The sequence below is a fragment of the Sesamum indicum genome, linkage group LG10, assembly GCF_026168435.1.
Source record: "Sesamum indicum cultivar Baizhima isolate 11 linkage group LG10, ASM2616843v1, whole genome shotgun sequence".
NCBI lineage: Eukaryota > Viridiplantae > Streptophyta > Magnoliopsida > Lamiales > Pedaliaceae > Sesamum > Sesamum indicum.
Window position 1 is genome coordinate 3,997,516 of NC_142666.1, and position 52,040 is coordinate 4,049,555.

A 52,040-nucleotide genomic window follows, 5' to 3' on the forward strand; every position below is an offset into this window, starting at 1 on the left:
AATAACTCATATAATTTCGTATTAATAAATTACCATCATCGCATACTAAAGAATCGCGGAGGTGTTACCCTGCCCGCATGCGCCTGATCGAGGTGGTGTCTCCCTGGTATCTAGAATTGATGGGGCAAATAGATGACATGACAAATTATACAATTATATATTAGATTATATTTTCTTTAATTGGTTTGATTTTCATTATCCATGGCGGAATTAGAATTTAATTGCATCCCTTATGTATATTTTTTCTATCCTTAGACCACCTTAAATTTGGTGATATGATTAGGGTGGAATTTATGAAAATACCAACAAAGCTATGGTAACACTTGGCGGATTGCTTACTGTTATATACTGCATAATATTACTTTATAGATTATGTATTGAGTACAGTGGATGTCATGTTTAAATCAAACACTGTATAAATGATAATAGTGTGAAAATGCATTGAACCTACCACGATCAATACATAGTACTTAAGTGCATATTTTTTGCCCATAAATCGTTATCTTCCTCCCTCATTAGGTGAGCTTCCTTCCTAGTGAAACTAAGTGGAAGTCCGAACCGACTGATGTTGAAAAATCAGGGTATGAGTTATGGTTAGGGGTGAAATGCCACTCGAGCCCAGAGCTAGCGGGTTCTCCCCAAAATGCATTGAGGTGCAACAGTTGACTCGACATTTAAGAGTACAGCACTGTTTCGGTGCGGGCCGCGAGAGCGGTACCAAATCGAGATTTCACCTAGCATTTGGGGGGAGTGTAACTCAAGAAAATATTTCGTATCCATATAACCATGAATCTCTCAAAGCAAGATCAGTTATTCGACTACCACCTGATTTTTCGCGCTCTTTTCGACTCAGACTTTCATTATTAGCTATAATATGGGTTATCGGCCTATCGGTCTTTAAGATGCTTACTGACCCCATTCATTTCAAATATTTCTCATATTGAACTGGTTAATGTCGTTGTTTTTTGGACATTTTTTGAAGCCTATAAAGCAAATGTTTCACTGAGTTTTACTATTCTCAGCCACCTTCGTTATATATCGCATTTAATGTTCAGATTTAGAGTCACTTTGCTATACGTTGAAATTAAATTTTGGCTTCGATTTTTCCTCTGATTGCATTCATGAGGGTTTGTAGTTCTTATAATTTCTAAGTTGGTGATCAGATGCATTATTTTGGCGTACACGAATTCCCTGTTTGCATGATTGGTCTTGCCTCATTTGTTGACACTATTGTGACAAACTTCTGTCGATTAAAAGCTAATATAGATTGAAATCGCAAGACATGCTTACTTTTCAACAAATAGAGCGTCAACAAGTGTTGTATTATAGCAATAGACATCATATGCTTGATTGCCCTATAATTTTAATAATTGTTAAAGATAAATGTTATAATTATGTCTTTCAGACGAGTCGTTTCGGAATGAACAAATCACAATTCCGTTCTAGCAATGCCTCTCGGACCAATTCGATGGAATATACATCTGCATACGATTTTTGTTGTGCGCACGTGCTTGTACAAACTAGAGGTTGTAGTTCGCACCTTATGGACAAATGCTAACCCTAACTGTCGTTTTCAAGGTTCATCTGGTGATGATGTATATATACTTATATTTGTTATTTTATCATTCATATTTACAGTATTAGTAGCATATTCATACACTGGATAAAGTGGTCAGTTTATTTGTTTCAGAAGTAGGCCAAATATACCGGGTTGACCCAAGAGAAAGTAAACAAAAAATAAAATATGATTAATTGGAATTTTCTGGCTAATCACTCAAAGTAAAGGTGACCTTAAACAACTATACCTCTTTTTTTTCATTAAAATTGTTTTTCACTTTTCTTCACTAAAATGCTTTTAATCTACATTGGATTTGAATTTGAAAATTAATCTTAAAAAATCATTTGAAATATATATAAAAATAAAATAAAATCGATCGATATTTCAATCGTAATTGAACAAAAAGCAAGCACATGTATTCCAGTAGCTGCAATCCGAACACACTTTTTAAAGACAAAGAAGATGGATCCGGATCTGAAACTTGAACATTGATTCAAGAACTGCTGTTTGTACAAGCACCAAAGATTTGATGCACAAGACCCAAATCGAATGAAAGAAAAGAATTAGACAAAGCAAAAACTAGCCAACACTAGGAAGCTCAACTCAGGCAGCTGCCCTCAGTTTCGGGCTTTCAGCCACCCCAAATCTTCACTTAAGTGCTGGATCTCGACATAAATGAATAAGAAGATTTTACGCCACACTTTCTGCCAGCTCTCTCACGCATTATGCTGTGGGAGGGAGACGCTTGACAACCGTCGGACCTAATACTGCACAGAATTATTTCAAGTTACTCTAACTCTACCAGAACTATGCCTATACAAACTTGTGGGTGATGAGCAGATCAAGACTTTGATGATGAGAAACCATCTTAGAAGTCGATAAATACTTTTCATCTGAGGAGAAGCTTGCCTGTAATGATTGCTTTTGAGATCATTGTTTCAATTTACATATAGTTGTAGAAGCGTTTCCATTTTCTTGCGGCCACATTACGCCTAACTAGTATCCGCCACTTAACCACCGCCAGAACCTTGCACCACCTTGCTTTGGGCCTTGGGTTCCTGGGGATAAGGATCCCAGAGTCGGAAGAAAATACACCAATCTCAGGATTGTTAGGTTCAAGAAAATGTCCATTCCCTTGCAATGCTGATGGGTCAACCTGAAAATCATCGATGGGTAGATCATCAGTTGACAGCTGATGCCCGATGTAGTTCCCTCCAATGTGGAATCCAGGTGGAGAATCACTCGTCCCGAAACTGTTTCTAAATGTCAGATTGAAGCCTTGCATTGGATATGAGCTCTCCCCCAACTCGAAGGAACAATTATGTTGTTGTTCCACTTCAGTTTTGTAAGGTGGTGAGAATGTTGGATGATAAGTGTTCATCTCTGTTTCTTGGTGATCTGTGAACAAAATGTTTTTTCAGATGCTACAATGGAACATATGTGGCAACGAATATTAGCAAACAGACTTTTCATAGAGCTAAAAATGTGAGCTATGACTTGAACACTCAAATGGCTTACTGTCGAGATTGAATATTAAATCTGCCGCCACATTAATCTTTTATGCAGTTATTTCTTAGTGGAGTGACATGTACCCGATTAAAGTTTCACGGAATTGAAAAAGGCCAAGATCAGCAGATGAACAACAAATATTTGAAAATTATTGTAAGGAAGGTAGAAAGATGAGTTGATAGTTCATTACCTTGTTCCTGGAAATTGACACCATGGAGACCCATGCTAGGATTCATAAGAATGTCAGCAGCTGGACTTGCCGAAAGCATAGGGTATCCAACAATTGATGGGTCACAAACTGAAACCCAGTCCTTTATGTTTCGATAAGCATGCTGCTTCAGATTTTCCACCATCCTCTGTAAAAGGAATAGGTAATATCAGTTTCATAATAGAGAATGACACGTCTTGTCGAAGATGCTGGCAACATAATTATTTATATGAGAAACTTGAGATCACTGACATTCCCTGTATTATCATGTTTCACATTCTGAAGCTAGAAGGTATGTTACCGTCTTATGTACCAAACTTCAGTAATCTAACTCCATCCTTAAATTGATTGTTTTAAAGCTAACCAAATTTTGGTGCAACATCAACTGGAGAACATGAGGTTAGTTTGGATGATAAACCAATTTTTTAATTTCGATGATTTGTCCTCTCACAGTGAAAATTATGAGCTGAGCTCATTCAATATTACTATTTCAGAAATTATTGAGAGGATAAAGTTGGAATAAGAAAAAGTATCCGGGTAAAGATACCAACCATCTGGTGTATGTTGAGACTATTCACAGGCTGCGAACTTTGTCCATCAAGAGTCACCCCGATAACCTTGTATATGGAGTTAAATACCAGCCCTGTCCCTTGTCCAGTCCTGTACATGTAGTTCTTGTCATCTAAAGTACACGTTGTAGCATGTCCGATAATTGTCTCCCATGTCCTTTTTGAGACTTTATCAAGTATCTACAAATTGAACATATAGTGTGAGATGTGTTAATAAAAAAGAGGTTTGTTTTTCATCCAAGTAATTTATATCTCAGATAAAGAGTGAGTTTCTTACAGCACGTAGTGTGAACTGGTCCGAAAAATAGAGCCTCAAGAAATCTCTAACAGAGGTGATCCCATACCGAGTCAGTTTTTCATGGGATGTGCCATCTTTAGCTATCTTTTCCAGCCGCCATACTTCATCATCCAAGGAGGGTGGATAATGCTTCTGATAAGCTGAATAACAGATGACACATCAGTGCATAATTCCATTTCCATCTGCTAGAAATACATTGAAGATTCATGTTTTTCACATTTCAATAAACTTCCTACAAAACCAGCTTAAGCTTATAAATATGAGTGTTGTGTTTCTTTACATATCCAAGTTTTCTCCAATTGAATTCCCCATTTCTCTGAGACGGAGGAGCTAGACATTTTCTTACTTGAACCACAAAGACATGTCGTGTTAATTAACGGAAACCAGACAAAGATGAACAAAGTACTAAGATATTTTATAAGTTTTATGCGTTAGTAAAACAGACAACTAGAGAAACATGCTGGTCTATGTTTGTTAATTGGCAAGCTCCAACTGAAAGAATAAGTTCAAAATGCCCTTCTGCACGTGCAGAAACTATATAATACTGAAAGGTGAAAAGTAGTTCAGAAGAAACACTTACACTCCCCTCGGTGATCTTTAACTTTGAAAGAATTGCTTATTGCTTCTCTAATTCTTAATTCATCAGAACTAGCATGCACTTGTGCTCCCAACCGAAACTTCCCACTCCTAATCCAGCTTGAATTATCTGTGAAGCTTATCTCACCAATATAACCGACCCCATCCTTCAAGGGAACCACTAACTCTCCAGCCACCAATGGCCTTTTCCCTTCTCTGTTCTTCACTATTCTGTGGTTAAATTCCTTCTTTGTCCACCCTTCCTGATCATCAGGCCCAAAATCACCATCAAGCACGACGATGTTCACTTTGGCTGAAGATAGTGGGCCCGATGTTATTATTTGTTGGGAACTAGAATCGTACAAGGCAATCTTTATAGGATTTCTGTCCTCAGACACAATCCTACTGCCCGTAAACAAGGTGTGGGGCAAATTGTTATGAAACTGCAGCTGCAAACTCCTTGATCGAGAGCAATCCTCTTGATTATACGAGGATCTACAAGAAACATTAAATGAGAGCAAGATTAGATTAAACTACTTATCATCATCGATAAAGGAGTTAACATAATTACTCAAGGGAGTGAATAAAAATCTGTGCATTATGAAGACAGACTAAAACCAAAGTAATTTGTTGCAGTATGATGCTTGAAGTGGTGGACAACATAACAAGGCATAAGAAAATATAAATGCATATACAATAACAAATGACATAACTAACCTCAGAGATCTGTCAATTGCACGCTCCACCGCCTCTTGCACCTATACAGAAGGATAATATCATAATAAGGACATGAAATCAAAAGAAGATCTCTTACATATCAAAGTTATTTATCTATAATGAAACAGGTCTTAACCAAGTATCCAATAGGCCATTAGCTCTCCAAAATTATATCATGAGAGGTAGGCATAAATACAAAAGTTGATGGAACATGAGACCATTATTGTCTTATACATCCAGGTGCACCTGTAATTAGGTTTGTGTGGAAAGTGTGGTGACCTACATGAACTGAAAGAAATGCTATAAATTGGAAAAAATGTGCAAATCTTCATCAGAAACAACTTAGTTAATACACTTATTCTAAGTATGCTTAGGGACAACTTTAACAAGCTATGTTTTTCCATGAGACCATTAAGGTGTGATTCTTTTTCTCCAAGAAGCTACATAAACAAGAGGGTCCTTACTGAATCATTGAAATTTAACAGTTCCTAAGCATCAAGCATGAGTGCAAATGTAAACCCCACATATATAAAAGTGACCACTAAATTAATGGCAAAAAGATGCCTTTCTAGTGACTTATATTAAACAATTAAAAAAGAACAAAGGAAAAAGAAACAAACAACCAAAGAAGAAGATACCATACCCATTTTCTAATGATGGGTTCCAAGCAGGGTACATATTCTTGCACTGTCCGGCCATAATTCAGCCCTTTGAATATGCTGCACAAATCCAGGTAGAAAAAAGAAAAAATCAATAAATAGCACAAACTACGAAAAAAGAGAAGAGCACAGCAAATACATCAGGGAGTACTCCACCCACGTCGAAACTAAATGCCGGCGTTTAGTCGGAAGTTCAGAACCTTCCTCACCCCCCTCCCTAAGCTGTCTTTTAAGTACCATCAAAGAGCCAAGATTCACAAGCTTACAGTCTATACTAATTGAAAGGGAAAAAGAAGTGCTGCAAACAATCAAAGGCAGGTAGGCCACAAACTGCCAGCCGCCAATGCTTAAATAAGAAACAGAGCAACTGATCAATTTACTCGAAACTACCTAGAAGCTTCATTTAAACAATTCAACGAACACATTGCTCACAGAAGTCAAGCATATATGTGTAACGTTTACACAAACTAACAAGAACCCCCCCCCCCCCCGCTCTTATTTTAATGATGAACCCACAAACACTGTGTGTCTTTGTGTTGGAGAGGTTTTATCGCAGTACTCAATTTCCTAAGACCATGTAAAAAAAAAAAAAAGGATCTTGCTCATCCGACATTATGAATCATTCTAGTTTATATAGACTGGAGGGTAATTCCAAGAATGCAGCTAATATTAACTGAAACAACCGCGTGGACGAGTAAAGATACGAAAAAGACTAAAAATCAAGAACAGACATTAACAATACTAATTATTACAAGAATACTACGTGGCATGCAAAATAACACTCCAAACAATTCCCAAAAAAACAATGTTGAAAGAGGGAAAAATGAACGGTGAAAACCACGCGGATTCGCTGACTGGTTCGGAAATCTTGATGTTGAGAGATGCAAAAAGATACCTTGAGAAGAAGCTTGGCGGAAGGTGCGGGTGCTACGCGGTAGATATCCATCTCCACAGCGTCGCGAAGACTTGCAAAAGTCTTCTCCCAGGGGTTTTAATTTTCAGTTAGTTTTAGTTTGAATTTCAGTTTCCGGGTCTCTCCACTTTGCCTTTATTAGTCTTTTCTTTTGTTTTTCATATTTTACGTTTTGTAAGTAAATAATTTTAAAATTATTATATTGCATTTTTATATTTTTTTTAAAAAAAATTATTTTTAATTTCAAATTTTAATTTTTATAAAATTAGTGTGAATTCATCTCAAAATTTAATGAAGCTCGTCTCATGTTGTTTTCATCATAAATTTAATAAAATTAAAATTATAAAATATCGTACAGTTATGAGATGCAATATGGTAACTTTAAAAATATAATGACCTAAATCATAAAAGAAGTAATTTGTGGGGACGTAAAATGTAATTTTTTCTTGATTTTTTTTTTCTGTTGTCCGAAAATAGTGGAAAGTATTTGGATATTTATTTATCTTTTTATACTATACAGTATATTTTAATTTATTTTTATTTATTATACATTAATCAAATATATTAAGTGTTTATTTTTTTCGAGTGCAAACACAATTTTGTATGTCGTTTGATCCCTTTTTCAATAATCATCGTTTGAGTTAGATTTCATCAAAATTATTTTTTTCATAAAATTATATTTTTTTTATTTTTAATCCCACCATAATTACGTTTCCTCTAAGTGCTCATTATGATCATTAAATAATTTTTAAATTATCTCATTAATCTTAAGAATAAGGTTAATAATAAAACGTAACCACAATTTTCATTTGTATAATTAATTATAAAATTGTGAATTAAAATATTATAGTTATTTTTTTAATATCAATTATCTGAAAATTAATTATCTCATAATCAAATATCTTGCAACTATCGGATCGAATCGGACCTGAAAACACTAAAAAAATGCGCCATATATTTTTTCTTTTTTCTAGTTACCAAATAAAGAAAAATTCTTAAAAGTACAACCAAACAAAGCCATATATATATATATAGAAAAAAATATTATTTTAGTCTGCTAAGTATCCTAAATTTAATTTTAGTCCGATAACTATGTCCATTTTTGTTTAGGTCCAATAACTTACGAAATTGCTTACTTTTAGTCATCTGGCTGATTTTTGAACAATTTTACCCCTACGAGTGCATATGGACTAAAACTGCCTTTTAAAAATTGCACAGGGGTAAAATTGTCCGAAAATCAGCCAGAGGACTAAAAGTAAGCAATTTCGTAAGTTACTGGACCTAAAAAAAATGGACATAGTTATCGAATTAAAATTAAAATTAAGCATATTTAACGGACTAAAATAATACTTTTCCCTATATATATATATATTAATTGTGCATTGATTATTATAATTATTAATAATTAAATTTATAATATCATTATAACCAATTTATTGCATAAGAAACAGTTATATGAATTTATAAATATAATACAAATAATAAAATAATTATAATTATTTGGCATTTTTGTTCCGTATCTTACTAAGGTAGTAATTTAGTCATATATTCACTATTTTAAGACAAAATTGGCCGAAAAATGATGGAAATCGGTTGGAAAGTGACGTCACTTACAGCCAACTTTAAAAATTCCGACAAATTTATCCTGAAATTATTATCTTAGTAAATTACAAGAATAAAGTATCAGAAGATCGTAATTACGGAATCGTAAATACATTTAAGTGTGTAGGGTATAAATAGGTATAAAATAAAATGAATTGAATAAATTATTGAGTTGACCAAGACATTCCCCAACATAAAATTCTGATTAAGGCAAGACCATGATTAAAGAAATCGTTAGTAGGAGTAGTTAATAGAAGTTAGAACTGAAGTTGCTAAAAACCCTTGAGTTTCAACTCAAAGTCGTCGCTAATATACATTTAAATATAAAAATATTGATCTACCGGTCCTATAAGATTATGTATTTTAATGTCCAATTGATATAAGAATATTTGTCTCATTTATGTGAATTTCTGTTCTCATTATTGATTGATATAAAGGGTGATTGTAAAAATTTCTATTTTTACGGTAGGAAAAGAGTTGTCGAGAAATTTATAAGTTTAGGTGGTGAGAGCGTTTGAATAAAAAGGTGGGAAAAAGTCGAAGAAAAATTTATAATTTTTAGGGAGTATTTGTAATTTTTTGAGAAATATAAATAGTTTGTACAAATATAATTTGTGAAAAGACAAAGGTAGTTTGCGTAAGCAGACCATAAGTCGGGGGTATAAATATAATTATTCCAAAAGTTTAATGTTTATTATTGATAAACGGCAAAAGCGGGTGGAGAGACGTTTATAACTTTCAACTTAAACTAGTTTAATTGTAAATGGTTGTCGATGTGCACATCTTTAACACCGAATTATATTTATTGTAAATAAAATATTGATAAATAGCACTTTTGATAGCATTTGAAGTAGTGCAAAATAGAACAAAGTTGAAGTTTGGAATGTTTGCAAAAAAAGAGTCTAATGTTTACAACTTTATGTGAGAGTTGTGAAAGGCGGAGAGGAAGTGAAAGGCGGAGAGGAGGAAGGAAAGAATAATAATTTTTTTTAAGCTTTTGTATGATTGGAAGGAAAGTAAATTTTAAATACTTCCACTTGTTTGATACGAGAAAAATAGATTGAGAAGAAAAAAATTATTTTTTTGTAATTTTACTTTATAGCCCTTATCTTCATTTTGTGTTAGAACACAAATAAGTTAATATTATACTAATATAATTTTAAATATAAAAAATTTAAGAATCTTAATAATAAATTATAAAAAATTACAATAATATTTTTCATTAATAAGAATATTCATCGTCAACTTCGATGTAGTGGTTTTTCAATAATTTTATTATATTTTTGACGATTATGTATGGTATTATCAGGGGAAGAAGAAAAGAAGTGAACGAAATATATATATATATATATATATATATGTTATGGGCAAATAGAGTAAATAAAAATAAAATATATACTTTTTTGTCTTTTGGGCTTTACATTTTCACTTACAGAAACTAAATTGGGCTCTAGAGGGATTTCATATATATCAAGTTATACTTCCCTTCCATCTCATTCCCCTAACCAAACACCAAACGATCTCTTAACATTTTTTTACTTTCACTTATCTTATACTCCCACTTTTCACCCCAACTGAACATACTTTAAATTGCAGAAGGTGATGGAGAGATGCTTACAGATTTCAACTTAAAACTTACTTTAAGTAGTCAAATAATATAAGTTACACATCTCGGACAGTATTGTGGACTTATTTTCAATAAAGTTATTATAAATGCTTGGCTTAAATTACTGCAAACACATATATAATAGGGTAAATTACAACAGACTCTTCTGGGATTTGTGATAATTATAAATACCTCTTCATTATTTAAAAACTTATAAATACCCCCCTAAAATTACAAATAACCTAACAAATACCCCCTTGTGTCATCTCATTGTAGGAAAATATTTGTTAGAGTATTAAAGTTACAAATAGCCTAACAAATACCCCCTTGTAATATTTCATTGCAGGAAGGTATTTGTTAGAGTCTTTGTAATTTCAGGAGGGTATTTGTAGTTATTTAAACAATAAGAGGGTATTTGTAAATAAGACAAACTTCAAGAGAGCCCATTATAATTTATCCTATATCATAATATGTAATATTACTTTTATTTTTATTTTATTTTTTATTAAAAAAAATATATGCATTTTAATATAGGATTTTTGGTAGGTCAAAACGACTAAAGAAAGAATCCAACAAGAAAGCTCTTAGATTATATTGATCCCGACAAGGCAAGGATTTGCCAATTTTTGCTTTGTTATTTATTTATTTCCATTGTTACCCTCACCGAGATTCTAAAAAATTCCCACTTGACATCACTTGGTCGCTTTCAGTGATCAATGCCAAGAAAAGAGGTTTTGGCTTTTGGGCGAAAGGTCATTCACCACTTTATGCAATACACTAAAAAAAAAGTGGGTTTTGGTACGAATTTTTGGATCGTTCCAAAGCCCGTGTTATATTAGAATGGGTATTGAAATTCATTAGGAATGAAAAATAGTCAATGACATCATGATCCACGTATTTTATGTATTATTTTTTTGGAACAGAAAAATTCGATGTTCCAAAATAGTACAGTTATAATTTCTAGTCCTAAGACCGTTCCAAATTTGTAATGGTTAATAATTGGAACTCTTTTTGTAACACATTAATAACATTAGGAACGATATTGAGTTGACGTTTTCTATATATGAGACAATTGATGTAAAAAAAATGTTAGCTAGTAAATGTATTCCAAGATGAGGTACAATTTGAAACGGTGTGAGTACGCAGCTGGTCTAATAATACAAGAATCGTTCCTAAGTCAAAGTTCTACATAAAACCTGTTGTGTTCCTAAGACCGTGACTAAATATGTGTTATTTGGAATGGTTTATGTGTATTATTAATACTGTATTACTAAGATCGTTCCAAAGAGAGTACAACAGCTATAATTCAACGGATAAAAAATCATTCTCATTTGTGATCCTAAGACCATGATAATTAGTCGTTGATCTTTTTGTGCAAATCAACAAGGAGCAGGTACATCTCGAATGGGGAATGGTGAATCTAATGATGAATTTAACAAGGATTACGAGATTGAATAAGACAATAATTATGATCTAAAGTTCACTGTTTTTGTAATCAAACATCTATAAACATTTATGTAAAAATTACTGATTAAATATTTCTATAATTATTCTATACGAATAACTAAATTTTTTTTCTAAAAAAAAAATTGTTCAAATTAGGAACGGTTGATATTAGTCCAGACCGTTCCTAATTCCACTCCAAATGTAAATTAAACCGTTCCTATTATTTAACTATTCCTCAATAAATAGGAATAATATTATTTTTTTACTAGGAATGGGAATATAAATAAAAACCGTTCCTAAAGATATTACAATATTCTACAGAAAAAGAAAAAAAAGAGAGAGAGAAATTCAAAAGCTAGGACCGTTCCTACATCCATTCCAAACAAATTAATTTTCGTGCCAAGTGAAAAGTAGAGGAAAAATCACATCTAGTAGCAGTTGGTAAATATTTGACCTTTCAGCCAATCACAATGTAAGTCCCAATTTAAAGCATGTGACTTTTTTCAGCGAGTGACTCAACTTTCCGACCAAATTTGTACCAAAATTGAAATTTTTTCAGTTTTACGGGACCAAAATGGAACTCTAGCAACTTAGGGGTCTAAAATGAGAATAGCCTGAAGTTAGGGGACGAAAATTGCCTTTAATCTTATTTTTTATGGTCTTAATTAATTTATGGTGTACTTTTCTCTGATCATTAACATATGAGGAACAATTTTTCCTTTATTTTTTATTTTTCCATTTAAAAGTCAAAATATTTTTGGCACAATATTAGGAAGGATCTTTTTAAATATAGGAATGATAATCTAAATATCCTCTAAATGCGACGTCGTTTTTGAATTAAATGACATCGTCTTTTGTAGTTAGGAATTTAGGAACACTATGACCAACCATGCTTAAATAAATTAAGAATCTGACTAATCCACATCAAATGAAACGACATCGTTTTGATTACTTAGGAATTATCATTGGAACGGTTTTTCAAAATATGACATTTCAAAACCCGTTCCAAAATTTCAACATATAAAAAACAGTTATCAGATTTTTTTCTTTCCCTTCCTCCTCTCCTCTCCCTCCCTCCCTCCCCCTCTCTCTCTCTCTCTCTCTAAAAAGGTTAGTTCTCTATTTCTTTTATCCCCCCCCCCCAATTTTTCTGATTATTTTTTCCCCCATTTCTGAATATATTTTCAAAAATATTTCTGAAACTATTTTCATAAACGAGTGTCTGAAAATATTTTCATAAAGAGTTTCTGAAAAAAAAAATTGAAAATTTTTCCAAAATTTTTTTTCTGAAATTTTCTATTTTTTCCAAAAATGTGTAATATTTTATGTTTTTTTCCAAAAAAAAAAGTTTCTGAAAATTTTCTTGAAATTAATTTTTTTTTCAGAAATTAAATTTAATTTTTTCTAACATTAAAATATTTTTTATAATTAAAATATAAAATTAATAAATATTTTCTTAAATTTAAAAAGTTTCTGAAATTAAAACATTTTTATAATTAAATATATTTTTCATAAAACTAAATTTTTTTCTAAAATTAAACTATATTTTTTCTGAAATTAAAATATATTTCTGAAAGTTATAACCTCTTTTTGTAACTTTTGTGTAATTTGTATAATTTTTGTGAAATGGAATTTTAGAGTTGTGTAATTTATGCAATTCTTGTGTACTTTATCATATTGTGTAATTTTTGTGAAATGGAATTGTATAGTTGTGTGATTTATCATATTATGTAATTTTTGTGAAATTTATTGTATAGTTGTGTAATTTATGCAAGTCTTTTGTAATTTAGATCATATTGTGTAAGTTTTGTCCAAATTGTTGTATAATTGTGTAATTCATGAATTCTTTTGTTTTTTCATTGATATTATTATTTACATAACAATGTCAATAATCACAATATTAGGCAATTTTTTTCCGATAATAATATAATTTACATAATAATATCAATAATCACAACCTTTAGTCTAATATTTCAAATGATAATATTATTTACATAACAATGTTAATAATCACAATATTAAGCAAATCCTTCCCTATAATAATAATATAATTTACATAATAATATCAATAATCACAATCTTTAGTCTAATATTTCAAATGATAAAATTATTTACATAACAATATCAATATTAGGCTAATCTTTCTCAATAATATTATTATTTACATAATTATATTAACAATTACACTATTAGGCTAATATTTCCAACAAGAGTCATTAAAAATGTATAGCTCCTTTGTCCATGTACAAACAGATCACGCATTGCTTTAAGCTTCTTTAACCAGTCAAATGAATTTTTGCCAATTGAACTAGTGAGGTTTATCTATTTTCATTTGTCAACAGAAAAAAATGTTGATACTTTTTACGAATATTTTTTAGTATTATTCTATCTGAAAAATCACTAATTAACATGTCTTTTCAGATCTGACTACCGCTTCCACGAGCATATTTATGTTGTGATGCAATGACACTATCCCACCCGTGGGCATGTTTGAGGTAGGTGCCGGCAGAGCACCAACATTTCTGGTCCGAGAGCATGAAGTTAATGTACTTTAAATTAATTTGGTATTATTATGTAATCTAAATTGTTTAATGAATTCTACGAATATTTTCTTTAATTTTCTTATCGTAGATGACCTAGTGGTGGGACTGTGACGATGAGTCCACGGTCCAGATTTTCCACATGTGGACCAGAAAATATATCCGGAAGAAGTTCTTTGTTGCTCGGTCAAGCTTGATCAAGCTACTTTGGCTGGCCAATGAGGTATAGCTCCAGCTCCAGGCGTATTGGGCCAGCTCAGTACAGCCTTCGAAAGATCCCCCGTGCCGAACGACGACGAAATGGACGATGCTAATGAGAAGGGTTTAGATTAGGTCCTAATTTTTTTTTAATTTTATAATCAAATAATGGTTTTTATTAAAAGAATTTTTTTTCCTAATTATTCATGTTTATTTATAAGGTTTATTACATTTCATTGTTTTTCATATTTATTAAATTAATTAAGTTCATAAATATAATTAAAATTTTTATTAATTAATTTAATTATTTATCATAGTTTATTAAAATAAATTAATTAAATTATTTTTAAAATTTATTAAATATATAAATTAAATAATTTATAAAAAAATATTATAAAATAAAAAATTATGAACGATTATAGTTATTGTAAAGAAAATGTTACAAATATAAACAAAAGCGCATTCCGAATATCAACACTCAAACAGTTCTAAATACATGTTTCTAAATAAGACAAACCGTTCCTAAAACTGTTACAAGAGGTTGTTCTAAAAAAAATGACCGTTCCTAATACTCTTTCAAAAATTGACCACCAAATAATTTCAATGATTGTTCCTAAATATATCACCAATATAAAAAAATACATTTTCAAAATTCAGGCATCATTATTACACAAATCATTTCAAAAACAACCCAAAATAAATTGTACAACTATTTCAAATGTTATCCAGTGTGTTCCAATTGAAAAAATATTTTTTTATAATTGCATACAATTTTAGGAAACAATCATATTAATATGTTACTGTGACAGTGCGAAATTGGAACAGTTCTTCACAAACCGCTCCTAAATATTAGTAACGTTGTCTACAATGACAGTTTGTAAAATCATTTTTTTCAATTTCTAACTATTCTAAATAACAAAAAAATCATTCCAAAATTTGCCCAAAATCCTGCATTTTTTCGTTGTCATAAATCAGTAATGAGTCAATTAGGGGTAAATATAGATTTTTTTTTTAATATTTTTATTAATATCAGCAAATTCAAAATTTTTCGACTAACAGATGGGCATTATTTGTTAGACAAAAGCAAACATCAGAGGTGCTAAAGTAATTTTCCAAATCACAAGAAGCTTATGTGTAATCAAACCTCAGAAAAAGTGTAATTGTCCTTATATTTTAACTTTAAATATGCAATGAGAAAATCATTCGACTTTTTTCTTTTTTTTTTAATTATTTATTCGCATTCATATAAGTTTTTTCTTAAGGATATTAAATATGAAAATATATTTTTCTTTAACAGTTTAAAATTTCAGATGATGTTGGTATTTAACATTGCATTCGAATCTCACCACTATCCATTTATATAAATATAAAAAAATTATATACAAGACTTTATAAAAAAAATATTGCATCTATACATATATATATATATATAAATATGTTAAAAATATTAAATATTAAATAATTTATTCTCCCTAACCGTATAAACTTTACATTATATAGTTATTCAATCTCTCTTTTTTCTTACTCTTTTTTTCTTTCTAATTGAAATAATCAAATAAGTAATTACATTATATGTAGAGATGATAATTGATTGGCTGCAAAGCGAGTTTGTCAAAATTCGATATTTATCCTCTAGAATTTTATATTGATTCTGACCTGAACCCAGATCCAATAAATTGAACCAATTTTAATTTTTTTTTATAATTTTAAAAACACTAAAGAATAATATTTCTGAAAAGTAATATCATCGCAACGTTTTAAATATGATAAATATATATATATATAATACCTCGAGACAATGGAGAAATATAAGAACTGGAAATAAAGATGGGGTGAATAGCAATTTACCCTCCCGTGATATTGAAAATGAACACATTACCCCCCCATAAAAAAAAATATAGTAATTTACCCTCCTGTAATTTTTAAAATGAAGCAATTTACCTCCTTATATAGGGAGATAAACTGCTTCATTTTGAAAAACAGAGGGAAGTAAATTATTGTATTTTAAAAAATACAGGAAGGTAAATTGCTATTTGGTTTTTAATAAGGGTGTAATTTGCTTATTTGCGATATTACAAGAGGGTTGCTTGTATTTCTCCCAAAAAAAAAATGTATGAAGTAAAGTTGTAACTTTTGAAAAAAGTGCTCAATGTTGTGCAAGGTGAGAAAATGCTATTATTATTAGTTGAAATTACAAATAGAGAACACAAAGAGTGAAGTTCTAAGCAAGTTCTTGGATTGAACAAAGCATCAAACTTTTCCTTCCTTTGGGCATTTTCCAGGAAGCTTTGCTCATTTGAATTTATGCCTCCAAAAAGACTACTTTGTGTTTGCATTGTACAAGTATTAAAAAAAGTATATTTTGAATTTCATAATTATAAAAAAAATTGGTATTTTAAATAATACGTCGATAGCACGTTCTCTAATTTTTTTATTATTATGGAAGGTAATATTCAATATATATGTATATATATATATAATGGAGTCATTTTAGTATTTATTATTTAAATATAAAAAATATGTAGTATAAACACGGCACATAGGGTGTTGTCCGTGCTTACGACACGAATACCCAACATTGCTCACTTGTGCGCATCATGCACATACGTTGCTTCTCACTGTGCATTATACACTTTGCCTTAAGCATCCAGCAGACAGAGCCCACACGATGCTAAAATCGACTAGCAATGCCTCGTCCGACACAAATGCCCAGCCTGACAACCTTTTCCATGCTATTGTCCTTGGACGTTTCTAAATCAGTGTATCACACGTTATCAAGCCTTCCATACCATAACACTGAACACCACCCCCCAACATTGTGCCATAATTCATATCATGCCAACACCAACTGTCCGCACATGCAAACCTATGGGCCGTAATCATAATTTATGGCCCGGCGCAAATGAGGCCCAAAAAGGTAGGTTAAAACCATCCATACCAATTCATGCATAGTTAATTAAAAATTTTAAAATAATAAGAGTTAATTATATTTAGATTTCTTTTAAAAATTGAAATTTTATGTTTTTTCTCAAAAAATTTAAAATTATATTTACATCTACTTTTTGAAAATTAACTAGTTACTCCTGACTATTGACTTTAGCAAAAAAATTACACAATTTTTTATTTTATCCCCAATTTGATATTCCCGTATAATAAGTTTGTACTTAGATGAATAAAAATGTAATAATGTTAACACTCCTCTGTATCAAGATGCACAGTGGATCTAACTGAGCTAACCCAACCCAAGATCGAATTGAACCAATAATTCGGGCCAAGCCTGTTTGGAACGGACCAGTACTGGACCAATCCCAATAATCAATAACTAAGGCCAGCCCAACCCTATCCAATTTACTTTTTATCTACTTTTCACTTTCTTGATAAATATTACCCATTTTTTATTCTGTTATAATTTTTAATTTTTTCTACAAAAATTTAGAGCTTATTTGGTTGTGATTTGAATAAGATTTTTTCCACTTTTCACTGTTTGGATAGGTGGAAGTTTGTTTGGTCAAGTCATTTTTAGTGAGAATGCATTCTTATTTTAATTTTCAATTTATCTACTTTTCACTTTCTTGATAAATATTACCCATTTTTTATTCTGTTATAATTTTTAATTTTTTCTACAAAAATTTAGAGCTTATTTGGTTGTGATTTGAATAAGATTTTTTCCACTTTTCACTGTTTGGATAGGTGGAAGTTTGTTTGGTCAAGTCATTTTTAGTGAGAATGCATTCTTATTTTAATTTTCAATTTCAAATTTATATAGGTCACATGGGCTTGTCATAGTTGTCTTTCTATCACATCAAAAATACATATACCTATATTTAACATTCTCACACCTATATATCTATATTTGAAAATAATTAATCCAAACTATTCTCAATTTTCGCATAAAAACCAATAAAGCATTTTTACACATTTTCAATTATTGGAAACTGAAAATGAAAATACAACCAAACGGACTCTTATTTTTTTTAAAGCAAAATTTTTTGCAAACTCTCTCTATTATTTAGTATGAGGATTATAGTAATTACCATTGGTAACATATGTGTGGACTAAAATAATTTTAAATTTATTAATTTTCCACCTTCGCTTTAAGATTAATTTTTTATTCACACATATTTAAATAAGTTAATAATTTAATCGGTTTTATATTTATTTTAATTACTCACACAGAATATTCTTTAATCACTAATATTTGTTTTTAATTATTAATTTATTTTTTTGGATTAATTATAGTTAGTTTTCTCTGTTTCCAAAATACGAAATTATGTACTTTCCATTATTTTTTTAAAACATTAACTTACACTCTCTTTGAAAATTATTCGTTTACAAGAATACTCATTTTGAAATATTGATATTATTTAAAAAATAAATAAATAAATTACTTAACCCCTCATTTAGTATTTTGTATAATTACTAACAAAAATATCTAATAATCTTTTTATATTTGTAGTGGAGTAAATAAAAATATATGTAAAGTTAAAAAGACGAACATGTAATAAAATATTAATCTTAAATTATTATCATTAGATAAAAAATAGCAGTTAATAAATGAAAAAATCAGCCATCGTGAAAAATTTACAAGGAATGTTGAATGGGTCGTAAAAATTAAAAATTTATATAATATTTTTTTGACTAACATTGATATTTTTTATCCATAAACTAACGGAAGTGGCAATTCAAACCAATAATTGTTAGACAGGGTGTAAATATAATTTTAAATTTATTTTTAAAAAATTAGTTGCTGTCGCATGCAGTTCCCGCAAGTATATAAAAAATTATAATGTGAGATGAAAAAAATTATAAAATAATTAAAAAATATTAAAAAAATACTATTATGCGAAAGAATAAAAAATTAATACGATCAATAATTTTTTTTTTATAATTGCATAAATAATAAAATGTCGGAGTTTCAGAGGGGTTGGAATAGTAAATAAGTCAATTTTTGTTTTCAATAGTAGAGAAAAGACCCCACACCAAACCTTATCCAGATTCCACGGACAATGTCGGAAATGACCCTGCTCGAACCCATCGCCATAAATACAAATTCCAGTACAATCAAACGTATCCGGAGCAGAGTGAGAGTAGCGGCACACGAACTCAGAGAGAAAAATTCCAAACAAACATGAAAATAAAGCACAAATGGAAGCAACAATTCTTGTCATTTTGGGCTACCGACAAACGCTGCCTTAATTTACAACATCTCCTCTTCCCTTTGCCTTCTGTCAACGTCTACTTCTTTTTTCTTTTTCTGGAAAAAAGGAATCCGTTTTTCTTTTCTTGATTTTTTTTTTCTGCGAGGAGTCCGAGTTTTTGACATTTGTGCTGCGTCCGCATTGTCGGTTTCTATATAATATAGTTTTCAGTTTGCAGGGAAGAAAAGAGCCCATGTGTTTGAACTTTGATGAGAGCAGGATTTTCCAAGAGTAGGCGGTTTTATGTGTTCTTGTTGAGAATTGCAGAGTGCCCTTTTGGGTATTTTTTACCATTCGAATGATTGTGTGATTTGTATGTACTCAGTATATTTGAGTTGGGTTTGTGAAGGAGCGGAAGAAAACTGAGAAATATTGCAGTGAGGAGTTTCTTTTTCTCACTCGTCTTTGGTGGTGCCTTTGCTTCTGTTGGTTAGTCCGAAGCTTTTTACGTTTTTCTTGATTATTTTTGGCTTTCTGATTTGTATTTTTAGTACACTGATTTGGTTCTCGGGCTTTTCATTTGGTTTATTGCTGCTCCTTCATGCACTTGGATTTTATGAACTGTTCCGTTGGATTGGTTAGAACGATAGTTTTGTGGGGGATTGTGGTGTTCTTTCATTATGATTGATCTGATAGATTAGACCTCAGACTTGTTCTGGAAATTTTGTTCCTTTATTGCTTGATGAAATGCTCTCGACCCATTAAAAGAGCTGCCTGGAGACTTAGAGACACATGATCACGAGGCATTGCTTTGTAGTTTCATTTGACGTCAATATGTCATAGTTTTAGCTGTTATTATTATCTTGAGATGATGTTGTTTTGGTGATTGCTTATCAAGTTTGATAGTATGCTGCTTTCAAGTATTTCATTGCAAAGTTCACGTGGAATGTCATAAGATTAGGTCCTAGCGTATGACGTCTCATGGGCACAGCAAATTTAGAAGCTAATACTAATGCAGTGAAGAAGTTGGTTAATTGTGACTGTTGCTACAGTTACGTTGTGAGAAATTCTATGGAACACCTACTTAATTCCTGAATTGTGTCCCTTAAAGAAATTGCATTGTGAACTCATTTGCGCCATCGCGCTGGGACCTGGGGTAGCTCCTTAATAATTTTCTTATACGTGCATATCTTTAGCCATCTTTCCTTGATTTACTTGGAATAGGCCTGTCAATTGGTAGTGAAAATGTATTTCTTAAGTTGTTCGTTAGGCATGAGGTATAGATGAGGTAAATATTACTGTTCTGGCTCTAAGAATCAAATTTTTCATGACGTTTATTTGCAAATGGCGCTTGAACTAGTGTCTCCTTAGCAATTTTCAGGTTCACCTGCATATCTTCTGGCCTTTTTTCTTTATTTATGTATTTACTTGGAATAGGCCTGTCGATTGGTAGTGAAAATGTATTCATGTACTTCGTTCCTTTGGCATGAGCTGCAGATGAGATAAGTATTACTGAGATTGGGATCTTAGAATCAATTTTTGTTATTGTTTATTGCTTATTAGAAAGTATGGCCTTAAGCCTTCATATCCCTTTGATTTGGAATATGTGATTATGTTGGTCATGTCCATCATCAACTGAGGTACATCTATGCAAATGCTCCACATTGGTTTCATATCATTAAAAGCATTCAGTTAACTAGGTGAAGTTTGCATGTCCAGAGTGCATGAGAATCCACAGTCACGATGAATTTAAGGCAGTTGAGCTATCTCAGCCAAGTAGGAGCACAGTTAAGAAGTTGGTCTTTGAAGTGAAAGAGAAAACTAGGTTTTTCTCCGTGGATAATAATAAATCATCTGAGCTTTATGGCTGATTAAATTTGGCTTTTATGGGGTGGATGTTATTTGTGGAAACTATTAGATCAGATAGATGTGAGATTCATTGTTGAAAATGTCCCTATTTAGGCATGCAAATAACTTCTTGCTATTCTTTAAGTTGTGGGTTTTATCTTAGTCTAGACCTGGTTAAAGTGGGGACTATCTTAGTTCGGACCTGGTTAAAGTTCCACCTCAATCTATTTATGCCTTATCTTGGACTCGTTGATTGGCTATGTGGACTTATAATTTGTTGGTCGCCTATTTTGGTCATATATTTTCTTTGTCAAGGCCAGCTTTGGGCCACTTTACTTTCTTGAGAGCATTAATCTCCTAATGCTTAGAGTAACCGAATTAAAATGGAAACCTTGGAAGTATGATTTTATCGATATGCATTAGATCTGATTTCATGATCCTCGAAAATCGTAGGTTTTTAGCTGTCACGTCAGACAAGAGAGTCACTCACATAGCAAGTATATTTAAGACAGTGGATAGATTAGATGGTTGTTTTTACCATTTATTTTTTTTACCTGGATGACAGTTGAAACTTATAGATAACTCTACAACAATATAAGTGACACAAATTGTTAAACTCTCTACGGATGAGTTTTACGGAGCATATTTGACATGAAGGTACCTGCAATCGCATCAATCATTTTTTTTAATGGATGACATATTAAAGCATGGTCATTGATGTTGCAAAATGTACACTTTGCACTAGCGGTGATAGCATCAATTGAATATATTCCTTTTCTATTCTTTTTATTTCACAATCACTAAATCTGTAGTTTGGAATTCTTCATTTCGTGTATGAATAGAAACTGCCTTGCTTAACCATAGGAAAACACTGATGGTCTTTTTTCCCTTTCTTGGTTTAATGTTATGGATATGTTGCTTATCCTAATAAGTTGCTCGTGTTACTAGTCATTTATACTTGTTGAATTTGTAATATTTACTGGAAATTTATGTTCTATAAAAAGTAACTTTAGATGATATGTGCTGCTGTGATACCAACATTGTTAATGTTAGCAGTTTCCTGGAAATTGGGAATTTAATCCTCTTACGGGATGAGATTGCGTGAATCTGAAATCAGGTTGTTCAGATTTTAGAATAACGAATCACAACACTCAAATCCGTGGTGCTTAAGAGTTTTAAAGAGTATAAAACGGAAGAAACCCGGAAATAAAAATGCCAGCAGCTTTCATTGTATGTGTGTATCGTTTTACCTTTTCCCTCTTCTTTGCTCTACTCGAAACTTCTGAAGTACATTACTCGATGAAAATTGATCTATCTGGATTGTTGCTGATCTCCCAGGTGCTGAGGGCTTTGCTTATCTGCTAAACCTACATTTGGGGACTAGACCAAGCCACTTCACTATCAGACGCAATTTTAGAATTCTGAGCATCACCTTGTAATCGTTGGCGTGAGTTCAGACTGGTGCCGAATTAAAGGTCTTAATATTTCGTTTCTGTCTTTTACTGAACACCTGTTCATGTATTTGAAAGGCTATTTAAGTACTAATAATTTAGTGGATGGCGGATATGATGGTTTTTGTTCTTATTAGTTTCTCTACAGTTCTAAAAAATGCAGCATTCATGATTTGATGCATGTGCTTCAACTTTTTTCATCCCGTCATTGAGTTGAATTGACAAATCATGAATGAGGATGAATCTTAAGGACTTGCTTTGAATGCAAGGCATTTGTTTATGATTTAGTTAGGACTGTCAAGTGTGCTGCGCAAAAGCCTGATTATTAGAAATACCACTTTTGGGGAAAAGCTTAATACCACTACCATCCAGACCGTGATTGAGAAGAAAATTCAGGCCTGTTTTTAGTTTAGCTGAGCATGGTTCCTTCTCAGGCTTGTCTTTTTGCACCTTATAAAACATTGATTTTAAATACAGGTGCAAAGAGACACCAAAAAAATTTGAATATAATTCTAATCACCATGTAATTATTCTATATTTCCTAATAAACCTAATATATTCAATTTTCTTTCTAAGCCCCTTCCAGCGTTTCCTTTGACTGGAAAGCACAGCAAGCTTTTGCATGACAAAAGTAACCATAATATATAGTTTAAACCACAGTCCCGCTCTTGTGGACTTCTATACCATTTTTCAACAATTGTTATTAAGTGAATACTTCAGGGGGACAGATGTCATTACCATAGATCAAAATATCTTTTGATACCTGTACACATGGACCGGCAAAACACAATCTCTGCTTGTCTTTCTATAATCTAATGAGCACCTTTTCTATTAGAGTTGCTTGATAGGCATTACAAGAAACTTTTGAAGAGTCCTAAATACTAGTGAAGCTTTTGATCATTGTTGCAAGGATTATTAGGACTAGATAGTAATAGCTGTCTCATCTTTTCAGATATTTTTGCGGCACGCTCCTCATGTTGGTTGCTGGTTTGGTTACTCAAGACTTTGGTTATTAAAATTGAGCCAAAGTCCTCCTTTTTGCAATATTTAAACATAAGCAGTAGTTAGGTTTTACTAATTTAGATAGATTTGCAATCAGATAGGATATGCTGTACGCTACTCCTCTTAATGCTAGTTTACATTACAGAGAAACAAATTACAATGAGTAAAATGTGAAACGATTTTTTTTCTTTTCTATTTCGTTTAAAACATATATTAATCTACAAATTGGACCCCAACTTCTAATATATAGTGAGACATAGCAAGCATATTTTATATATACCTCTGTTAGTAAAAAACTTATTTCACTTGTATGCTACAAACATATACAAATGATTGAAATAATTCTCCTTTTTCATACATATTCTGAACTTGACCAATGATACTCATACTTTCAAGATGAAATGTTTAGTACACGTATTATACATATTATAAGAAAATCTAATGTGATAAAACAACAAAATAAATTCCTAATAGTTTATAAAAATATTTATTATTCTTAAATAAGTATTTCTAAGTTGTGTCTTATAAACTAAATAACATAGTGACGCATATATAGTAAATTTACATAATTTAGGAATAAACAGAAGTATGATACATATAAAAGTAATGCCAAAATGGGCTGTATTTTGTTGCCAAACAATTCTTTTATAGTCGTAGTGTACCTGTATTTTTATGATTGTGGATGAGACATATATTCTTTTCCATTTGACCAACTTTTCTGCAGTAAATTAGGATAAAAGTTCATTATACGGTTATACATATTAAATGTCAAATATTTTCCATCTGTACTTAACTAACTAGCATATGCACAAATAAAATAAATAGATCACTTGTACATAGAGTTTCATGTTAGAAAAGTTTCGCTCTGCTTGTTTTGGTGAAGGCCCATTGTATCAGATAGATTATTTCAGAATAAATTACTTGATATGAAAGTTTATGATGCGATAAACTTGTAAATCTAGATTGGGATGATTGAAGGGAAGCAGCCTTTTCTCTTTTCCTTCTACTGTCGATTTCACCAGTACCCACGTATCTTTATTTTTATTGTTTAATCTTGTAACACATGTATTTTAATTTTTGTAGGTTTCTTATTGTTTAATATGGGAATGGATGAAACTCCAATAAATATGCAAACAGCTATTTCCAAGCATGCATATTTCAATCTCTCCCATGTTTCTCCATTGGTCTTCTTGTATCTTCTAAGAGAATGTTATGCTTATGGTAAGTCTGGCATTCTATTCTTAATTATTGTCAAATTCCATGCGTATGCTTCTTGGCCATACGGGATGTTTCCTATATGGTTCATATAACTACATTCTATGCTGGTTTCTTTACTATGTAATAAAGCCAAGAATTTAATGTCTTAGTTTTGTAGGTGAGAAAAACGAAGTTGGGATTGCCTCCTAATATGGAGTATAGCATTGCTACTGTGGAAAAACAGTTGGCGAACGTCAAATAATTTGTTGAGTTAATTTAGATTGACCTCATATTGGTTATTTCTTGCTTTAGTCATCATATTGCTCTTCTTCCTATTTTTGTGATGCTGTCCTTTAGTTTATATTGAGTTTGTGAATTATTTCCATTAATCTTAAAAATTTCATGGTTATATGAACTATTCATCTTGTTAGAGGTATTTGGCTATTCGTGGTAATATAAGCAGAATAAGTAAGAAAGTAGATTTATTTCGTTCAGATTGAATCTCTTTTTAGTACACTGAACACACCGACACAATCTTGAGAGATTCTCCTGTTTCATTTTCAATGTGATATGCCTATTTGCATAATTACCAGTGACAGTGGAATGCTTCCTTGGTTTTTGTTTGTACCCAAATTTTTCTGCTGGTGTCTTTTTGGTTTTGCATCTAGAGCAACATACTTTCTATACGATTTTGCTCTCTTTGATAGAATTATAAAGAACTGAATACAGTTATGGTTTATGTAATCTGTAGGCTACAATTTTCAGTGTGATGTAAAGCAGCTTGCACATTCTTATGGAGAATTGAAATGTTTTAAGCACTTTGACATGCTGCTTGATATCCAGAATGTGTTCAAAGAACCACGGGGTGGCCTTTCTGGTTTGGCCGAGGTAAATTTTAACCATTGGATGTGCTTGTTTTTTCTTCAATCCAAAAGTCCGGTTATTTAATGAATGAGCATGTTCGTCAAAATTTCAGCTGACATCATGGTCAAGTGACCAAAAAAAGGAAGATTCTTATGCTATTATGATATTGTTGGAAACAGAAAATATTGGGAACTGGTCTGAATAAAACGAGACGAAATAGCAATTGGGAGCAACGACCTTTAAGTCATTATCAGGTAGGTGTCGTGTTTATTATTTCCTGAATGTGACCTCTCATATTTTAACTCTTGGGAGCATTTAGTCATGTTCTACTGACTGACCGATTTACAGGCTAGGTTCTGAAATTGCATTTTGGATCATCTTGCCTAGAAATATTATCCTGCCTGATATCTGAATGTAATGAACTTTCCTTTCTTATACTTGGCCCACTAACCCAAGAAACAAGAAAAAATCACGTGCTTAAGCCTTTCTAAGATATCAAACTCAACAAAAGGATGAAGATGTACATGCTGGATTGGCTGAGCTTGGTGGAGAACGTTGTAGCAAAAGAAGCATGGGGCTGTTGCAGGTGGTGATGGTGGCCTATTGTGGCTGGATGAATAGCAGAAGCTGAAGGTTTACAACTTAGGGAGTAGCCAGATGTCTGTAGAATATTATACTGATATTATCATATCAGGGGAGGAAGAAGTAATTCAAAAAACTTCAGGGGGTCCATATATATTTAGACTAGGCCTAAGGGAAGGTTAATGTAATTGGCCAACCCTTGAGTTATTAACTCAACTGTAGAATTGGATTTATTTTCATACGTCAGCAAATCCTGTTAATGAAACCAATTGTTGGATTTATTTGTTAGTTGCCAACAAACTTTAAGGATATCTGATGCAAGTTGCAAACTTGAGCCAATTTATCCCTAAAGTAGTTTACGAGCTATATATCAATCATACTATAGTGCATAACTATTCTTCTTATTGAATGGCTTGAATTTTGAAGTCCATTTACACCTTGTAATTGGCCGAATCATTTCAGCTAGAATATGCTGCTCTTGATGCTGCTGTCCTCCTCCACATATTTCGGCATGTTGGTAACCACTCCCAGCCTGCAGGTTCCCCAGATGGACATGCCAAGATAGAATGGAAATCACACATTGTACGTACTCTCTCTCTCTCTCTCTCTCTCTCTCTCTCTCTTGTGTATGTGCATGCTCGGAAGATGTGCACGTGCAAATTTAGAGCATGTGAGTAATTATGTATGTGCATGCTCGGCAGAGGTGCATGTGCAAATTTAAAGTATGTGAGTAATTGTAAATAAGCGTGCACCCATGACCCATGTATACTGATGATCAATGTATGTTAGTGGGAGGAGGTGAATCTCTGTCTCTCTCTTTCTGATGTGCTGATGTCTGTGTGCTTAGGAACGGTGCATGTGTAAACTTAGACCATGTGAGTATATGTAAATCAGTGTGTGCATCTGTCCGCTCAGAAGAGGTCCACCTGCAAATTTAGACCACACGAGTATATGTAAATAGGTGTAGGTGTGCGTGTGCACATGTACACTGATGACTAACATGTGCTGTTCTAGTGAGATCATGCTGTACTAACTACTTGAGTCGATTAGTGGTGCTCTCTCTCTCTCTCTCATGTGAGCACGTCTCTGTGCTCAGAAGAGGTACACTTGCAAATTTAGATCACACGATTTTATAAAAACAGGCGTGTGCATGTACACTGATGATCAATATATGCTACAATCAGGAGGATATGCCGCACTAATGAGGGGAGTCGACTAGTGGGGCTAGATTTTGCTGTGCTGTAGTTTCTGACTGTTCCAAAATCCATGCAGGTTTCTCATATGGACAGCTCGAAAATGCCCAAAAAGGACATAAAAACTGGAGAAGAGCCTGATGTGGGAACAGATCGACCTGGAGGATCAACCAAAGCAACTCTTGATGCTCCTCAGGCATGATTAGCTAGCCGGTCTATTACCTGTTTCCATTACTTTTGATCGTTTTTCTATACATAGAAAGATTGCGATGCTGAGACTTGAGTTGTTACCAAGAGACACTTTCTTATGCCAATAAATCCTCCCCATGAGGAAATGTACAGTAAGATTTCACAGTGAAAAGTAGACTACTTAGTGACCTCCACTCCTAGAGTTGACACTTATGCCGAGAGCGAGAGGCTGTTTCTTATAAGATGTTTTAGAAGTTTATAAGATATTGGATCTTTTTTCAAAAATAAGCTTTCAAATCGTTTGGATAAACTAAGATTTTAAATATCATAAGTTGTTTTTACGGCATTAGAAGGTCTTATATTGGTAAAATGTTAAAAAAAGACATGATAACATTAGAATCAAATAAGGTTATTTTTGACATATTTTGTACTTAAATGTTTTTAGAATACTTTACAAATAGTTCACGGTAGTTTAACTTTAAATAAGAGTTTAGTAGATAATTTTTTTTTAAAAAAAAAATGATGGATTATTATCTAAACTTTTGCTAGTGTATATGAATATTGACATATAATTAATATTTTCTTTATCAATGTTTTTTTTATTTATATAATTTATAATATTTCAGTAAATATAATATCAATAGTAATTTTGTTATGTTTAATTATAATATTTTATTATTAAATAATAAAGTATTTTCTCTTTACAAATGCCAAAAATAAAAAAATAGCAACTTGTGTAAGATATTTTTTGTCTAATGACATTAATTTTATAGATCTTATGTGTAAAAAATTAGAGAAGTTAAGTTTTTCGTAAAGTGCTTATAAGATCCAAAATATCTTATTTTGAAATCTTATAAATTAAAAATGACTAAAAATTACAATTAAATTTAAAATAATTCATTGTAATATTTTTAGATGTAATTAAAAAGTTTTAAATTTCAGTTTCAATACTTATAGAAGTAATTTAAATTTAAATATTTTTAACTAAATAATAATTTAAATATTAATAACATATAACTTTTATAATTATTAACATTATATTTGTTAAGATATTTTAAATTTGAAAAATGAACTTATTGTATTAATTTTTATATTGTCATTTTAATTTAAATTATAAAATTTCAAAAAATTATATATATATTTTATACTTCTTAGTAAATATATTTATAAAGTATTTTATTTTTTAGATAGATGAAAATGCAAAAAGAATCACTCAGAACAAGTAAGAACTACATACAAAATATATAGACAGCATGAGAGTATTTTAGTTAAAAATGTCAAAAAATAAGGTAAAATCAGCTAAAAAACATCCTCAAACGTACAAGGAGTTGTGTGATGCATCTTCCCTTAATTGCTAATGGAATCGACAGGACTGGCTTAGGATCGTCTTGATGTCCTCAATGTCCTTATTGAGATTAGAGCTCTAAGACAGATTGATAAACATCAACAGTGAACCCGTGGGTGGGAGGCTTGCGTTGTGTGTGCCTTAGAGCACAGGTCGAAGACTTGGCCCCTCTTCCGTCTTCATGCAGCCTCAACACACAACTCCTTCTCATGTTGCTCAGGCTACTGCACGAGGCAGTGGTTGAAGGCGGCTGGGGGCACTCGTCCATCAACTTCTGGAACGTTTTCCGAAACAAGTCAAAACTAAAATAATAGTTAGTATGCTAGTACTATTTATTAAGGGGGACATCTTAATAATAACTACAATTGTCCGCAAAACATCATGGATTGTTTAAAATGCCCTTAATTATAATCGTTTCTTTCACAGAAAATCAATTTGATTTATCAATTGATTTAATCAATAAGTTCTCATTCATATATATACTTAATTTATTTTATTAATTTTGATCAGGTATTTATCTTTCTTCTTTTTCATTCAAATATATATATAATATAAATTTAGATTATGCACGGATATTGAGTATGTTTCAATCGCTAGTTATGATTATGTCTATACACAACACAGATATTTAAATTCGCAATCGTCCTTTTCTTCTCTATATGAAAGGTCAATAATGTATTGATAGAATATAAAATAAAAAATTAAATCTCCTATTTTGTTCAGACAATTCTGTACAACATAGGCGAAACATCATCGATTTATGTATTTATCATTTCAATCTAGTCATAGTCTTCGGAGAAATTCCCGCCCCACCTCTCATTACCTTCAACCATCGATCGATGATCATATCAACAAAGAAAACAACTCCAAAGAAAATAAGAAGTACGTACAAACAAGAGTTGGAAAAAGCATCCATCATACACATATAAAGCCAAGAATCCTTCAAACATCCTTCCATCCCTTCTCTCTCTATAACTATACATATATATATATATAGAGAGAGAGAGAGAGAGAGGGAGGGAGGAGGGCGGAGAGAAGGGGGGAACATGGAAATGTACGAGCGGAGCAACCACAGTGGGCCGACAGAGGCAGGGAGCGGTGGTGGTGCTCGTAAAACGTACGCGCATGGACCCGATTCTCATCCTTCTACAAGGAATCCAAGAACGTCACGGCCGTGGCACGGCGGCCGAGAGGAGCTGAAGAGGAAGAAAAGGATAGCCAAGTATAAATTGTATGCGGCTGAAGGGAAAGTGAAGGATTCTTTTAGAAAAGGGTTGAGTTGGATGAAGAGGACGTGCTCCAAGATCGTGCATGGATTCTAGGTGGTGGAAATTATTATTTTTTTTTAAAAAAAAAGATAGTAAATTCCAAAATATTTCTGGGTCTTTTTTTCATAAATATTTTGCATGGGAAATTAATGTTATTTATTACTATCATTATTCTATTTGTTTGTTTATTTTCCATTGCTTTTCTTTTTCTTTACTTGGTTTTATTTTAATTGGGTTAAGTAAGGGTTTGTGGCTAGGTTTAGTAGAAAATAATGAACTCAACCTTGGATAATACAGTTGTGTTCGCTAATTAGTGACTTCTCTCTCTCTCTCTCTCTCTCTCTCTATGTATATATATTTATATAATAATATGATTTTATATTATGTGCAAAGTTATGATGGAGACATACTTAATACAGGAATATATATGTGATAAATATTGTATGAAATTTTATTTTGCAGTAATTTATTCATGCCCCCCAAAGGAAAGACCAGTCTTGGACAATTCCCTTACGCTCATAGTGCCAAACGATCTCATTCCTACCGGGCTGTTCAGGCAATGGGATAGACAGAATACCAGAGGCGTCAACTTCTCCTAAATCCTCATTGATCAGAGCCTAATTCCAGCCCCCACCTGCAATAAGATCTGCGACCTTAGTATTACCTGAGAGCAATTGTGGTGGGAAGACAAGTTGGAACGTATGAGGCCGTGGCAATCAAGGAACTCCGATAATCGACACAGATGTCCCATCCTGGGCACTCCAGCGGGTCCCCACAATCAGTAGATCCCTTGTTCGGAGTAGGGATCGCCATGTGAAAGAAGGGGAGCCCCCTAGTCTCGCCTCAAAGAAAGTTGCGTTTGGAAAATACCTCTGCCTGAGCACTTGATGCAGGATATTGTTCGTTACATCACAACACGCCAAGCAAGCTTAGCTCGCATTGTGATGCTATACTCCCTCATTCTCTGGAAGCGCAGGCCGTGCTCCTTCGTCCTATTAAACAAACGATCCCACGCGATCCAGTGGACCTTACCTTCACCTCCATCGTGCCAAAAGAGATTGACCAATATCCCTTCCATCTCTTTAATGAGGGAACTAGGTAGTTCAAAACAACTCCTCAAATAGGTCGGCAGCGCTTGCAGGACCGTCTTGATGAGGACCATCCCCTCGGCTTAGGACAACTGCTTCGTTGCCCAACCCTGCAGACATTTCTACATTCGCTCCTTCATCTCCTCAAACACCTCGCCATTGGATCTCCCCTTTGCGTGTTTCGCCACCACCTAGACATCAAGAATAGTAGCAAGGGACATAAGGTGGCCCACGGCATATTTTTGTTGAGCACCTGCCGACTTGTCCAAGTTGATCTTTAGCCAGAAAGCTTGCTCCAATTGCTCGAGAATCCTCTTGATGCACCCCAGCACTTCCTCACTAGCTTGACATAAGATTAATGTATCATCTGAAAACAGCAAGTGAGAAATATGGGGGGCATGTTGAGCGACTGCCACACCTTGGAGTTCCCCCCCGCCTCTCAACTCGATGCACCAGGTTACTAAATGCCTCTGCACAAAATAAGAACAAATATGGAGTTAGAGGGTCCCCTTGTCGGATACCCCGATTAGGACGCACAAATCTAAACTGTTCACCGTTAAGCATAAAAGAGTAAATCACCGTGATAACACAAAGCATAATTAATTCAACAAATTTCGAGTCAAGACCTAGTCTAAGTAATACACTCTAAAGAAAATCCAATTCCACTCGGTCATATGCTTTATTAATATCAAGCTTTAAAAACACATGACCAACTTGCCCCAGTGTTTATGAAAGAGAAAGTGGTTAAGCTCATAAGCGAAAAACACATTATCAGTGATCAAGCGACTGGGGACAAAAGGAGCCACTAGAGGGTGTTCAATCAAACACGAAAACTATCTTAATGTATCAGTCCAATTCAAATTGCGTTGCATTAGAAAAAAAACACATAGAATATAATTTCAATTACCAACAAATATTAAGAATAGTAAATCTATCTTTTCTCAAAATAAAAATATTATGTTACAAGTTTGGCCTCAAGCCTTCGTAAGATCATTTAAAATGTTAAAGTTGCTATTCTTTTACCTTTTTTTTTTTTTTTCTCTCTTGTAAGTTATTATCTGACACCAAATTTTGGGTCATCTCATGAATTTGGGCGAAAAAATTACATTTTACGTTCTATAAATTAGTTTTTTTACAATTTAGGTCTTATTTTTGAACTCATCACATTATTGCATCCCATAATTTCAAAAAAATTATAATTTTAGTTTCAGTACTTAATTTCATCAAAAACAACCTTAATTCTCTTCAAAACTTAACAGAGATCTGACTAAAATTACATTTCTCACATTTTTTTTGGAGTTATAAAATGTAATGTAATGAGTTACAAAAAATAATGGGACGTCATTGCAAAATTAAATAGCTAACTTGGGGTATATCAGCATAAGTATTAATTACAGCAACAATTTTCCGAAGTTTGGACTTTCCATATCTTTAAAAAATAGTAATTTATCTTTCCGTACTTTTTAAAATAAAGCAATTTACCTTTCTATCTAAAGAGGTAAGTTGCTTCATTTAATACACAGTGAGGGTAAATTATTGTATTTTAAAAAGTATAGGGATGTAAATTACTATATTTTTCATAAGATAATAATTTACTTATTTATAATATCACAGAAGAATTGCTTGCATATTTTTTTTTTTTTTATAAAGATAAGATCCATTGGTCTTCATGGGAGAAATTATGCCACAGCAAAGGGTTTAGGTTTTCGGGACCTTAGAGCATTTAATCTAGCATTACTTGCCAAACAAGGTTGGAGAATCATGCAACAGCCTAATCTAAATTTTAATAGAATATTTTAAGGCAAGGTATTTGACTGATTGTCGAAGCCGTCAAAATTAAATATTGATTCTATAATTGTAGCAGAAGTGGAACCAGGTCGAATGCCTAGAGAACTACGAATTAATTTCTCAGTTCAGGTGCGGTAACCAAATTAGGGGGATTTGAATAATAATTAACTACTAATTAACATAAATATAGTAAAAGGTAAAAAATAAATTATTAGGAAGAAATCAATAGAGAAGGGTTCCGACCCGCAAGGGAATGTATCACCCAATCGTTATGTTAATCATTGATCCCATAAGATTAATTTCACAATCAAACATTCAATCTTGAAATTTATTAGGATAGCCATAGTGAATTCCTGTTTTCCTATTGCAATTGACTTGACCCAAGCATCTAAGTCAAAACTTATTATCTCATGACTGGGCACGATAATGTTCCATATCAATTCAATAATATATAGCATTTGCATCAGTGAAAACAGTTGAACCTAAATTAAACAATTGAGATAGTTGTCCCTATAAATAAATCCTGCGAAGTACACAATTGATTTGCTTGCTACTTGTACCACTTATTCATGACAATTACAGATCACTGAACTCATGGATAGCAGTAGAACAATTAATATCAAATCGAATTGTCAAATCTATCAATGTTAATCATTCCATAAGATGTAAATCAAGACAAGAAATACTCAATAAAATTGGATTAAAACCAAGATCTCAAAACATAACAATTGGGTTCAACATTTTCCTTGAATCAAAAAAAAGATTTAGTTACACAATATGTTCGTAGCAAAATCAAAAATCCTGAAAAAAACATAAGCCGGAGAGATAGAAAAATTGATTGACGAGGCCGGCGTCCTTTGATTCCTTTCAGATTGCTCTTAGAATAGCTAATTAGCTGGAAGGGCTCATAAGTCGTCTACCTACACTCTCTCATATTTTGTCAACGACAACTCAAGTAAGTAATTAAATCTATTTTATTAATATATGTATATACACATATATATGTATAATTCCGACACTTCTCACGATCAATACATAGGTTCCAGGTGCATCAAGCTCGCTCCTAAAGATGATCAAATTATTATTGAATCATTTTAATTGCAGACTAGGGCACGGGTTTATTTATTTTGTCATCAAATACCCAAAAAAAATAATTGCCGAAGGTGTTGTTGTTGGTATAAGTGACCAAGAGGGAGTTCCACATGGATTTGTGAAGGTGTATATTGAGAAAGTATTCATTCATAACGAGAAGTTAATGCGAGCGAGTGAAAATGTCAATACCATTGGAGAAGCTATAAGAAATGTGTCTTCTGGGAGTTTGTGAATGTATGAAACTGTTTCTTTCATTTCAATATTAAATATCGTGTATTTTTTCGTTTTACTTCTATTTATTTGGTTTTTATGGCTATATTTCAGGTCATGGAGATGTGAAAGAAGGTGCTCGAGAAGCTACTTTTTGTCTCCCGCATGTATATATTGGGCTTTTGCATGCAACTTTGACCTTTTGGATTGACTATGACATGGTTAAGAATTGGGTAATGTTTACAGCTTGACTGATACTTACACAATTATTTAGTTGTTGGTATGTTTGTTCATGTTGGAATTTGAATATTGTACTTTTTGTCACGTTAACTTATTAGTTTATAATATATGTTAGTAATATGTTGATTAACTAATTGTGTCATTCAATGTTGGTACAAATTCTAATTGTATATAAGAATAGTTTCAATTAAATAAAACTGTAAATATCAGAAATAATAATATTGAAAAAATTGTCGGGATAATTATCGTAAAAAATATAAAATTATATTTTACTTTTATTGCTGCAGCAAACGGTCGTAGTAAAAGTTAATTTATTGGAATAAGCAGAGCTCCGTAGTAAAAGATGATACTTTTGTCCGTTGCTTTTGCTATGAATTTGCCATCGTCTGTTAGGTATCGTCGATTGTTGTGGTTGAAATGTTATAATTTTGATCTGAAAAAACGTCTTTACTACAACCAACATTACAGCCACTCCCGACAGCAATGAAACATTACTACATGGGCACAATTAACCCTAGTTGATATCATATGGAGACAGTTATTATGTAAGAAAGGAAGTTTAAGAGCCTATAAGCCGTGTACATTAAGCTCCTCCAATCCAATTTGCGATGATATACGCAAGTGCCCATATTACTTGCGCACAATGAATTTGAGTGGCTTATAAGTTCTAAAATTTCTTGTGTGAGATTCATACAAAATCAGAATGAACAATACCACACACAATGGGCACCTATCGAATCGCAAGCACATTATTTGGCATTGTTTGTGGGAATCAGGATATACCCGTCTCAAGCCCCTCGTTTAAGGGCCTATGATATAGGCAAACATCCTATAGTGATTTCGAACAACGAGACACCTTTTCAAAATAAAATTATAATATTTAATAATGCTCATATAAAATCAAAGTAAACAAGGCCGCTCGCAATAGGGCACTGCAAAATACTCGCAACAAGACCTAATTTGCAATACATAGTCATTACAGACTTACAGTACATCTCTTTTGTCTGTTTTGATTTGATTGTGGAGATCATCGATATGATATGCCGAGAACTTTATTTGGGTAAATTACGTCTATCTCTTCTAGATTTTAATATAATTATAAATACTTTTTTATTAATTAAAAAATTATATTTTTTTAAATGAAAAATAATTATGTAGTCCTTAGATGGTGGAGTGAACATTAATTACTATTTTACTCTTATTAAAATATTTAAAAAATAAAAAATTATCTAACAAAATGTGATAAAATAAATAATCTATAAGAAATATTAGTCCATAAAAATATTTTAAAAAGTTATAAAAATACATAAGTATAAATTTATAATTCAAAATAACATTTTGGTTAGTTTATCATAAAAATTGAACGAAAATTTAATGAAAGCATCATTCGATGAACGTTGAAATCAAGTGAGGTATTTATAATTTCTCAATCAATAAAAAAATATTTATAATTTTTTACAATTATGTCAAGTCTCGTAATAATTAACTATAATTTGGCCTAAAAATAGCTTGAAGTGGTTGAGTTCAAAGTCATACAAACTTTATACTAATATTCCAAATGTTTACATTTCTCGTGTAATTAATGTAAAATTTAAAAAAAAAAATGATCAATTACATGATAAGTATATCATATTTGTGCGACAAGAAGAACCAGAGTTGGAATAAAGACGCAAAATTTGACTAGAAAAACATGCATAACATGTGTTTCTTTACAAGCCTTAATCAAAGGCACAAAAGAATTTTCTTTGATTGATCGGACGACGTCGTCCCCTAACTTTTTTGTCAATGTTTTGTGGGTAGATTGTGATGTACATGTGTTTTTTCACGCGTTTCTTATAAGAAATATATAGATAATGTTTGGTTTTAATGTTGCTTCGTTTTTAAGATGGGTCAAAATATGGACAATGTTTACCTTGATTTGTTTTGAAAATTTTGATGGAGTTTTAAAATATTTTGAAACAGTGCCTCATTATTTTTCATCAAAATAAGATTACACTAACTATAGGCCTTATAACTAAAAAAATTATATAATACTCATACATATATATAAATATATATAAAATAGACATGATTTGACAATGAACAGTAGTTTTTGTCTCCTACTAAACAACATCAAACATACCATTCTTATTTTATATTATCTCCAAAAACAAATCTAAACATACACACTATCTCTAACACATACTTATTTATCTTTATTTTCCTCCTCTCTATCCTCATAAAACACATCAAAATAAGTTAAAAATAAAATCAAATATAATGATAAATTCTCGCACCAACGAGACCTAATTTAGTGCAAAATTCCATATGCCAAGAACACAAGATCATATCTTTAAGCCCTACCAATGTCCGAATATTGGTTGATTTTAATAGTAATTATTGGTTGGTTATATATATTTGACTCTAAGGTTATGGATTCGGATCCCATCAACGTGTGGAATATTATTCTACTTTGATAGTAGGTATTAATTAGATATAATTACCTATTGACAAGTCAATTACAATTAAAATTGTCCATTTTGTACATATAATCAATGTATTAAAAATTAATTAAGTAAAATTGATAACTCTTCGTAAACCAGAGTAATTAAAATACTTCTATACTATATATTAAGACTCAAGGATTAAGAAAAATTATTTTTGGTAGGCAAGATGAGAAATGACTAAAATACCCTTATTATGCTTTTCTCTTTCGTAATTCATTTCTTTAATTAATTAGTTATATCGATTAATTTTTATTCATGTATATTCAAATTTAATATATTTTATCATTCTTGATCAATTATTTATTTAATTTTTCTTTTATTTGATTTCAATTAAAGAAATATATTAAAAACACACATATCGAGTAGTTATTGATCAGTTACACATATTAATATTAAATTGTCTTATAACTCATTACTCATTTTGTATCATTTTTTTTTACATTTGTATCTAGCTCTTAATTATCCGACATCAAAATAGATCATATTTCTAATTACAAAGGGTAAATTACGACAATCTCCTTCGAGGTTCGATAAAAGAACAAATAATTTCTCGTATTTTGAAAAATTATTAGTATCCCGTGATTTTAATGTCCCATCCAACAATTAGCCTATTATGTTAGGTTTTTTATTCATTTTCTGTGGTGAACTGACCAAAGTGTCCTTATGAAATGTGAAATAAACTCTACTTAATTTTTTTTATTTTTTTCCTAGACTAGAAAAACAAGAAGGAAATTTTGCATTGTCGATTTTTTCCTTAATAATTTTTCATTTTTTTTAGAAAGTACAGCAAGACCAAAGTAGACATTTTCAGACACCTGTTTAAGAATTACATAATTTTATTCAATATTAAAAGACTATTAATAATTTTTAAATACAAAAAACTATTTATAATTATATCAAATTTTAAAAAAAGTGATCGTAATTTATTTAAATATAAAAACAATAATAAATGAAAATTTAAATTGGAGGCCCACAAGAGGTAACCGACTCAAAAATTCCAAATTATTTATTATACTTTGAATTCTCATCCATAAATATGGTGGGATTTTCACATACTTTCTCCATCAATAATAAAGAAACAGAATTGAATGTTTCCGCAATTAAAATTTTGGTAAATTTCTTTTTCTATTATTATTATTATTATTATTAAGATTCGAGTTCGATTGATATATTCAAATTCAAATACTAATTCGATAAATTAATTTTTTAAATTAAAAAATATATAATAAATAAAAAATAAAAATACTAGAAGAAATAGATCATCTATTCGTATTCGTGCAACTCGAACACTCATGATTATAAATTTACCAATTACGAAAATTTCCATTTCCATAAATTTGTGATATGATTTTTCTATGGGCTTTCACGGTGCAGTTTTGATTTTTTTAAACCTATTTTTAAATCGAATTGTCATTGGCAATTTTATAAAATAATTTTTAAAATTGTGCAATTTTGTGAGGTTTTAATACTTATAATAAAATAAGACGTTGAGATTAACAAAAATTAATAAATTCAATAAATGGAACAAGTGTTTGTATGTAGCAAAAAAAAAAAAAAAATCAACATTACGCATCAGGCCACCAATACTATCTACAACTTTAAGTAGATCAAAATATAAGATCATATATATATATATATTAATTCAACAAAGGCCGACGATCGATTTCAGAGATAACAAAGATAAAAGACGAAAAGACAGAAAAAAGAGAACGGTAAGAGAGAAAAGAGAGAAGAGGAAAAGGGGGAAAAAAAAATGAATGAAAAATTAAGACGATCATTATATCGGCTTAAAACTTGAATGGACTTAAAAAATTAAATATTAAGTCCAAATATAAATTCTCCGAAAATGAGCTCTGTAATGTGCGTATTTGATAATATATGAATTTTGAGATTATATAATTCGAATATGATATTCTTCCAAAAAAATAGTTATTTTATCAAATTATTATATATATATATAATTTAAAAAAATAATTATATATTTAATAGTGTGATTCGATTTTTTGTGGTAATTTAAATTTTAAATTAAAATCAAATCAATAGTATTGTGCGATTTTACTTTAAATTTAAAATTACGATTTAAAAAATAAATAACGAAAAACGTTTGATTCGGCGATTTGGAGAGGTTTGATCTCTCCATTGTCGTGAGCCTCGTGACATGTATGCTTCCACTGTTCCAAGCATCTCACTCCAATCAATTCTCTTTTATAGTTTTTATTCAAACTTCTCTCTCTCTCACACACAGACACTCTCAGAGCTTTTTCTTTTTGTCCTCACACACCGGACTGCTACTAATTACCGATCAAAATTCAAAAAACCCATCCTGCACTCGCATTTTAGTACCCTATCACTGTCTAAGTTGAAGAAAGAATGGCGCTTCGGAGGAGTCTTCTTGGCATGCACAGATTTTGAATATGAGCGTTTTCAGGTGTGTGTGTGTGTGTGTTTATGTATTTCTTCTTTTTAAAATTTTGAGGCCTGCCCATTTCGCTGTAGCTATATTATGTGCAATATTTGGACGTAGACGTGCCTAAATGCCTGGAAAAATGATGTATAATGGTGTGTACAGTGATGGGTTTGGATGATTACTAGTGAGTACTGGCGCCTTGACCATTTGGTTTTGCGTGTTTATTGAATTCGTTTTTGTGTTTGTGTGTTCCTGAATTTAAAGATTTATGGGAAATGGTTTTCAGTTTGAGCAATATGGTTTGATGGGCTATGCTATATTTCTGTGATCACAGATATTATCTAGCAATTAGGAATTTTTGTTACATTTATATATTCATTTTGTTGTATGAGACGATTAGTGTTGGAGTTTTTGAATTGTAAGTCGAGATTTTGTTTCTTTTCTTTTTGTTTGCTAAATTATCAATGGTTTTCATTTTATATTTTCAAATTTGAATTTGTGAAGTTCTTGAGTGGAAAAAGCTCGGAGATCTTTTATATTGCTGCTGATGGATGTCACTTGATTCTCTTTATGTTAAGTGTTTTGAGCACAAGGGAGTAAAATGGAGGTTGAAAAACTAGAGGTAAAGGGAGGTTTTTTTCGGTTGTTCAATTGGAATGCCAAATCTCGTAAGAAGCTCTTCTCAAGCAAATCTGATTTACATGGTACGTCCTTTTTTTCCTTCTGTTTTCATCCTTTGGTGGTGTTTCATTTGCTTCTCGTACTCTCCGAGTGTTTAAGATAACTTGCGGCTTCTTGCTACAGAGAATTTGAACCAAGGGAAGGAAAAATTTCAGGATTCAGAAGTTGTGCGGCTTCAGCAGGTGCTTATCTTGAATTTCCTCCTCTGAGTTTCGAAGCCAAGTGCTTCATTAACTTGTTATACTTAGTACTCACCATTGTGCTGTTTGTTGTACGCTCGAACGAAGGGGCTGGAAGACGGAGTTGCTCCAAATGCCAGAGGTCACAATGTTTATCATTATGCTTCATCTGTCTGTGGTGAGTCTGAATATGGGACAAAAGCGCCTGGGGTTGTGGCACGGCTTATGGGACTGGATTCCTTGCCGACTACAGATGTTGTTGAACCTTGTTTCACCCCTTTCATTGAGTCTCACTCATTCAGAATCAGAGATGCTAACTACTTCAGACCTGCTCCTGAATTTCAAAGCGAGCATGATGTTGTGATCTTTGAGAGTGTGAGAAGTAAATTGGATGGATTTACTAGGAACTCTTTGGACCTGAGGCTGCAGAAGGTGCACAACCGTCCAATTGAGAGGTTTCAAACAGAGGTATTGCCCCCCAAATCTGCTAAGCCGATTTCCATTACTCAACACCCGCTCTTATCTCCAATCAAGAGTCCTGGATTCATCCCACCTAAAAATGCAGCTTACATAGTTGAGGCGGCTGCTAAAATAATTGAGCAAAGTCCACGGTCGACTGTTACAGGCAAGTTGCCTTCACTTGGGTCTTCCTCTGTTCCAATTAGAGTTCGGGATTTGAAGGAGAGGATGGAGTCTGCACAAAGATCATTCCGGCCAACTGATGCATCCCAGAAGGGCAAAGAGCATAATTCCATTAGGAATGTGAAGAACCAACCAAGTACCATGGGTCAAGGCCTATCAGGAGACAGTTGTCTATATAAGGATTTTGAAGAATCCAAAAGGATTGGTTCTCAAAAATTAATGAATAAGGAAAAGTCGGCGTCGCTTGGAGTTCAAGCTAAGGCCAACATTCAGAAAAGAGACGGATTGAATTCAGTTGGTAAAAAAAGCTCTCTGAAGCAAAAAGAACATCTTAGTGCCAAATCTAGCAATGTCAGCAGCAATCTTCTAGATACACAAAGGATGGTGGAGAAGCAAGGTTTGTCAAGAAAGCCTTCGAAGGTGCCTAGGCCGAATCATCAGAAGCAGAATTGTCCATCAATCAAAGATGGAGAAAATCATGAACCTTCATATTCACATACAAAAGATGTAAAACAGCCCTGTTTGTCCAACAATTACATCTATGGACGAGCACAGAGGACTGTAGATAAGATTGTTGTCAATAATGGGATAACGTCAAGAAAGACAAATACAGTGGCAGCTTATCCTGGAAAAGAGCCTACATCATCTAGATCAAAGAGACCTTCAAAGAAAAAACTAAATACCAATGGGAATATTCAGTCGGATGTAAGTGTTGCCCAAAAACCGCTGGGGATGAAAGATGAAAATTCTGTTAGATATAATCCTGCATCGGTGGGTGATTGTGAATGTGATACGATTGACAAGAAGAATAGTTTGGATGTCGTGTCATTCACATTTACATCTCCAATAAAAAAATCAGGAGCAGGACCCAATGCATGTGGTACAGTCTTGGAGATTCCCAGTTACGATCCTTCTGCCCATGAATCCGCTTCAGGGTCTAATGTCATTGGTGGGGATTTAAGTGCTCTTTTGGAGCAAAAACTAAGGCAACTGACTTCGAAGGTTGAGTTGTCCCAGCAAGACCTGTCAGAAGCAGGTTCTTTTTCTACTTCCGCAGACAGCTATGTTAATGTGTGCCCTATTGTCAGCCTACCAAATTTGCCGCCCACATTTGATATATGCAAAGGCAAACAGGAAATCCAGAATTGCTGTGATTCCCTGTCTATTGATAATCATAGACTCGAACCTGAAAAAGAAACCAAGGTACATCTTTTCTTTTGTTAAAAGCCAAGGTACTTCACCTTCTATGGTACTTTCTCATTTCTGGTGTCATTTGTCACATTCACATCATTTTAGTTGTGTTTTCTATCTTTATGGTAATAATGTGAATAAATTATTTGGTCAATAGGCTTATTAAATGACTTAGATTTTAGAGTTGAGTGCTGGATTAATCAGTGTTGCAAATTTCAAGGAAGCACATGCTCAAGTAACTCATGAGTCTTTGTTCTCTAGCTTTTGGTTGTTTGTTCAATTTTTGAAATTTACAAGACAAAATTATTTTAGCTTGGTAGGCCAGTAGAATCAGGCCATTTACTTCTTGGCTAGTCAGGATATTGCTATGTAAAAATGATTCCTAAATATTTAGCAATCTCTGAATTTACTTCTTGGGTAACTACTTGAGATTTTTCCACAGTAAAATATAGTGACATGAGGGGAAGATGAACACATCTTCTGTTGTGGATGCCTGGTCTGTGAACCTAGTTACTGGACTCAATAGCTTACTACTAGCATACCCTACATATCAAACAATCAATTTCAATATTTTCGATGTTGAATCAATTGGTCTAGAACCCTGTTTCATACTGTTAGCCAGAAACACTAGAATGCAGTGTATTTAATTTGAGAAGAGCCATCGCAAGTGATTTTTTTGTCAGGTGCATGCTCTTGCATTCTAAAATGGCCTACTTAAACTAATACTCTGTTAACCATGGTTAAGATGGGAAATGGAAATTGAAACAATATTGTGCTCTAAACATGATTAACTTTGTGTTCAAAGCGATAAGTTATAGGGCCCTGGACAGAAACACTGTCAGGTACCTGAAAGTGTTTGGACTGAAACCGTGAGCCTTTCGGCAATATTTGTATATAGAAATCATAGAATAGAAAGACTGTATCTTCTTGACTCTAAACTGTCTTCAAAATTTCATCTCCGCATTATAAACCATTTGTTCTTATAACAAGTGAGCATGGTCAGGGACTGTATTAAGCTTATGTACTCCTTGTTTATGGTTGAACCTACTGCTATGGATGTTGGTCTATGACGTGGCAATCTGAGCTCATATTCATATATAACATCAAAGTGTAACACAATAAGGAAGATCCTGCAAATTGTGGGGAAAAAATAAAAAACTACTTGTTTATAGGTTAGAGTCGTTGGAAAAGTGGGCTGAAATTGAAGCTTGCATTGATGAGATTGGGGATAATGAAGCTTAAAAAAATTTTGTTCCTACACGTTTAGGAGAGGTTTCAAAAAAGCGAAGAACTGTGACCAGCCCGCTAACATAATCTCAGAGAGATGACTCTTCAAACTTCTGTTCCTTTATACCGATCACCTGAATGGTGATTCTGAGCATAGAATCATTTGTTCAATGGCTATACCTCTTCTCTTGTTATACTCCCACCCAGGGATCTTTGACAACTTTATTTGAATTGGTAAGTCTTGGTTCATGCAAACACTATTCATACTGATAGCGTGCACGTCCCTTGATTTTCAGGAACTAAAACACATGGAGGAGGATGGTACTGGCAACATTGATTATCAGAAATATAATACTTTGCTGCTGTCCAGTTCTGTCTCTAGTCTGCCTTCTTTTGCAGAGGCTAGTTGTGACTCATTTGATGTTGACAGAAGTAATGAAGGTAAATTACCAATGTTTAATTTTTCTCTCGGTGCATTTGCTTGTGGTAATAAACTGATTTACATGAAGAATGTTAGCATATTTAAGTTGGGATCATAACCCATAATACTTAGCAAAAGACTTCATATATTGAAAAAAAAAGAAAGAAAAAAAAAAACAAAACAAAACTGCTCTCAGCATATCATTGGTGTAAGCATCAGTTTCATCAATGTTTCCTCTTAGATAATAGCATGCATCTCGTAGCATTCGTCTTGTGCTGCATTCCATTCTAATTCTAGTATACGAAATTTCAGGTAGCATGCAATGTTTATCACTTGAATCCTATGAAGGGATGAAAAGCTCTACTAGGAAATCCCACTCAACTGATGGTGATGCGGAGATATCAGATACAGCCTCATCATTCTCAGTTAGGAATATATCTGAAACTGTTGAATCCAGCTTATATATGCCAGACACGACCGATACATTTTGCTGGGAACTACAGTATATTGAACATATACTGTGCAATGCAGATCTAATGCTGGAGGAGTTTGCTGTAGGACGAGTGCACACCGTCATATCTCCTGACTTCTTTCATCAGTTAGAGAATAAAAAATTGGGACCAAAAAAATCTATAGGTGAGCACTTCAAGATTCAGAGGAAGTTACTGTATGATTGTGTTGGCGAATGTCTGGAAGTCAGGTGTGAATGTCTCCTAAACGGAAGTCAAAAAGTCTGGGCGAAACAGATGACACTGTTCCATAAGAAGCAACAGTTAGCCGACGAACTGTATAGAGAAATATCAAGTTGGAAAAACATCGAGGAGCTAATGGTGGACGAGCTTGTGGACAAGGACATGAGCTGTAGGAATGGAAAATGGACTGACTTTGAAAGCGAAGCATTTGAGGAAGGTGTGGAGATTGGGAAAAGAATACTGACATCTCTAATAGATGAACTGATACAAGATTTCTTATTCTGAAGCCTTCTGAACCACATTGTTCTTGAAACGTTCTTATACAATGCTCCTTTCAGTTAAAAACCCATTGCACTGTCAATCTCGCCAATAGTTCCGAACCCGGTTGTGGTACTAGTCCTTGGACCAGACAGTTGTGTGATGGGGAAGGACTCCGGCATGATTGTCATCTTCGCAGCATTGTGATTCATTCGACACTCGTTAGAAAAACTGAATACTATACAGCGGTACAGTACTCTCATGTTCACACACAGCAAAACGTGTTCGCTACAACGAATGCACATATCTCCTGGTATGTTTACTTGTAATGAAGTGATTCTTTCTAGCTTTGAGGTTTCATATCATGAAAATGAAGCATCCTTCATCCTTATAAGCCTGAGTAGTCTGGGTTTCTTGATTTATATGTGTGACCTTTTCTTTTCACTGAATTCCCTTGGAGTCCCCATATTCAATAAGATTGTTCATATATAATCAATAAGATTCAGAGAAGACATTCTAAGATATGATACTTTGGTTTAGTGATGATCTTGAGAGTTACATTTTGGAATGATTTGAGTCGGAGTGAAGGATTTATTTTTTTTTTTTTAAGTAAAAGCGATCGACTATAATATCTTGAGTAAATCGATTATAATAACGATTAATATCAAATATTTATATCCAACAAAAATTGACAATTATAACAATTATATACTAATTATCAATATTACATAATTATATTTAATCACTAACTACTATTTAAGTAGAAAGACGTCTATTATTAAAGTACAATAACATTCCACACGTTGATAGAGTTCAAACTCATAAGTTAAAATTATGGTGTCTCAATATTGCCAGTTGAGCTGGGTCTCATTGGCGCAAACGAGTCTATGTAAAAAGAATTTAAATCTATTGGTTTTCTAATAATATATTTTAAAATGACAGTCAAAGGATTTGAATTTTTTTTTTTTTCATGTAGAATTAGCCAAATTAATTCATTCTTGAAATCTATTAGTTTATCACAAAATATATATTTAAAAGTGAGAATCGAAAATTTTGATTTTTTTTTTTAAGTAAGAGTGATGAACTATTATCAATTGAAATAAATTAATTATAATCATTTATGTCAAATATCAATATCTAACAAAGAATGTTACGACAATTATATTCTGATTAATAATATCAAATAAATTAAACTTAACGAACACCTACAATTACAGTAGACAACACTTAATATCCAGTAGAAATATCATCCCATGCATATGGGATTCAAATACATGACCTTTAAGATTACGAGACCTCAATTTCACCAATTAAATTGCCTCATTGCCGAAAATTTTGAAATCTTTTGTACTGTAAAATTAGCCAAATAAATCATTGGGGACTTGGAATTTCTACTTTCAAATTCATTATTCCAACACAATGTGAAATTCTTGCAACAGAGGTCCGGATGGGAAATACGTCCAATATCTTGAAATTTGGTACAATTATAAATACTCGATTAGATATTTTTGATATGTGATATAATATGTAATGCAAAAATGTCACTTTTATCCTTACTAAAATTTTAATTTAAAAAAAATTAATGTTGGACCGACGTTATTATAAAAATTTTAAAGTTCTTATATTGGACGGATGTTATAATAAAAGAAAAGTGTAAAAAAAATTAGAAAATATGTAAACTTTCATAAACTAATTCTAGATCATGAATTTGAGTCTCATCGATTGTTGGGGTATTTAATTTCATTTATATGAATGTTTGTCTTGTTCTATGTTAGTTATTGTAATTTATTTATTTTTAGTTATTTGTTGAATTAATGTAATTTATTTGTTAAATTTAACCATATTAATGTATTAGTTAAATCGATTATTATTTAAAAAAAACTAGAAGGTTCCAGGTCATGGTATTTCATCCGAACAGCCGCGTGGCGGAGAGTTATTGGCTACCAAGAGCGGGGGACATGTCACGTGATCCCACCCCCCATTTCATTGTTCCTTGTGTTTTTTCCCTTGGCCTTGCATGCCCTCCAGTTCTTCTTTAGGGCCGTTTCTTCAGTTCTCGAGACAGAATGTTGATGGTAGTATCCAACTACTTTTTTATAAGGAAATTACATGCAAACCCCTACAGTTTGATTTAATTATGATTACAACCTGATTGTTTGGGTTAATTATTTATTTATATATTAATAAATAAATTATATAAATATAATTTAAATAAATTATATAATATTAATATGAGGAGACGTGGTTTGACTCGAATAAAAAATATTTTTTCGAAAAAATCGCCAAGTCGTGGTTGCAATCCACGACTTGAGTTTTATTTTCTTTTTAGTTTCATTTAATTAAATTTTATATAAATTAATATATAAAATTAATTTTTAACAACATATTAAAGTTCAAAAAATATAATATTAAAATTGTATTAATTTAAAAAATTCAATTAAGTATATAAATGCAACAGTGCATATTTTTTTATACAATTATAAAAAATACAATGAACTATACAGTTGCAAATGTAAAAAATGTCCACCCGTTCCACAATTGCGTCTTTGGTTTTGACGCGGAGGTCTTTTTATTTTCTCTCCCACATTTTGCATTGGCTCATTTTGCGCCTCATTATTATCACCACCGAACCGACTTGATGTTGTTGCAGAACTAGACTCCAACCGACTTGATGTTGTTGCAGAACTAGACTCCACATTATCATGATATGCACTAAGATAAAAATAGAAATAGTGAAATATTGTATCCTGGTGCATATGGTTGATTAATACTAAGACCAAGGTCAAGATGTACTTGTGAAGAATAATCTTGTGTTTGGGTTGGTATATATAGAGTCGATTGAAACCAATCATATTAAGGCGCTTGAGGCATGTAGTAATTTTAAAGCGGTTAGAGCACGTAATAATCTTGAGGTATATATACTGTAGTAGGACCAACTATATCCACCCCGACATCATGACGTTCAACTGAACCAATAGACATTCGGCTAGAACTTCTTTTTTGCTTGTGGGATGTTGTGGGAGCATCATCAGATGGCGAAGCAATTTGTTGTGGCTGATGGGTTATGGCCTCCTCGGTAATATGTAACCCGTGTTCGAATCTATCCGCCAATTGACAATATCCTTCAATATTTAGTGATAGATGGGAATTTTACACTCCACGAGGCTGAGCCAAAAGACCCTTTTGTGGACACTTTTGCTTATAATTCAGGGGGTGTTTTTGAACCGGATGAAGTGGAATGTCCAATTCCACCCGAGGATGGACCACACAATGTTGACATAAATGTTGTGGCTGAAACATTTGCACAAGGTACGTCATCATCTTTTGAACCAACTATGTCAGACCGAACTACTCAGCAAATATTTTACCGCTCTATACCATTTTTTGAACAAATATTTTCGGAGATACCCGTGAATTCCACTGATGTATCGACAATGAAATATGAAAAATTTTATGACAAAAATGAACGCAGACTTGATGTGGGAATGCTTTTCAAAAATAAATAAGCTTTAATCGAGGTGGTGAAAGATCACTCGAACAACATGCACGTCGCGAGTATTTTGTAACTGAGAGTTCGAAGGTCAATTGGGAAGTGGTCTGTAAGCAGCGCAATCCAGGTGATATATATACATATATATAAGCATATGGACTGATTCATATTTATTTTTTTCAGATATGTGGTGTAGATGGAGCTGCGAGGGATTTTAGAACAAAAAATTGGAAGGTGGAAAATAACCAAATATGGGGGGGACCATACATGTATATTGAATAACATGTCCCTCGAACATGGTAATTTAGATAGGGTTTATGTCGCTTCTTTACTTTTAGGACAGGTGAAATGCAACCCCACATATGGAATAAAACATGTCATCCAAACTGTGAAAGATCATACGGGGTACGATATAACATATCAAAAGGCATGATACAGTTTGAAGATGACACCTGAAATTGTTTACGACACATGGGATAACTCAGTTCGAAAGCTACCCAAATACATGGGAGCTCTCCAAATATATAATCCAGGAACTATTATTGATTGGGAACACAAAGCCTTCCAACCGTCAATCCGTGCATATATGTAAAATACGTATTCTGGGCGTTCAACCATGTATCGAAGGATTCCTACACTGTCGCAAACCTATCAGTGTAGATGGGACCCATTTATACACAAAGTACGAGTACAAAATATTGATTGTTGTTGCCGTGGATGAAAATCAACAGGTACTCTCTCTTACTTTTGCAATTGTCGATGAAGAATCATATTCATCTTGGAAGTGATTCCTTAGACAATTGAGTAGACATGTTATATAAGGGCGACGTGGGATGTGCCTTATTTCTGACCGTCATCCTGGTATCATTAAAACAGTACATGAAAGTTTGGATTTTGTGCCACCTCACAGCGTGCACCGGTATTGTTTGAGGTATGTGTGCTCTAAATAAAAAGTTTTTATTTACCCATAATTAATTTATTACTGATTTATTGCAAATCAAATAAATCTTTTTATGATCAAATTATTCTTATATACATTCACAAGTTAATACACATAAGGAAGTATATCTTCAATGTTATAAGGAAAAATTAGGGACAAATGTATAAAACGCCCCTGTGTTTTAAAACGTCTGCAAAAAGAACCCACCTGTTTTCAGAATAGGCTAAAAACTCCAATGTATTTTGTAAAACTCAGCTCAATCGCCGCCTCTCCGTTAAATCCAACTAAGGGTGTTAATTTTTTAAAAAATAACCATTATACCCTTATTGAATATATTTAATTCCTTATTTTAGTGACGGTTGGATCTTTTTTTTATCAAATATTGATCGTTGATCTAATCAATTAATCTCAACCGTTAGATTTTAAAAAAATAAAAAGTTTAGATTCAATACATTATTTAATTTATGTTATATATAAATAATTTAAAATTTTAAAAATATATTATTATTATATATTAAAAAAAACTAACTACCCCACCCACTCCTTATCCCCCGCTGCCCCCCACCCCCACCCCCACCCTATTTACCCCCAGCTTCCCTCCCCCCCCCCCCCCAAAATCTCGTCGCCAACGATGAGATTTTGTTAAAATTATTATATTTGTATAAATTCTTTATCAAATTGAGTGAGGCCGGTCTCATTAGAATTGTCTTGAAGAGAAAAGTCTGGTGGTGGTGGTTTGAAATCGAGATTCGACTGGATGGAGACGAATAGACGACAAACATGTTCGGGGATCGTTACTTGAGCCCACTCTCTATGATCGACAAAAAAACTCAAATTGAAGGTATGAAAATGCTCATCTTGAAGAGAGGATTTTAGTGGTACCATTGGCCATCGAAAATTCGTCTGGATGGCGCCGAAAATTTAGAAACAAGTTTTCGGCGAAAAAGGGGCGAAATAGTAGATTTTCTTTCTTTTTTCTAATTTTTTAATTAATTTTTATTATATTAATTAAAATATCTTTTAGTTAATTAAGAATATTTTAATTAATTATAATAATTAAATATTTTTGGCTAATTAATAATAACTATTGTAATTAAATATATATTTTAATTATTTAAAATAATTTTAGATTTAATAATTAAATTATTTGAATTTAAATATAATATAATTTAATATGTCAATTTAAAATTAATATAGCAAAATTTAATACTTATTTTTAGGGTTTGAAATGACAAAAGGAAGACACAGAAAAAGTCAAAAAGCCCTTTGTATATTATATAGACCCATAGAGGGGTATTTTAGTCTAAATTTTTATTAAATATGAACCTAAACTGCAGAAAATGACTAATAAACACAGCAGACGCGCGTCTCCTCCACTTCCCGTTAATTGCTAATAGAATGAGGATTTTTTGTTGACTAAAACAAAACAGGAGGAGTTTTTAGCCTATTCTGAAAATAGGGGGAGTGTTTTTTGCGTACTTTTTAAAACACATGAGGTTTCATGCATTTTGTCCAAAATTTAGTCAAAAAAATTTGTTTCACCTTTAATAAGTCAGTTATAAATCAAAAAAGTAAATATTATTTTTTATTTATTTTTTGTGTTAATATTAACAAATTCAGTGAATTTTGACAATTGAAGGATCTATTTGTTAGAGAAAAATAAGTTTAAAAAATATTAAATATAATTTTTCAAAATTTAGAAAAATTAATGTATAATTTCACCAAAATTTAGAAAAAGAAAGTGCAAGAATCCCTAAAAATATTGTCTTGGTCAGAGGAAGCTGACAATAGCACTGTTGCTTTTTTCTGTAACACCTGACTAAATTATTGTGGGGGCTTTTCAGTAATTTCACCTACATTCTTCTCATAAATAATATAAATATTATTTTAATTAAAATCAATTATTCATTAATTATTAGTAATGGGGTACCTCTGCATTGTATTCGCTGCCAAAAAGTCAGAATCCTATGTTAAGTCTTTGATGTATCCTGCTTCCGGTGTAGCTACACCGTACAACTTGTAGTCAGTGATTTTAGTTGTGGTTCTTGATCGATGAAGGATTCGTTTGATATAAGATTTGGATTGGATCGCACAAACATGGATATTTGTTTAGGACAAATTATATTTTGTTATTCGAATTATATTTATTTTTATATTTTATTATCAATTTTTTTATATTAATTTATAATTTCAATTTTCTGAAATTTGTACGTTATCATACATGATTATTTTTTTTTTATTGATTTTTCTTTCTGAAAACGATCATATGTTGTGCATGTTTGAAAGTTATTATATGACATAATCCTTAAATATCACATGTGCCCTGCATGTGATATTTTTTCGATATAAACTTGATTGAAAAACAATTATAAATGGCAAAGTACAATTGCCTAAATAATAATTCATAATTGGGTAAATTATATTGAAGTTCCATAAGGTTAGATCAAATTGAACAGAAACTTTATGTTGTTTACAAAATTCGAAGTACATCTATTAATTTATTTTTTGTGGTAATTACATACATAATTATAT

The 52,040-nt window shown here is 32.3% G+C and overlaps 3 protein-coding genes across 7 annotated transcripts; 2 read left to right on the top strand and 1 right to left on the bottom strand.

The window, feature by feature from the left end:
- Positions 1-2,028: 2,028 nt before the first annotated feature.
- LOC105172797 (calmodulin-binding protein 60 B) lies at positions 2,029-6,887 on the bottom strand. Its single transcript, XM_020697281.2, has 8 exons — positions 6,255-6,887; positions 6,079-6,154; positions 5,436-5,476; positions 4,723-5,213; positions 4,122-4,282; positions 3,827-4,024; positions 3,258-3,423; positions 2,029-2,956 (listed from the first exon to the last, which is right to left on the bottom strand). The coding sequence occupies exons 1-8, from the start codon at positions 6,332-6,334 to the stop codon at positions 2,502-2,504; spliced, it is 1,668 nt and encodes a 555-aa protein (XP_020552940.1). The 5' UTR covers positions 6,335-6,887; the 3' UTR covers positions 2,029-2,501.
- Positions 6,888-19,459: 12,572 nt separating this feature from the next.
- On the top strand, positions 19,460-28,057 carry LOC105172411 (Polynucleotidyl transferase, ribonuclease H-like superfamily protein). 4 transcript variants are annotated; one of them, XM_088886034.1, is made up of 9 exons: positions 19,460-19,828; positions 19,923-20,026; positions 22,442-22,615; positions 22,724-22,860; positions 24,922-25,059; positions 25,787-25,923; positions 26,079-26,153; positions 26,944-27,063; positions 27,754-28,057. In XM_088886034.1, the coding sequence occupies exons 5-9, from the start codon at positions 24,939-24,941 to the stop codon at positions 27,874-27,876; spliced, it is 576 nt and encodes a 191-aa protein (XP_088742160.1). In that variant the 5' UTR covers positions 19,460-19,828; positions 19,923-20,026; positions 22,442-22,615; positions 22,724-22,860; positions 24,922-24,938; the 3' UTR covers positions 27,877-28,057. The 4 variants fall into 4 exon arrangements, with proteins under 4 accessions (XP_088742160.1, XP_011092115.1, XP_011092114.1 ...); XM_011093813.3 differs by having other exon boundaries at positions 19,460-20,026; XM_011093812.3 differs by lacking the exon at positions 22,442-22,615.
- Positions 28,058-39,536: 11,479 nt separating this feature from the next.
- LOC105172410 (uncharacterized) lies at positions 39,537-45,638 on the top strand. Of its 2 annotated transcripts, none has more exons than XM_088885580.1 (6): positions 39,537-39,808; positions 40,292-40,491; positions 40,592-40,650; positions 40,756-42,492; positions 44,004-44,148; positions 44,441-45,638. In XM_088885580.1, exons 2-6 carry the CDS (start codon positions 40,389-40,391, stop codon positions 45,103-45,105), a joined length of 2,709 nt encoding a protein of 902 aa, XP_088741706.1. In that variant the 5' UTR covers positions 39,537-39,808; positions 40,292-40,388; the 3' UTR covers positions 45,106-45,638. The 2 variants fall into 2 exon arrangements, with proteins under 2 accessions (XP_088741706.1, XP_011092112.1); XM_011093810.3 differs by having other exon boundaries at positions 40,366-40,491.
- Positions 45,639-52,040: the final 6,402 nt, after the last annotated feature.

What these genes read in the sequence shown, in the direction of transcription:
- LOC105172797 (XM_020697281.2), bottom strand. Translation starts at nt 6,334, where the DNA reads ATGGTACTTAAAAGACAGCTTAGGGAGGGGGGTGAGGAAGGTTCTGAA. An exon ending in CGCCGGCATTTAGTTTCGAC is followed by an intron (nt 6,155 to 6,254) that starts GTGGGTGGAGTA and finishes GGATTTGTGCAG; the next exon opens with CATATTCAAAGGGCTGAATT. An exon ending in TAAAGATCACCGAGGGGAGT is followed by an intron (nt 4,283 to 4,722) that starts GTAAGTGTTTCT and finishes TCTGTTATTCAG; the next exon opens with CTTATCAGAAGCATTATCCA.
- LOC105172411 (XM_011093813.3), top strand. Translation starts at nt 24,939, where the DNA reads ATGGGAATGGATGAAACTCCAATAAATATGCAAACAGCTATTTCCAAG. An exon ending in GCCTTTCTGGTTTGGCCGAG is followed by an intron (nt 25,924 to 26,078) that starts GTAAATTTTAAC and finishes TGTTGGAAACAG; the next exon opens with AAAATATTGGGAACTGGTCT. An exon ending in TAGAATGGAAATCACACATT is followed by an intron (nt 27,064 to 27,753) that starts GTACGTACTCTC and finishes AAATCCATGCAG; the next exon opens with GTTTCTCATATGGACAGCTC.
- LOC105172410 (XM_088885580.1), top strand. Translation starts at nt 40,389, where the DNA reads ATGGAGGTTGAAAAACTAGAGGTAAAGGGAGGTTTTTTTCGGTTGTTC. An exon ending in AAGTTGTGCGGCTTCAGCAG is followed by an intron (nt 40,651 to 40,755) that starts GTGCTTATCTTG and finishes GCTCGAACGAAG; the next exon opens with GGGCTGGAAGACGGAGTTGC. An exon ending in TGTTGACAGAAGTAATGAAG is followed by an intron (nt 44,149 to 44,440) that starts GTAAATTACCAA and finishes ACGAAATTTCAG; the next exon opens with GTAGCATGCAATGTTTATCA.